Source organism: Hibiscus syriacus, unplaced genomic scaffold (assembly GCF_006381635.1).
Source record: "Hibiscus syriacus cultivar Baekdansim isolate YM2019G1 unplaced genomic scaffold, ASM638163v2 tig00110442_pilon, whole genome shotgun sequence".
NCBI classification, from domain to species: Eukaryota; Viridiplantae; Streptophyta; class Magnoliopsida; order Malvales; family Malvaceae; genus Hibiscus; species Hibiscus syriacus.
In genome coordinates, this window is record NW_024062738.1 from 1,011,707 (window position 1) to 1,083,795 (window position 72,089).

The window sequence follows — 72,089 nt, forward strand, 5'->3', positions numbered from 1 at the left end:
TGGATAATTCCTCTCGTGCGGTTTTAATTACCTCGATGCATACGCTACTACTTTGCCCTCTTACATTAATACACAACCCAATCCGTTATGAGACGCGTCGCTATAGATCACATAGTTCTTACCAGACTCCGGTTGAACTAATATTGGAGCTTCTGTCAAAATCTTTTTCAACCTGTCAAAACTTTCTTGACATTAAGGAGTCCATGTAAACGTCACACCTTTTCTCATCAACTTGGTCAAAGGTAAAGCGATCATCGAAAAGTTCTTAACGAACCTTCGATAATAACCGACAAGTCCTAGAAAACTTCGAACTTCAAATACTTTCTTGGGAACTTCCCATTCGAGAATAGCTTTTAATTTATGATGATCTACTCGAATTCCTTCCGCAGAAATCACATGTCCGAGAAATTTAACTTCATTCAACTTGAACTCACATTTGGATAGCCTGGCATATAACTTTTTGTCTCGGAGAGTTTGCAAGACTATTTTCAAATATGCACTTTGCTCTTCATTTGTTTTTGAATACACCAATATGTCATTGATAAACACACTACAAATTGGTTCAAATAAGGTTGAAATATTTGGTTCATCAGGTCCATGAAAGTAGCTGGTGCATTTATAACGCCGAAAGGCATCACAATGAACTCATAGTGGATATATCACGTTCTAAATGCGGTTTTTGGAATATCTTTTTCCTGAACTTTTAATTGATGATATCCCGATCGCAAGTCAATCTTAGAGAAGACCGAAACTCCCTTCAACTGATCAAATAAATTATTGATCCTAGGGAGAGGATACTTATTCTTAATGGTTACTTTATTAACTTGTTTGTAGTCAATGCAGAGACGCATTGACCCATCCTTCTTTTTGACAAGCAATACTGGAGCTCCTCATTGCGAAACACTCGGTCTTATAAATCTTTTATCTAACAACTCATGTAACTGTATCTTTAACTCCTGTAACTCTTTTGGAGCCATTCTGTATGGTACCACGGCAATAGGCACAGTTCCTGATATTATTTCGATCTGGAATTCTACCTCTCTATCTGGAGGCAAACTCGATAACTATGCAAGAAATACATCAGAAAACTCTCTAACTATGGGAATTTCCTCAATCCCCTTTTCTTTAGCTCGAACATCTAGCACATTCGTAATAAACCCCTGACATCCCTTTAGTAATAGCTTCTTTGTTGACATCACCGAGATAGCATTTGCCAATTGATTCTATCCTTCACAGAATACTACCACTTCTAATCCATCAGAGTTAACTAGCATTACCCTCTTTAACCTACAATCGACATTTGCATGATAACGGTATAACCAGTCCATTCCTAATATTACTTCAAATTCATCAAATGGTAATTCCATCAAATTAGCAAGGAATTCAATTCCTTGAATCTGTATGGAACACCCTCGACACCTTCTATTAACTCGAGCACTATGCCCTAATGGATTTGTAACTATAACCTCATTACTGGTGTCTTTTAATGGACTAGTCAATTCTTTCACCAACTTACTACTAATATATGAATATGTAGACCCCAAATCAATCAATACCATAACACATTTATCCAACAATAAAAAGATACATGTTATTATTTTTGGATCATCACGATCTTCAATGGTTTTGAGGTTATACATCGAGCAGTGGAGTGTACCTCCTACTGAGTAGAAGATTATGTATGATCTCTTCCTCTACCTCTACCTCGTCCCCTCTGAGATATTGAAGCAAATATCTGTGGTAGAGCAGTCTCTCCAGCCCTCAAATGACAGTCTCTCATGAAATTCCCTATTTCCCCACATCGGAAACAAGCTCCCATTTTAACTCTACATATTCCACTATAATTTCTTCTATAAATCTAACATTGTCTAACTTGACTCTGTTGTGCTCGCCCTTCACCAGATCCTACAGATTTAGTCTCTCTAACTCTCATCTGATTTGATCCTATAGAAGAGGATGCCACAGATTCTAACCTTGCTTGAGATCGAAAGCTGTAATCTCTACCTCTCTTGGGCGGTGCAGAACTCCATGAAGCTCCAGTTATTTTTACGGTTGAGAATTTTACTCCCCAAACAGCTCATTCTGAGATCTCTCTAGAGCTTTGGTACGGTTTACTACTTCTTGAAATGAAAACAAGTTTAGTACAATCAACATCTCCTTCAGCCTCGGGTGTAAGCCCCCCACAAACCATTCACAGGCATCCTTCTCTGTAGGCACCAATTCTGTTGGAAAGTGACTTAGTTTGTTAAACTCACACTCATACTCATACACCGGACGGTTCATTTGCTTTAGATTCAGAAATTATTGTTTCATTTGCTTGATGAACTGGTCTCCTATATACTTGTGCCGAAATTCTTCTAGAACTATAGACCATGTCACCTGATCACTCGTCATCCTCAAGGTGACATTTATCCACCAGATTCTCGCTTGCCCACGAAGCATGGAGACTACTCCGTCAAGCTTATCCACATCAGAACAATGGAGTCCTTCTAACATAATCTTCACGACATTAAGCTAAATGTCCGTAGCAAAGGGACCTTATTTGGCTTCACCTCGAAACTCTGGAGCTCCTAAACCCTTCAAATCCTTTGTAATATTTATTCTCGGAGTTGAAGTAGAAGGATGTTGGAAATGCGCCAATACCGCGTCCAACGTCCTAAAGAACACATCTTGATCAACTACAGGCGCTCCAGAAGGTGCCTGTTCTTCACCTTGCCTAGCCAGGGCAAGTGAATTATTGTTCTCAGCTAATCTCTTATCTCTCGCTTCACTTCGGGAGCTATCTTCTCCAGACATCTAATAAAACATAACCAAATATCTCTATTAGCTAAACATTATACTCATTACTCTTATCAGATCAGAAGTTCTTACTACTATGTTGGCATGTACACTTTGTAAGACACTTTGGACTCCAGTGTATGCTGAGAATCGACTAAACCATAGCTCTGATACCATTAAAAGTAACACCCCAACCCGTATCCGACCCGGATATGAATCCGAGGTGTCACATTGACTTTTTAATGTACATATATTTATAAAAAACCATAGTAAATTTAAAACTTTTATTAACACAAACCTATATTTACATTACTAAGTTCAAAATATTACACCTCGATCAGAGCGTACATACGATATTACTCTATTTACAGGCCAACACATATATTAAATAAACGGACATACTGTGTAAGGTTCTTCTGATCTGATCTTTAAATGATGATATGTTGCATTGCTGCTCTTAAGACTGGTCTTCTTGCTTTTCTGTACCTACGTATATATCACTTACACGCTAAGTCATAGACTTAGTGAGGCATAAACTTATAATGATGATGCATTTCTTATGAGTATGAACATATAACATACTATTATTATAAAAATATCACTATCATTCATGATTATATTTCATTCATCTGACTCATTATGACCAATACTAATATGATAACCTATAATGCAATACACACATTTTTCATATTATGTATAGGCCCATGTATATACTGAGAACTTAAGGTATTCGGGTGCATAGAGGTTGTGCACATTTTCTGTCACCATAGCTCATATAAGTTCCACTGAGTGGCATATGAGATTTGTCCCTAAGGACATGTGATTATGTCCCGAATGACATATGAAACGCTCGACTCTTGGCATGCCAACTATACCTAAAGCTCTCATATCACACCACATGGGCATTATTATTATTATTCATATATTCATGTATTCATGTCCTTTCTCGTGTATTCTCTTATTTCTTTTCTTTTATCACATAGCACATGTACATATAATTATCTATCTTGTAACATATAACATGTGTACTTTCATCTATTCATATGAATCTTATAACATTTAACAATTTCTATGAACATATACATAACATATATAACTTATGCATATACTAATAATAACCATCAGGTATGCATGTTCATAATGACTATGCTTTAACTATTAATCATAGGAATAGACTTATCACAAGTCATAATTCCTTTGAATTATATCTCTAATAGGCACTCACCTTAGCCTTGTTTCCTTTCAATCAATCCTAGTCCTTCGATTGTTCCGGAACGGGATTACATTGAGTATCTACATAAACACACATGGATCCATATCAGTATTCTAATTGATATACTCTAATTGTTCACTCCTTAGACTAAAGGTGAGGCTGATTTCATATTTTATTTAAGGTAGGTATCGATACACTCTGTAGTGTATCGGTACATTCCTTAACATGTGTATCGATACACTAACTATGTATCGATACACAAATTATATTCGATGTTTTTCTTTACAAGAAGTGTATCAATACACTTCCTATGTATCGATACAAAAATTACATTAAATGTTTTTATTTTAAGGAGTGCATCGTTACACTTCCTGTGTATCGATACACACTAAATAATTTCTGGAAATTTACCCTTGATGTATCGGTACATGTTGAATGTGTATTGATACACACCAGTCCAGAATTCACATTTTATGCACAAGAATTTCTTCATTTCCAGCTCAACACTTCTTATTTCATTCCTTTACATATTCTTTGTTCATCTACTTATGCTAAAACTCATTCCTACTCAATAATAACTTCTTTAACCTCAAAATTTTATCCTTCATATGTAATTCAAGAATCAAACCAACTTTTCAACATGTTCTAAATTTAATTGTAATACTTCATACTCCTTAATTAGCTTGATGATAAGTCAAATCCAGCTTCCAATTCTTATTATGAACTCTATTCTAATATTTCATTCAATAGCTCCTCATCTTTAATCTCTCCTAACTTCATCATCCTTTGATATTAAGAGAACTTAAGCTTTCCTTAAGCTTAATTATCATCTAATGATCATAACTCAAACTTAAATTCAACAAGAAATTAACTAATCAAAAACCTCACCTTTAGCTTTGCCTCTCACGCATTAAGAAAGAATAAGAGAACTCTGGAACTTTTTTACTTCCTTTTCTTCCATGTGGGTGAATATAATGCCAATCCCAATAATTATCTTGCTATAAAAAAACAATTTTTTCTTTCTATTCCTCCTTCTTTATAAATTAATCCTACACAATATTGACCAAATAAGTCATTGAACTTTTCAATTATTCTACCTTAATCAATAAATTCTGAAACTTTTCAATTTAGTCACTAACCCGGTATTAAGGATGTTACATGTGCCACTACGCGCAGCCGTATGCACGTGGGGCTTGTTCCCACCTCTGGATCCTTTTGGAACAGGTTCAGTGGGTCAACCCAGTTTGAACAAAACCAACCTGCCTGCCTGACCTGAACCTCTTTGAAACGACCCATTGACTTGACCCGACCTGTTGAATTTGGTCAGAGTTCAACGTTGATCGGTTAGACCATTGACTTTGACCAGTTTGACCATTGACTTTGACCGAAAAAGTTAAAATTTTTGAAAAGTCCTATTTTATGTTTTTCGATGTCCTAAGTTTGAATCCAAAGTCTGTTTTGCCAAATTCACACCTGGTAAGCCGTTTTTCAGAGATTTACCTTTGGATTCAATATGGTTTCTAAATTTAATTTCAATTTTGGATATAAATTCGGTTACTTTGTATCCGAGGAATTATTGGAGTTGAATTCAAGTTCGAGAGTGATTGAATGGAGTTTAAAGGGTCGATCCATTTGGCATAAAAATCGAGGTAATATTACCCTTTGTATGCTTTTCGAAACCCATTGATAATTGGTACATGGATGAATTGATATAATTGGTCCATGAGATGTAGTTAATTATCATTTGGACTCAAATTAAATTTGAAATAAATAGTGCACACTGTAAAAACCTCAGACGACTCGAAAAAGAAATAAATAGACTGATTGGAAATAAACCTCAGTTAAATGATTAATCAGTAAATCAATAGATCTTAAAACATGTAAATTCTTTTTAATCTCGGTAATGATTAAATTTGGAAATATTTGGAATGAAATTACCAAAAATAGCACCATGTGATAAAATTACGAGAATGTCCGTGTACTAAAAAAAGACTAAGACTTCCCCTAGTGGTGAAATTAACCTCCAGTAAGCATATGAGAAAAGTAATTTGAACTTTAATGGAATTGTAATACTTTCAATCCTAAGTTACCGGAAGTAATGCCACTGACAGAATTGAATGAAATGACGATAATACCCTTAAAGAGTAAAAAGATAATATGGATGACTATGATAAGGAAGACTACCTAAGAACTTATGTTTTGATCCACTTGACCTTTGGAAGCATTGAATTAAATTTTGGATCTATATTGGAATTATAGAATTATACTTAAAGTGTAAAATAAACAAAATGCCCCTAAAGTATAAAATGACATAAAGAAACTCCAAGCCCTAGAATAACTAATACCCTCAACTCTGAAATAAACAAATCAGCCTAGAATACCAAAATGACTTTATTATATAACAAAATTGAACTGAACAGAAGTACAATATATATCCAAATTTTAGAAACATGAATTACTCTCCAGGATAGACTTGACTACTAAATAAACCAAGTAACCTCAATGACTGAGGATTAAGTAAGTGTTTTGGATAAGTATGGAAATGCTAATGAACTTATATGATGTATCGTCTCTAAGGGTTATGAACCACTAATCAAGTACATCAACATTTTTTGTAATTGTTGTAATGTGGAAATAAAATAAAGATCATTGGAATATATGTTTGTTTCCCAAAAATCTATTTTGCGATGAATTTGAAGATGTTCAATTTGCCAAGAATTGTCTGTTTTAAAATGTGAATACTCTGATAGTGCAACGATTTGATTGGTTGAAAAGTATCGTTGATGGAACTTGTATAATTTGAGTTAATTCGATATTCTGATAGATCGACAAAAATCATAAAGGCTGTGAATCTTCGTTTCTCCCTTATCAGCCAAAAAACTAAGAATTCTCTAAGAACCCGATACTCAAAGTGCCTATGATTTCCTGAATAATGGAAGCACTCCGGTCATATCTGAACACACAAGTAACTCAAATGCAATGGATCCCGAATACCCCATTTAGTTCAATTGGACTTAAAATCCTGATAATTCAATATATAATCCTGAATACCCCTGATTGTTTGGGTAATGGAATCACTTTCAGTAAATTTGAATTTAGAATTATTCTATATAAAAGTTCCTGAAAACCTTCCTGATGCACCTGATTCATAGCGGGATTCTATTAACTTTAAATATCTTAATGGAACCATTAGTAATTGATCCCTTTCAATAGGACCTCGTTCCTGAATCTGATCAAATTACATAAATTTCATGTTTTACTGATAACTATTAAGTGCTTCTAAAAAATACTTAGATCCTCTAGTGTATTCCCATGTACTACATGACTATTTTATATGTTTTGAAATACATTTTACCAAAATTTATTGATTTACTGGCTTATTAACCATGGCTACATGGTATGTGTTCTCTGATTATAGTTTTCAATGAAAAATACGAATTATTCCTAATTTATAGAATCATATAATTTACTAATTTTTGAACTATGGTTTTCTGATTTCACTTGTTAATACTTTAACTATTTTATTAGGACATTTTCTAGGTAGGTTGGAGTATGGAGGTTCAGCTCTGATCAAGCTGGTAAATCCTTACGGACCTAAGGTAACCCTTGGGTAGGCTCTAAGGCCCCGAGAAACATTATTGGGTAGGCTCTCATGCCCCAAGGCACTTCCTTGGGTTAATCATGGGACTACTTATGGTGTACAGATGGAGATCAATTATATGGTTTATTTCATTATCACGATTATGAGAAATTACTGGATCACAATCCAAATACTATGATTTACGGTTAAAACTAAGTTATACTGGAATTTATATGGGTAAAATTTTGGATTATGGATGTTCAGCCATGATCCTGCTAATAAATCCTTACAGACCTAAAGTGAACCTTGGGTAGACTCTCGGGCCCCAAGGTATTCCATTAGGTTAGCTCCCTTTGTTGTGTTCTTAGGGTAAGCCCTTATGGATGTAGTCCTGGGGAACTGCATAACAGTATCCGGTTGGAGAGTTCTACTAAGGTTTTGAAAACATGTTTTGAACGGTCACTATTTTAAAGAGATATATATCTCTTCATTGGTTACAGTTAGAACACAATAGACACCATTTTCCAATCTCTTGAAAACATTGTACTCTGAATGTTTTCTACGAACTGAGATCTTCATGGTTTTTATTCAATGATCTATCAGTGCAAACCCCAACTTATTCTAAAAAACTATATATTTCCAATTTAATAAGGAAATTTTATTGTTCTATATTTATCTGCATGTCATGTAGCATCACTGGTAGTATTGTATTGCAGAGCTTTCCAAAACTCACTCTGTTACTCACATTTCCAGTTTAAGAGAATTGAACCAGTGTAGCTGTTAACGTTAGTAAGGGAGTTTCACCGGTATTGCTTGTGGAGTACAGTGCATATGAATAGGGGGCATGTAGCTTGTATTTTGTTTTTATATCTAATTCAAATATCTATTTTATTTTTTAATATTAATAAATTTTACTTTTGTATTTATAAATTGTTTTATGATTTTAAGCGTTTTAATAAATAAAATTAATTTTCCAATATTTTTACGGTGGGTCATTCTGGTGGCCTTAATGTGACACCCCTGATCAAATTGGGTCACCCGCATCGATATGAGGGGGTTACATTTATTTGTATCAGAGCCTAGGTGGAGTCTAATTTTTCTAGATAGACCGATTGGTCGAATGTCAAAAGATTTGTGGTCAGTACATGCCCCTAGACTACAACTGTACTTCTCTAAGTCAGAACTCCTAGGTCGAGTCCTTCTCTATAATGAGATAATCTAAGCTTTCTATTCATTAGGGCTCGATCTATACATAGAGGAATATAATAATGTTTTTCCAAATTCTGTAAAGTGCCTCGTGAGTAATGTGAGAGTTACTCATACAAGAAATTTTGACCTGACTCTTGAAATTAATTGAGATTTGTTATAACTCTGTGAATATAATCTCGTAACCAATATTGAATTGATTCCACAAGGATAATTTCATTCTGATTTTTTATTGGAAGCTACTTCAAGATAAGGAGGAACTTATGGAAGTTTTATTTCTGCATTTTTGTGAGTTGAGTGAATTTCGAGGACGAAATTCTTTTAAGGATGGGTGAATTGAAACACCCCAATTTAGGGGTCAAATTATAAGTTTTTAAAACTCATAGTCAGTTTTAGAAAGTGTAGGAAATTTAAGGACTCAATCTAAAAGTTGTCCATTTTTGTTGGATATAGGAAAATAAACCCTCTTTCCCTTTGATATTAACAAAAAATCCCCAATTTTTTAAAATAAATCCCTAAAACTTTTTTCCCTGATTAAACCTCGTCAGCCTCCCTAAGCCACGCTTTCCGGCCACCATTCGACCTATTTCTACTCCCGTAAGACTCTTCGCTGACCAATGACCAAAACTTCCCCAATGCCTCTCACCATGAAATTCTCTCTTCCACCGTGAATCATTGTCGAAACCATCTCCCCTCGCCGCATGATTTAGCTTCTATTCTGACTGATCCAGTGATCGTGTTGCCTCACCAAATTCACCAACGGGTACACCTATTCCACGTAAAACCCAACCTGTTAGTCACCGCACCATCGTCATTCTCGCCGGCAACCGTGGGTAAGTTTCGATTTATAGTTTGGTTAATTTTCTTTCAGTTTTGGTTGGTGTTTTGGTTTGATTTTGGTGTAAATTATGTGTGGATTCTAGTGAAGTAATTGGCCGAGCTCATTGACCCTGTTACCGCCGCATACACCACCACGCATCGTCGTACACGCGTGGGGCTTATACCCAGCTGTAGATCCTTATGGAACCGGTCCAACCAGTCAACCTGGTTTGAACAGAACCGATCTAAACCTCTTTAACATGACCCATTGACTTGACCTAACCCATTGATTTTGGTCAGAGTTGACCATTGACTGGTCAGATCGTTGACCGTTGACTTTGACAGAAAAAGTCAAAATTTATAAAAAGCTATATTTTATGTTTTTCGACGTCCTAAGTCTGAATCTGAAGTCCGTTTTTCCAAATTCGCACCCAGTAAGTCATTTTTCAGAGATTTACATTCAGATTCAATATGGTTTCTAAATTTAAGTTTAGTTTCTGATGCAAAATTCGGTTGCTTAGTATCCGAGGAATTATTAGAAGTTGAATTCAAGTTCGAGAGTGATTTAATGGAGTTTAAAGGGTTGATCGATATGGCACAAAAATAAAGGTAATACTCTATTACCCTTTGTATGCTTTTCGAAACCCGTTGATAATTAGTACATGGATAAATTGATATAATTGGTCCATGAGATGTAGTTAATTATCATTTGGACACAAATTAAATTTGGAATAAAGACTGGACACTGTAAAAGCCTCAGACGACTCGAAAAAATTGGTAGACTGATTGGAAATAAACCTCAGTTCAATGATTTAATTATGAAATCAATAAATATCATAATGTATAAATTATGATTAATCTCGTTAAAGGTTAAATGTTGGAAATATTTGGAATGAAATTATCAAAAATAACACCATTTGTTAAAACTAAGAAAATGCCCTTGTACTGAAAAATGACCAACACTTCCCCTAGTGGTGAAATTAACCTTCAGTGAGAAAATGAGCAAAATACTCTGAAATTTAATGGAACTAGAATACTTTCAAGCATAAGTTACCCGAAGTAATGCCACTGACGGAATTGAATGAAATGATGATAATACCCTTAAAGAGTAAAGAGGTAATACAGATGACTATGATAAGAAAGATGACCTAAGAACTTATGTTTTGATCCACTTGAGCTCTAGAATCATCGAATTAAATTTCAGATCTATATTGGAATTATAGAATTACATTTGAAGTGTAAATTGACATAAAGTACTTCCAAGCCCTGGAATAACTAGTACCCTCAACTCTGAAATGAAAAAATCAACCTCGATTACCAAAATGACTTGAAAGGAAGTACAATATTTATATGAATTTAAGAAACATCAGAATTACTCTGTAAAACTATGAAGTGACCATGATAAACTTTACTACTAAATGAACTAAGTAATTTCAATGACTGAGGATTAAGCAAGTGATTTGGATAAGTATGGAAAAACTGATGAACTTACATGATGTGCCATCCCTAAGGGTTATGATTCATAAATCAAGTACGTTGACATTTTATGATATTATTGTAATGTAGAAATGAAATAAAGACCATTGAAATATCTGTTCGTATCCCAAAAATCTATTCCACGATAATTTTGAAGATGTTTAATTCGACAAGAATTGTCTATTTTAAAAGTGAATACTCTAGAAGTGCAACAATTTAATCGATTTTCCAGGCATCATTGATGAAACTTGTACAAATCGAGTTAAATCGATATTTCAATAGATCGACACAAATCGTAATCAGCTCAAATAACTAATAATTCTCTAAGAATCCAATGCCCAAAATGCCTCTGATTTCCTGAATAATGGAATTACATCGGTCATATCTGACCACACAAGTAACTCAGATGCAAAGGATCCTGAATACCCCAATTGGTTAAATTGGACTTAAAATACATATATAACGGTGTTCTGGGGAACTACATAACGACGTTTGGTTAGAGAGTTCTACTAAAGTTTCAAAAACATGTTTTAAATTACGAGTTTAAAAGAGATATATATCTCTTCATTAGGTTTGGTTTGAATACACTAGACACCCTAGTCCAATCTCCTAAAAACATTATACTAAATGTTTTCTACGAACTGAGATTTTCATGGTTTTTATTCAATGACTTATTAGTGGAAACCCCAACTTATTCCAAAAAATTTGTATACTTTTGATTTAATAAGGAAATTTTATTATTCTATATTTATTGCATGTCTTGTAGCATCACTGATAGTATTTTATTACTGAGCTTTCCAAAGCTCACTATGTTACTCGCCTTTCAGGTTTAGAGAATTGAACTAGTGTAGCTATGGACGTCAGTAGGGGAGTTTCACCAGCGTTGCTTGCGGAGTACGGTGCATGTGATTAGGGATATGTATCTTGTATTTTTTTTATATACGAGTTAGATATTTGTTTTATTTATGAATATTAATAAATTTTACTTTTGTATTTATAAATTTCTTTTATGATTTTAAGCATTTTAATAAAAAGTTTAGTTTTTTCGATATTTTTACGGTGGGTCGCTCCGGTGGCCCTAATGTGACACCCTGGATTGGATCGGGTCACCCGTATATATTTGAGGGTGTTACATTTAGTGGTATCATTGCTTAGGTTGATTCAAATTTTTCTAGATAGACCAGTCGGTCGAATGTCAAAAGATGTTTGGTCAGTACGTTCCCTTATACTACAACCGTAATTCTCCAAGTCGGTACTCCAAGGTAGAGTTCCTCTCTGTAATGAGCTAATCTAAGCTTTCTATCTGTTAGGGCTCGACCTATGTATAAAGGAATACAATAATGTTTGTCCAAATTCTGTAAAGTGCCTCGTGAATAATGTGAGGGTTACTCATCCGAGAAATTATGATCTGACTCCCGAAATGAACCAAATATGTTATCGCTCAGCATAACCAAGGTTGAATTGATTCCACAAGGATAATTTTTTTCTGATTCTTTTATTAGAATGAGGGAGAGTTCTGACGAGAATATATACTCAGCTGGTTAAGGATTAGTAAATGACCAGTACTTCTGCAAAAGTTACTTGAAGATATTGAAGAACTGATTGTAGTTTTATTTTTGTATTTTTTTGAATTGAGTAAATTTTGAGGACAAAATTCTTTTAATGGGGTGAGAATTGTAACACCCAATTTAGGGTCAAAGTTTAAGTTTATAAAACTTATAGTTAGTTTTAAAAAGTATAAGAAGTTTAGGGACTTAGTCCTGAATTTGTCTATTTTTTTGGATATAGAAAAATAAACCCTCTTTCCCCTTGGTAATACCTAAAAATCCCCAATTTTTAAAAATAAATCCCTAAAACATTTCCCCTAATTGAACCTCGTCGGTCTCCCTAAGGCATGCTATCTGGCCATTATTTAGCCCATTGTTATCCCCATTCGACTCGTCGTTGACCAGCGACCAAAATCCCCATTGTCTCTCGCTGTGAAATGCCCTCTTCCGCCGTGAATCATCATCGAAACCATCTTTCGCTGCCACATGATTTAGCATCGATTCTGGCCGATCTGGTGATTTTAAAGAGTAAAATGGCAATACAAATGACTATGATAAGGGAGACTACCTAAGAACTTATGTTTTGATCCACTTGAGCTCTGGAAACATTGTATTAAATTTCGGATCTATTTTGGAATTATATAATTACACCTAAAGTTTAAATTGACTAAAATGCCCCTAAAGTGTAAAATGATACAAAGTACATCCAAGTCCTGGAATAACTAATACCCTCAACTCTGAAATGAAAAAATAAAACTTGAATACCAAAATGACTTTATTTTATGACCAAATTGAACTGAACGAAAGTACAATATATATCCGAATTTTAGAAACGTTCGAATTACTCTGGAAAACTCTAAAGTGATCAGGATACACTTGACTGCTAGATGAACTAAGTAACCTCAATTATTGAGGATTAAGCAAGTGATTTGGATAAGTCTGGAAACGCTGGTGAACTTACATGATGTATCATCCTTAAGGGTTATGAACCATAAATCAAGTACGTCGACATTTTTTGATATTGTTTCAATGTGGAAATAAAATAAAGACCATTGGAATATATGTTTGTCTCCAAAAATCTATTCCGTAATGATTTTGAAGATGTTCAATTCAACAAGAATTGTTTGTTTTAAAAAATGAATACTATAGAAGTGTAACGATTTTATCTGTTGAGAGGTAACATTGATGGGATGTAATACCCCAAAATATAGATAATGACCAAAATGAAAATTTTGAAAGTTTGATGGTCAAAGTAGAAAATTGGGGAAAAGTTTAGGGAATTAAGGGATAATTTACTAAAAAGAATTTTATTCCATAAATGGATGGTTTACTCTTAAAAGTGGATTTTTATGGAAATCATACTTTTGGATTTGGAATTTTAGTAAATAATAATTAGAATGGGTAAAAGTCCGATAAGGAATCGGTAAGTCGGATTGAATTGGAATTTTACAAAAATTTGAAGGATGTTATAAAATGGTTGAAAATATTATTTTAATATTTTAGATCAGAGAAATTTGGTTTGGTATTGTGCAATTTTTTAGATTTAATCAAAACATTGGAATTTAGTGACTAAAACGCAATTTTTGAAAATTCAAGGGGAATTTCGGAAATGAATGTCAAATTAATTCATATTTGACTTTGTAATATGATAAGGATCATATGACTTGGTTTTATGGTGAATAGGAAGATTCAATAAGGGTGATTTGGTCTTATCTCAACTAAATGAATATTATATTCATTTAAACTGGAATGAAATGTAAATTAAGATGAGATTTTTCTCACATTTCATCCAAATTTGTTCATCTTCTTCTCTAACAAGACGTGTGCTTTTTCAAAGGTAAGACAAAACTTCAATTCAATTTTCAAGCAATTTCCTTAAGATTTTGAGTATGCTGAAAATAGCGAAAAACACTATCATTTGGTACCAATATTCCATGATAATATTGTTAGTGTTCAAGTTCATCTTGAATTGATGAAGGGGATACTGATTTCTTGTGTTTTATGGGTTATGAAGAGTTAAGTCATTTTAAGGAATTGGTTGTAATAATTGATGAAGAAACTAGGGATGAGGTTAAAGAAAACAGTTTATATTTTGAATTTTGCAGTGGGTTTGGAAATTTACCATAAATTATATAAAAATAATTTGGAGGTTATTTTTTTAAATTATGTTCATATATTAATATAGTTATGTTTAAAACAAATGGGGATTAATATCAAGGTACATACAAAGAGATATGAATTTTTAACCAAGGAAAGGTCAGAAAAATCGGACAGCAGATTCTGCAAAACAGATTCTGTTGATCGACTTTGAAAATTCACTATAAATTGTACATAAAGAATTAGAAGGATTTATTTATATGGATAGATTATTATTCGAGTCTAGTTTTCAACGGAAGAAACGGAATTGAATTCCAGTGTGTATATCAATACAGAATACTGTTCTTTAAAGGTAGTGCGAGTTGTCTGAATATGGAAAATTGATGGGTTGTTGTGTAAGTGTTGTATAATTGATATACTATGCTGGAAATTGTTGTTTGGGAATTAAAATGAGTCTTAGAATGTGAAATCTTACTATTTTGGATGTTTGAAAAGATTAGTGATTTAAGTACAACAATTGTATAGTTGGTGTACTTAAATGTAATTAAGCTTTTGTAAAAGCATTTGAATGTGAATAGATTTTAATGCTGGAATTATTGGTATTAAGAATCTAAGTGATAAAATGGTGAAGGACCATTTTGAGTAAATTGGAAAAGTGGGTTCCAATGTTAAAAGGAACTAATAAGTATTAAAATATTTGGTGGAAATGAGTTTTAAGTATATTATGAAATTATTTTGGGATATGTTTATGTTAGTACAATACTAACATATGTATCGTTATAAATTTGTAATTTATACAGATCATGATTGATTTGCGATTGAAGCAAGTCAAGTATAAAATGGGTATATTGTGGACAATAGTGAGGAACATATTTGGAAAATTTTAAAGTGTCAAGGTGAGTGCAATACATGCATGACATTATACATGGATGTTTTATACATCATCAGGAAGACTTGCGATAAGTTGACCTTATTTATGTTAACATGATATTTATATCATTTATCATATATTTGACATATTTTAAAAATGTCAAAGGTTGGAAAAAAATGCATTGATCATTGATTGTTGCATATGATGTTATCATGAACATATATGATTTTTATCATGAATGTTATTTTGGGTATGAAATGCCCATTGTTGAATATGGATAATATACTTTACCATGGATGGATAAAATAAAATAGACTATATGCCCAAGTAAGTCATTAAGGGACAGGGTATAGCTGGCATGCCATAGAGTATAGCAGCTGCAGGTTTATAATACACTTCTGTGTATATGGTGGGCACGACCTTATGTGTAACACACTTCGGTGTATATGGTGGGCGCGACCTTATGTGTAATACACTTTGGTGTATATGGTGGACACGACCTTATGTGTAATACACTTCGGTGTATATGGTGGGCACGACCTTATGTGTAGCACTATGGTGCAAATATTACTCGAATACCCAGGGTCCTCAGGGTTTTATATTGAGCTATAGGCTACGGTTTATGATTTATTGCTTAATAAATGGTAAGCATGCAAATAAGCTTACGAGCTTATGGAATAATGGCAAGTATATTGGTAATAAGCTTACGAGCTTATGGAATAAAGGCAAGTATATTGGTGAAATAAGCTTACGAGCTTATGGAATAAATGGTAAGTATATTGGTAAAATAAGCTTACGAGCTTATGGAATAAATGGTAAGTATTTTGGTAAAATAAGCTTACAAGCTTATGGGATAAATGGTGAGAAATTTTATATTATTTTGATCATTAAAAAGTATTGAATATGTTGGTAACATCATTTTATGACATTTTGAATTTGTTATTTAAATTCATGCATGAATTGTATTGCACTGTATATTGTTTTAATTGCCTCACTAAGTTTATACTTAGCGTGTGATGATTTTCACGCATAGGTAAAAAGCCAGTAGTGGATTAAAGAGTTCAAAGTGACATCAAGCATCGATGAGTATATTTCAATATCAGTAAGACATCCTATGATGAAATTTTATTTAGATAGTGGCATGTAATTAATAATGTTCAAATTGTTTTGTTGAATAAATTTGGAAACAAAATGGTAAATTTTATATGATGAAAGGTTGAATTTTTATGAGTTTTATAAGTATTTTTTTGAAAGTTACTGTAGTAGTGAACAATACCAACGTTAAAATTTTTCCAGAATGCTACAGAGGTATCAATTCCTCTGCTACAGGAACCAATTCCCCCACTACACACTATTAATGTTCACTGTTCACTATTCATAAAAAATCTTTTATTTTAAATTTGTTATAAGGAAACATAATTCATATGATTTGATATTTTATAATATCATTTACCATTTTAAGAAAATAAATTTTAAATCACTTTTGAAATTGGAAATGATTTTCGAAATTTGGATAACATCTATAATCTGTATATGTATAATTATACGGGTTACAGGTGTTATATTTATTGGTATCAGAGCTATAGGTTTAGCCGATTCTAGGACTAAACCGAGTTTGTTTTGAGTTAAAAAGTGTATACGTGCCACTAGGATGTCATTAGTTGCTGATAGTTGTATATATAATGTGATAATGCTTATTGAGAGTAAAGTTACTCTTTAATAATGCATGATGATTCTGACTATGTTCAGGTGTTGGAATTAAAGACAAAGGTAAGAAAGTCTAAAGTTTTGAAAAGAAGGTTGAGATTGGAATCAACCAAAAAAGGGACCCGACACGAGTTATGTAAAACACCTTAGAATGGTGGAAGTTGTAAGGGATTTTTCTCCATTTTGTTGAAGATTCTGAATGGAAGAATCGATTAAAAAAAGTTGAATGACTTACAAGAAAAGTCGAATTGGATGAGGATTCAGAGGAGATTTTTTAATCTAGTGATGATTCTGAGCTTTCTCCAGGTAAGCTTAAATAAGTGATAAATATTTAAGCTAAGCATTAAATTGTTTAAATCATTTTTGATTTGAGTAATATAAATTGAGTAAGCGGTAAATATGATTTCCGCTAAAAGTTTAAAGAAAGTTGAGTTAATAGTAAATAAAATGGTTATGAGTTGGATTGAGAATAAATATCAAGTCCATAAAATTGGATAGAGTTACCTTGTGAGGGTAAATATGCGAAAATAGATTGTCTAACATTTCATGCTACAATGAATTATTGTTTAGATTGAGATGGACTCTCAAGAACTTGAAAAGTGTCAAGTTCATAATGATAAGAAAAATGAGTAAATTTGGTTACTGGTGTGATTTTAGCATTAACTGTTATGAAGTTATTGCTACAAATTTATCAAGTTTTCTTATTGAACGATGTGAACATTGAGACTTTCATTTGAGATTGAAAACTTTTCAATTGTTCAAAAATATTATCTTTGGATCTGGAAAAGTTATACAGATTTCCTTAAGAATGAAATAGGGAATTCCAAGGTAGAAATATTCAATTCTACTTGATATCAAGTGATATTATAGTGGAAGACCCATAGGTAACGGTCATGATACAAGGATTAGAAGGACAAATAGTAAATGTCCGATAAAGGTTCAAGAGCTTATGTTATTGATGAATCCAAAGGGATTATCATTAATGAATTTTAGATCATTTTGATCATGAGTTGGTTGTCTCTGTATTAAGGTTGGGTTAATGGTCGCATGAATAGATTAATTTGAAAAATTGCGGAGAACTTAAAAATTTTAATGATTGATGAAAAAGTGAAATATCACTAACCTAATATCATCAATGGTTGCGATTAAGATGATGTAAAAAGGACAAATTGCTTTTCTAGCTAAGGTGATAAATACTCAAGTATCTGAAGTAAGATCATATGATATTTCCATAACTTGGGAATTTCCATAAGTCTTTTTAGATTTATTATTATGGGTTACTTCCAGATTGAGAGGTGGAATTTAATATTGATGGTTATCAAGGCATTAATCCTGTATCTATGGATTCGTATCAAATGGTTGTGATTGAGTTAAGAGAATAAAGAATCAGTTGCAAGAGATGTTAAATTGAGGATGTATTAGACCGAGTATTTTACCTTGGGGTGAACCAGTGTTGTTTATTAAAAAAATGGACATTTGCGATTATGCATAAATTATTGATAGTTAAATAGAGTAACTATCAAGAACAAACATCATATTTTGAGGATTTATAACTTGTTTTATCAGCTTAAAAAGAGCAACAATGTTTTCTAAAATTGATATTCGAATGGGATATCACCAGTTAAATATTAAAGAGGAAGATGTTCCAAAGATAGTTTTCAGAATACGGTATATACACTACAACTTTGTAGTAATGTCGTTTGGTTTGAAAAATGCTCTGGCAGCATTCCTGGACTTGAAGAATCAAGTATTTCAATTTTAATTTAATTAATTTGAGGTGGTATGTATTGATGACATTCGTGCATACTTGAATACAAAGATAGAGCATGATGTTTATCTTCGTATTGTACTTGAAATACTTAAGGATAAAAGTTATATGCTATATTGTTGAAGTGTGAGTTTTGGCTATCAGAAGTTGATTTTCTTAGTCATGTTGTCTCGACATATGGCATAAGAGCTAAAAAATAGAAAAAGAAAAAAAGAGTAAAATGAAAATGAAAAAAAAAGAAAATAAAAATGATGATGAGAGGTGATTAAAAAAATATTTCACTTATAAAAAATGCGAGACTAAAGACTTTGAAGTCAACTCTGATGGGTGTTTATTTTATCGAGGAAGAATGTGTATTTCTCATAATGATGAGTTGAAGAAAGATATTCTTTCTCAAGCACATTATAGACTACTGAATATGCATACAAATGGGAACAAAATGTATCAGGATGTAAAGAGTCATTTTGGTGGCCAAGTATGAAAAGAAACATTACTAAGTTTGTTGCTACAAGTTTGACATGTCAACAAGTAAAAGCTAAGCATAAATTGCTTTCGTAATTGTTGCAATTGATTTATATTCCCGAGTGGAAGTGGTAAAGAGTCACTATGGACTTTGTTATAGGGTTACCTTTGACATCAAATAAAAAGGATTTCATTTGGGTAATAGTGAATGGTTAATTAAATTGGCACATTTCATTCCGATGTGAATGGATTATGCATTAGATAAATATACAGAGTTGTATATCAAGGAGATAGTTCGACTACATGGAATGTCAGTATCCATTATATCTGACAAGGATCCAAAGTTCACTTTAAGATTTTGGAAATATTTTCATAAAGTTTTGGGTACTTGATTAAATTTCAGTACGATCTTTCATCCACATACGGATGGTAAGTTAGAAAGTACTATTCATATATTAGAAGATATGCTGAGTGCATGTGCGATTGATTCCAATGAATCATGGAAAAGGAAAAGTATTTGATTTTAGTAAAATTTTACTACAATAACAGTTATTAATTGAGTAACAAGATGACTCTGTATGAAGATTTATATGGGAGAAAATGTCAAGCACCATTAAATTCGTTTGGGTTAAAAGATCAAAATTTTGTTGGCCTATATTTATTGAAAAAGGTTGATGATAAAGTTTTTCTTAAGGTATCGCCTTGAAAAAAATATTTGCGCCCAAAACGCAGATGGAAATTAAATCCAAGATTCATTGGATCTTATGAGATATTAAAAAGAGTTAGACTGATGGCTTATCAGTTAACATTAACTCTGGAGGTAATTGAGATCCAGAGTTGGACAAAGTGCACAATGTTTTTCATATATCGATGCTTAGAAAGTATCGATCAGATCCTTCACATGTCATTGCATCAGAGAACATTAAGATATGACCAGATTTAATATATGAAGAAGAACCAATGTGGATATTGGCTTGAGAAATCAAAGAACTACGTAGCATGACGATTCCTCTATTCAAAGTGATTTAGAGAAATCATAATGTCGAGGATGATATGAAAATGTGTAGATATTTTCATATAAGGTTGAAGATTTGGATTAAACAAGTTCAAAATCTAATGATTAGTCTGATCTTCACAAAATCCCCAAATTAAAAAGGAAAAATCAGAATTCAAGAAGTTGGTAAGACCAAAAGAGGTTTTTGCATAAGACGTGGGCATGGCTTATTCATCCTGAGTTATCGCAGAAGAAGTCTATAATTAAGGCGTGAGCACGTCTTACCAATTTGTACAACCCTAAATTAGGGTTACAAATTTACAATGGACAGTGTAATCCTTATAAAAAGGGAGTTATGAATTTTCAAGGGAAAAAAGGGGAGTTAGTGTTTTCATAGAAAGTTTTAAAATTCGAGGATGAATTTTCTTAAGGAGGGGAGAATTGTAATACCCAAAAATTTAGATAATGATCAAAATGAAAATTTTGAAAGTTTGATGGTCAAAGTAGAAAATTGGGAAAAAGTTTAGGGAATTAAGGGATAAATTCCTAAAATGAATTGTATTCCATAAATATATGGTTTACTCTTAAAAGTGGAGTTTTATGGAAATCATACTTTTGGATTTGGAATTTTAGTAAAGAAAAATTAGAAAGGGTTAATATCCGATAAGGAATCGGTAAGTCGGATTGAATTGGAATTTTGCAAAAAATTGAAGGATATTAAATTTAAGATCAGATGGAATTGTGCAATTTTTCAGATTTAATCGAAATAGTGAAATTTAGTGACTAAAATGTAATTTTTTAAAATTTAAGGGGAATTTCGGAAATAAAAGTCAAATTAATTCATATTTGACTTTGTAATATGATAAGGATAAGATGACTTGGTTTTATGGTGAATAGGAAGATTCATTAAGGGTGATTTGGTCTTATCTCAACTAAATGAATATTATATTCATTTAAAGTGGAATAAAATGTAAATTAAGATGAGATATTTCCGACATTTCATCCAAATTTGTTCATCTTGTTCTCCAACTAGACGTGGGCTTCTTCAAAGGTAAGAGAAAACTTCAATTCAATTTTCTAGCAATTTCCTTAGGATTTTGAGTATGCTGAAAATAAAAAATCGTTATATGCGAAAAATGCTATCATTTGGTACCAATATTGCATGATAATATTGTTAGTGTTCAAGTTCATCTTGAGTTGAAGGGGATGCTGATTTCTTGTGTTTTATGGGTTATGAAGAGTTAAGTGATTTTAAGGAATTGGTTGTAAGAATTGTTGAAAAACTAGGGATGAGGTTAAAGAAAACAGTTTATATTTTGAATTTTGCAGTGGGTTTGGAAATTTACCTGAAATTATATAAACAAAATTTGGAGGTTATTTTTATAAATTATATTTATATATTGATATAGTTCTGTTTAAAACAAACGGGTTTCAATTTAATGTGTATAAAAAGATATATAAATTTTTAACCAAGGAAAGGTCAGAAAAATCGGAGAGCAGATTCTACAAAACATATTATGTTGATCAACTTTGAAAATTCACCATAAATTATACAGAATGAATTAGAAGGAGTTATTTATATGGATAGATTTGTATTCGAGTCTAGTTTCAATGGAAAAAATGGAACTGAATTCCAGTGTGTATATCAATACAGAATACTGATTCTTTAAAGGTAGTTTGAGTTGTCTAAATATGGAAAATTGATGAGTTATTGTGTAAGTGTTGTATAATTGATATACTATGCTGGAAATTGTTGTTTGGGAATTAAAATAAGTGTTAAAATGTGAAATATGAATATTTTGGAAGTTTGAAAAGATTAGTGATTTAAGTACAACAATTGTATAGTTAGTGTACTTAAATGTAATTATGCTTTTTTATAAGCATTTGAATGGGAATATATTTTAATGATGGAATTATTTGTATTGAGAATCTAAGTGATAAAATGGTGAAGGACTATTTTGAGTAAATTGGAAAAGAGGGTTCCAATGTTAAAAGGAATTAATAAGGATTAAAATATTTGGTGGAAACGAGTTTGAAGTATATTATGGAATTATTTTGGGATATATTTATGTTAGTACAATACTAACATATGTATCGTTATAAATTTGTGATTTATACAGATCATGATTGATTTGTGATTGAAGCAAGTCAAGTATAAAAAGGGAATATTGTGGACAATAGTGAGGCACATATTTGGAAAATTTTAAATTGTCAAGGTGAGTGCACTACATGCATGGCATTATACATGGATGTTTTATACATCATCAGGAAGACTTGCGATAAGTCGACCTTGTTTATGTTAACATGATATTTATGTCATTTATCATATATTTGACATATTTGAAAAATGTCAAAGGTTGAAAATAAAATGCATTGATCACTGATTGTTGCATATGATGTTATCACAAACATATATGATTTTTATCATGAATGTTATTTTGGGCTTGGATGGATCAAATAAAATAGACTATATGCCCAAGTAAGTCAGTGAGGGACAGGGTATAGTTGGCATGCCATAGAGTACAGCAGCTGCAGGTTTATAATACACTTCGGTGTATATGGTGGGCACGACCTTATGTGTAATACACTTCGGTTTATATGGCGGGCACGACCTTATGTGTAGCACTACGGTACAAATATTACTCGAATACCCAGGGTCCTCAGGGTTGTATATTGAGCTATAGGTTATGGTTTATGATTTATTACTTAATAAATGTTAAGCATGAAATTAAGCTTATGAGCTTATAGAATAATGGCAAGTAATTGGTAAAATAAGCTTACGAGTTTATGGAATAATGGCAAGTATATTGGTAAAATAAGCTTACGAGCTTATGGAATAAATGGTAAGTATATTGGTAAAATAAGATTACGAGCTTATGGAATAAGTGGTAAGTATTTTGGTAAAATAAGCTTACAAGCTTATGGAATAAATGGTGAGAAATTTTATATTATTTTGATCATGAAAAAATATTGAATATGTTGGTAACTTATTTTATGGCATTTTGAATTTGTCATTTAAATTCATGCCTGAATTGTATTGCATTGTATATTGTTTTAATTGCCTCACTAAGTTTATACTTAGCGTGTGATGATTTTCACGCGTAGGTAAAAAGCCAGTAGTGGATTAAAGAATTCAAAGTGACATCAAGCATCGATGAGTATATTTCAATATCAGTAAGACATCCTATGATGGAATTTGATTTAGTTAGTGGCATGTAATTAATAATGTTCAAATTGTTTTGTTGAATAAATTTGAAAACAAAATGGTAAATTTTATATGATGAAAGGTTGAAATTTTATGAGTTTTATAAGTATTTTTTAGAAGTTACTGTAGTAGTGAACAGTACCAACGTTAAAATTTTTCCTGAATGCTACAAAGGTACCGATTCCCCTGCAACAAGAACCGATTCCCCCACTGTACACTGTTACTGATCACTGTTTACTATTCATAAAAAATTCTTTTGTTATAAATTTGTTATAACGAAACATAATTCATATGAATTGATATTTTATAATATCATTTACCGTTTTAAGAAAATAAATTTTAAATCACTTTTGAAATTGGAAATGGTTTTCGAAATTCGAATAACATCTATAATCTGTATAGGTATAATTATATTGGTTATGGGTGTTACATGGGACTTGTACAATTCGAGTTAACTCGATGTTCCGATAGATCAACACAAATCGTAAAGGCCATGAATCTTCGTTTCTCCCTTATCAGCTCAAATCACTAGGAATTCTTTAAGAACCCAATGCCTAAAGTGCCTATGATTTCTTGAATAATAGAATCACTCCGGTAATATCTGAACACACAAGTAACTACGAGGCAAATGATCCTGAATACCCCATTTGTTTAAATTGGACATAAAATCCTGATCATTCAATGTATAATCCTTAATACCCCTGATTGTTTGGGTAATGGAATCACTCTCAGTAAATTTGAATTTAGAATTATTATGTATAAATATTCTTGAACAACTTCCTGATACACCTGAATCATGCGGGATTTTAAAGTATCAACTTTAAATGTCTGATTAGATCCATTACTAATTGATCCCTTACAATAGGACATCGTTCCTGGAATCTGATCAAATTACATAAATTACATGTTTTCCTGATAACTATTAAGTGCTTCTGAAAAATTCTTGGATCATCTAGTGTGTTCCCCATGTACTACATGATTGTTTTATATGTTTGGAAATGCGTTTTTACATAAATTTATTGATTTACTGCTTAAGAACCATGGCTTCATGGTATGTGTTCTCTGATTATGGTTTTCATTGAAAATATGAATTGTTCCTGATTTATGGAATCATGCAATTTACTGATTTATGAAATTTGGTTTCCTGATTTCACTGGTTACTACTTGACTGTTTTATTGGAAAATATCTGGGTAGGCAGGAGTATGGAGGTTCAACTCTGATCAAGCTAGTAAATCCTTATAGACCTAAGGTGACCCTTGGGTATGCTCTTGTTGGGACCGTAGGCTCGCCCCATGACGCAGCGAAAACAAAATTAGACAGTCTCACTAGCGAAGCCCCTTGCGAGGTCTATGGGATTTTTTGAAAAACAATACTTCTAATTCTATAGAAAAACCTAACGGTTTGATAACACTTATCAACATAATCATGTTTTTGGGACTTTTAATCCCAAAGGTTTTATGCATCAGAATAACCATTGTTTCACTTCCAAATGCGATCTACTATCGCACACCCATGGATCATCATGTCAGCAATTGACATATAGATTTCGTAAAATCCTTGCAGTAACACATAGATTGTAAAAATAGATTAACAAATTAATATTTTAATCGTGGCGGTTATCGAATAGAACAATGATATCATGCGTATTTGCCAAAAACTATAAAATTAGAACATGTATATCATACATATCGCATCAACCAAGAATTTAACCCAAATTTGGATCATACAAGTGGCTCTGATACCACTATTGGGATCGTCGGCTCACCTTATAGCGTATCGAAAACAAAATTCGACGATATAACTAGCGATCCAAGTATGATAAACCAAAATCAGGAAGAAAATTTGTGAATACTTACAGCGGGTTCCTTGAAAAATAGCAAGGATAGCAGTGGCTAATGGCGGTGTCAATCGGTTTGAATCGTAAGCCTACACGAAATCACGTCTCGGCCTCTACTCAGTTCATCTGATTGAGAGCAATATTTGTTTTTCCCAAAACTATTTTTCAGAAAAATAGTTGAAGATTATGTTTGTTAAAAAAAGGGCTGCTAGACCTTACACCTCCTTTTATATCCAAGTTACCCTAATCATATTAGGGATTTTAATTAAAACTTTATTTAATTAATTGGAATTAAATATTCAGGATTATTAAAACATATATATATCAAACATACATATATTAACTCTAGATATATTTTAGTAACATGCAACAAATTGTACATCTTTGCTCGCTTCAATCCTAAGGTGTGACCTTTTAGGTTCTTGTAACGTTAACAGTAATTATTAGAACAATTCTAATATTACATACAATGAGTGACATATAGTAATATATCATTATCACCAAAGTTACAAGAAAATATGATTTGATATATCATCTTGGTGATTAACTCTTTTATGTAGTACATCCTTATGTCCTTTATATCTAGAATAGGCACAAGTCTTGGAATAGTCACACTTGTACAGCACATCTATTGTTTCTTGATATCTAGAGTAGACTTTAATTAACGAATAGTTTGTGATATCTCATATCAACTTATTTGAGCATGGTCATCCGTTTCTAGTCTCACTCAATCAAGTGGCTTGTGATATATTTCCTATTATGTAGGAAGGACAAATCCTATCTTAATCATATACACCCACTACATATATTTAGATATATTTAATAACAGTCTTTATAGAGCAACCAGTTACGGAGCTTGTTTAACTGCATCAAAACATACAACAATATATGTTGGGATAATATTGATATCAAGTCTGAGGGTCATACATATAGTCACCACCATGAGCAATGTTATGACTGTCACATAATAATCCAAGATATATGCTCATTGTGGTCAATCCAATACATTGTTCTCTAACAATATAATCATGTATCAATTCTGAAATCTCTATGTCAATGACAACTCATTGTCATCAATCAATAACATGTTAGTCTTAAGTGTATTATTATTTTCCATGATCATAATAATACTTGACTAGGGATCCTTTAATAATAACAATTATATCATTATATGGACTTTATTATCTTCCAGTTTATGTTAAACACATATATATAACTGAAAATAATAGAGACAATGCCTTTATTTAATAAAATCGGTAAATAAATTTATTATTACAATCATCATATGATTGGTCTTTGGGCATACTCTAACATCTCTGAGGCCCCGATAAACTTTATTGGGTAGGCTCTCATGCCCCAAGGCACTCCCTAGGGTTAATCATGGGACTACTTATGGTGTACAGCTTAAGATCAGTTATATGGTTTATTTCATTATCAAAATTATTATATATTATCGGATCACGATCCAGATACTATGATTTACGGTTAAAATTGATTTATATTGGAATTTATATGGGTAGAAATCTGGAGTATGGAGGTTCAGCCCTGATCCAGCTGGTAAATCCTTAAAGATCTAAGGTGAACCTTGGGTAGACTCTCGAGCCCAACGTATTCCCTTAGGTTGGCTCCCTTTGTTGTGTGCTTAGGGTAAGCCCTTATGGATGCAGTTATGGTAATTATATAACGGTGTTCGGTCAGAGGGTTCTACTAAGGTTTTGAAAACATGTTTTAAATGATCACTCATTAAAAGAGATTTATATCTCTTCATTGGTTTTGGTTGGAACACATTGGACACCCTATTCCAATCTCCTAAAAACAATATACTCTGAATTTTTTCTATGAACTAGATCCTCATGGTTTTTATTCGATGATCTATGGAAACCCTAGCTTATTCTGAAAAAAAAATTATTGTTCTACATTTATTTGCATGTCCTATATCATCACTGGTAGTATTTTATTACTGAGCTTTCCAAAGCTCACTCTATTACTCACCTTTTTAGGTTAAGAGAATTGAACCAATGCAGCTATCGATGTCAGTAGGGGAGTTTCATTAGCGTTGGTCGCAGAGTAAGGTGCATGTAATTAGGGGGATGTAGCTTGTATTTTGTTTTTATATTCGAGTCAGATATATATTTTATTTATGAATATTGATAAATTTTACTTTTGTATTTATAAATTGTTTTATGATTTTAAGTGTTTTAATAAAAAATTTAATTTCCAATATTTTTACAATGGGTTGCTCCGATAACCCTAATATGACACCCCGGATCGAATCAGGTCACCCGTATAAGTCTGAATTTAGTGGTATCAGAGCCTAGGTTGAGTTAAAATTTTCTAGATAGATCAGTTGGTCAAAAGATTCTGGACAACAAATGCCCCTAGACTACAACCGTACTTCTCTAAGCCGGAACTCCAAGGTCGAGTCCCTATCTGTAATGAGCTAATCTAAGTTTTCTATATGTAGGGGTTGACCTATGCATAAAGGAATACAATAATGTTTGTCCAAATTCTGTAAAGTGTCTCACGAGTAATGTGAGAGTTACTCATCCAAGAAATTCTGACTCGACTCCCGAAATAAACCGAGATATGTTATTACTCTGTGAATCTAATCTCGTAACCAAGGTTGAATTTATTCAACAAGGATAAATTTGTTCTGATTCTTTTATTGGAAAGAGGGAGAGTTCTTACGAGAATATATACCCATCTTGTTAAGGATTAGTAGAGGACCAGTACTTATGTAAAAGCTACTTGAAGATATGGAAGAACAAATGGTAGTTTTATTTTTGTATTTCTGTGACTTGAATCAATTTCGAGGATGAAATTCTTTTAAGGAGGGGAGAATTGTAACACCCCAATGTAGGGGTCAAATTATAAGTTTTCAAAACTTATAGTCAGTTTTGGAAAGTGTATGAAATTTAGGGACTCAATCATGAATTTGCCTATTTTTTTATATAGAAAAATAAACCCTCTTTTCACTTAGGGATACTCAAAAATCACCAATTTTTAAAAATAAATCCCCATAACATTTCCCCCCGATCAAACCTCGTCGGTATCCCTAAGGCACACCGTTCGGCAAAAATTTGGCCCGTTGCTACCCTCGTTCGACTCGTCGTTGATCGGTGACCAAAACCCCATTATTTCTCACTATAAAATAGCCTCTTCCGTCGTGAATCATCATCGAAACCATCTTTCACCGCTGCATGATTTAGCTTCGATTCTGGCCAATCCGGTGATCGCCTCACCTCATTGTCGTCACCAATGTGTTTATGGTTTGTTTCTCGTAAAACCAGACCCATGGGTCAGAACACCATCGTCGTTCTCGCTGGCGACCGTGGGTAAGTTTTGGGTTTATAATTTGGTTAATTTTCTTTCTATTTTGGTTGATTTTTTTGTTTGATTTTGGTCTGAACGGTGTGTGGATGCTAGTGGAGTAATCGACCGACGTCACCGACCCCCATTTTTGTTACACGCGCCATTGTATTCTTATGATTTGATAAGGAAATTTTATTGTTCTACATTTATCTGCATGTCTTGTAGCATCAGTGGTAGTATTGTATTACTAAGCTTTCCAAAGCTCACTCTGTTACTCACCTTTTCAGGTTAAAAGAATTGAACAAGTGCAACTATCGATGTTAGTAGGGGAGTTTCACTGGCGTTGCTTGCAGAGTATGGTGAATGTAATTAGGGGACATGTAGCTTTTATTTTGTTTTTATATCTGAGTCAGATATCTATTTTATTTCTAAATATTGACAAATTTTACTTTCGTATTTATAAATTGTTTTATGATTTTAAGCATTTTACCAAAATGTTTAATTTTCCAATATTTTTACGGTGGGCCGCTCCGGTGGCTCTAATGTGACATTCTGGATCGGATTATGTCACCCGCATAAGTCTAAGGGTATTACATTTAGTGGTATCAGAGGCTATGTTGAGTCAAATTTTTCTAGATAGACCAGTCAGTCGAATGTCAAAAGATGTCTGGTTAACACATGACCCTAGACTACAATCGTACTTCTCTAAGCCGGAACTCCAAGGTCGAGTCCCTCCCTGTGATGAGCTAATATAAGCTTTCCAAAGCTCACTCTGTTACTCACCTTTTCAGGTTAAGAGAATTGAACCAGTGCAACTATCGACGTCAGTAGGGGAGTTTCACCGGCGTTGCTTGCGGAGTACAGTGCATGTGATTTGGGGGCATGTAGCTTGTATTTTGTTTTTATATCTGAGTCAAATATCTGTTTTATTTCTACATATTGATAAATTTTACTTTTGTATTTATAAATTATTTTATGATTTTAAGTGTTTTAATAAAAAGTTTATTTTTCTGATATTTTTACGGTGGGTTGCTCCAGTGGCCCTAATGTGACACTCCAGATCAGATCAGGTCACCCGAATAAGTTTGAGGGGGTTACAATAAAGGTAAATATAATTTCAGATCAAGAATCCATTAATATGTCATCATCAGAAGTTTAGGTGCTCAATTTCATACTTTGTTTCTTCCCTCTCATACAATGTTTAACAATTTAATATAATGGTTATTTGTTGGTACATGGGTCATGCCATAGTTGGTTATTATGCCAGACTAACACTTTTAACGACTCTAGTTTAAGTCGATGATGGATATTGTTTGTTTTATTTTTTAGTTTTTATTGCCTTTTTTTATTAAAATGAAAAGTGAAAGAAATTTTAAAATTAACGTCGTTGCTAGGGATCAAAGGAAGGAATACTCACCACTATACTACAATGACTTTGTTGGTAATATTTATTATTTTCTCTAAGACATATTTTTATTTGAAGAGAGTTGTTTAGTGATTATGATTTCAAGTTTCTTAAAATTAAATTCTTCAATTCTTTCTCTTGTCGAATATTGATTTTAATGAACTTTTTATTCTTGTGATTCTTGTATTTATTTAAGTTTCTATTTATGTTTATGATTTTTGGTACTTCGTATAATTTATGATGCATATACTCATTTTTGTATATAAAAAATAAATACGATAAATTTTAAATGATAAAATTGATGGTTTTTCTTTTTCGATCACTTAGATTTTATTTATAATATAGTCGTAGGCTTGTAATACAAAACAAGGTTCTTCAAAGTTATTTTAATCACTCAAATAATTTCCTTGTTTATTGTAGTGAAATTCTACGTAAAAACACCCACAAGTTTAGATTATTTTAATGGAAGTGATATGAGGTATGCATGTATTACTTGTTGGTCATCTGTATTATGTTGAGATTACTAAGAAAGCACAATATCTTCTTTTGTCACATCTTCAATTTTTAGTTTTTATTAATTTATGGGTAAACTACACGGTAGACCACCAAACTATGGTAAAATATCATTTTGACTACCAACGTTTCAATTTTATCAATTAGACCACCCAAGTTTTGAAATGGTTCAATCAAGCCTCTCCGTAAAAAAATTGATTACGCGTCTGATGTGGTTATTATAAACTAACGGTGAGGTAGGTGAATGATATTTATATTATTATTAATGGCATCTTGGAAATAATAAAAGACACTTGTGATTAATATTGATTTGGAAAAGACATAAAACTTTTAATTTCTTCTTTGAAACAAAACCCATTTAATTGGGGTTCATTCTTCTTCAACACTTTTCATTATTCTCAGACAGTTGAAATCTCTCAACTCTCTTACAATTAAAAGTTAAAATAGTTTAGGGGTAAACGCTGGGTTTTTTATAGTGAGAGTTAAAAAGATTCTGAGAGTAAACCCTGGGTTTTTTTCTTGAGAAATATTAGAGAGATTTTGGGTTTTTTTCTTGGGCTAAAAACTGGTTTGATCAAAGATTCATTTAATGGGTATCAGTTATCATCGTGATGAAGAAGATTCAAATGTAAGAGATATGGTAAGTGCTAAAAATGGGTTTAGAAGTTTCTTCTTTAAAAAAACCTTAGAAAGAAAATTTAAAACCCTTCTCCAAAAAAAAGGTTTAAGACTTTCTTCTGTTAAAAATGCTAGACATATGTTTAGGTACTTTTTTGTTTAAAAGGGTTTTGGGGTTTCTTTTATTAAAAATTATTTAGAGATTTCTTCTGTTAAAAAGTTTAGGGATTTAGTATATATGTTTATGAATATATTTTGAAAATGTTTTCTGATAAAAAGGTTTATTATATATGTTTTGAATATATTTTGAAAAAGTTTAGGGGCTTCTTCTTTTAAAGATTATATGAATTTCTTCTGTTAAAAACCCTAAATTTTGTTTAGTAAATTTTGTTAAAAGATACTTTGTTTCAACGAATGAGATGTTATGTGTTTAGTATTTGAATAAAGTTGTTTCTGATTATATGTGTTTAGTATGTACCTTTTAATGATTATGTAATGATTATATATGTTTTCTAATTTATGTTTCTGATTATATATCTGTGAATAAATGTGTTTATTGATATTATGTTGATATATGTTTTCTGATTTTATGTTGTGAATATATGTTTCTGATTATATTTGTTTTCTGATTTTATGTTGTGAATATATGTTTTTGAATATATCTGTGAATATATGTGTTTACTAATTTTATGTTTACTAGTTATATGTGTTTAGTATATATCTTTTCTGATTATATGTTGAGAATATATGTTTCTGATTATATATGTTTATTGACATTATGTTAATAATTTTGAACATATTATGTTTACTGATTATATATGAATAATAAATATTGATAATATGTTTACTGCCTCTATGTTTCTAATACAATGTTTAAGCAATCCATGTTGATAGTTTTGTTGATAATGATAATTTTGTTGAGTGTTTGCATGAATGAGATATTGATACTCTTCTCTTTTTGCATGAAATAAGTGAATCAATTTTTGTGGGCTCCACATGATTAATAAGAGAGAATATGCATGTTATTTTTGTCACATATTATATTTGTATGTTAATATCACTTTTGTAGTGCACATGTTCAAATATTTAACTTTGTTATATATTGGTCCCCAATATGTTATGTGTTGCTATTAGTATAGTATTTTGAATGTGGTCCCCCACAAGTTTTGTGCATTTTGTTTGTTTTTAACAGAAAAAAATTGTCTCTTATGATACATATTATTAGTATATTTAGTTTTAGTTACATATTAATTAATTGTTTGAATAATAATGATAAATATTTTTGAACATATTTGAATTCTGGAAAATTTACAACTGTAATACATCATGGTTTTTTTCTTTAAGAGACCAAGGTTGGAATACACTGGCATACTAGTGGATTACTTTTATAATTGTGATGCTGATGAAATGTCCACGTTTACATTTACTGATATGATAATCAAATTAGGAATTACCTATACTCTTAAGGTATATTGACAAGTGTCATATAATCCACTAGAGGTGAAACCACTCCTAATTGACAATGATATACTTGAAATGGTTAAGAGATTTACCTAGTTACCAATATGTTCATATTTATTTGGAAGAAATTATAGGAGACAATGAACATAATGAACAATGTGATGAGCATGCTAAACCTAAAATTAATAATGCTGAAACTGAAAATAATGATGTTGAACCTAAAATTAATTATGTCGAACCATCTGAGGTTTTGGATAGAGTCATAGTCAGAGTTAGATTCAGAAGAAGATTTTGAGCATGAAGACTCACAGTCAAGAAGTAATGAATCTAACTTTACTAATAGTGAAAATAATTTTAAAAATTTAGAAAATGAAGTTTGTAATGAGAATATGAATGTTGGGTTGAATAGTGATGAAATGAGGGTTGTGAGTGACTCTAAGAATGGACATTCTGACTCATTATGTAGTACAAATGGGCTAGATTCTAATGGTCCACATAATAAGACTAGATACCATAAATTTAGTAATACTACAAATATTTCAAACCCTAAATTAAATGTTAGATTGATCTTTGCTAACAAGATAATATTAAGAGTGATGATTATAATGTATAGTATGAAAAATATATACAATGTCATGTTTAGAATAAATGAAAATAAAAGAATACAAGATAGATATAAGGCAAGTTATCCTTGGGTTTTATGGGCCTCTCCAATTAGCCTTAAAGCTCCTAATGATACCACCTAATGATGCCACTTGGCAAACTAATCACTGAATGATGAACATACATGTATTAAGGGGTTTCAAAATGCTAATATAACTACTAAGTGAATAGCAAAACGATATTTAGAAGCATTTTATGTTGATCCCAATTACTCTATTAAGTCGCTTAAACAAGTTCTGCGTAATGACTGTGACATCATGGTATCTACATTCAAGTGTTCTAGAGTTAAGTGCATAGCCCTTGAAAAGATGTATGGTAACCATTAAGAAAAGTACACAAAGTTGTATGATTACCTAAGTGAGCTTAGGTACATAAATATAGGGATAACCACTGCATGTGACTTGGATGAGAGAGTATTCAAGAGGCTTTATATTTATATGCAAGCAATAAAGGATGGCTTCCAAGCAGGATGTAGACCCATTATAAATCTAAATGGGTGTCACTTAAAGGGATAGTATGGGGGTTATCTGCTAGCTATTATTGGGGTTGATGCATATAACTCTATTTATCCTTTAGCAATTACAATTGCAGAGAGTGAAAATCAATTATCTTGGTGCTGGTTTTTAGAATTATTGGGTAATGATTTGGAGTTAAATAATTCTCATTGATTAACATTCATGAATTATAGACAGAAGGTATTTATTCTAATGCTTTTAAATTTATGTTTATTTTAAATCAATTCAATTTTACTTTATAATATTTTATTTTGGTGTGTGTAAGGGTTGATGGAAGTAGTGGCAAAATTCTACCCTGATGCATATGTGAGACACTTATATTAAAATTTTAAGACTAATGGTCATCAAAATGGGGAAAAATTGAAGGACCAAATGTGGATGGTTGCTAGGGTAACATATATTAGGAAGTTTTGATTTGCCATGGAAGGGAGAGAAGGGAGTTCCAATATGTATTTTACATGTGTTTATGTTTATAAAGATTGTAATCAATTTAAATTTTCCATGAAGTTTTTATCAAGGACAGGACACAAGTGGCTGTCAAAGAAAGATCCTCAACAATTGTCAAAGTCACATCTCTCTTTTAGAGCCAAGTCAGACATGCTGCTAAACAATCTTTGTGGGTGTTTCAATAAGGTGAATATAACAAAATAACAATTTTATTTAAAAATACAATTTTAATGTAGTCTAATATTTTTTTTTTCATTTTATGATTAGTTGATATTGGAAGCTAGAGACAAACAAATTATTACATTGGTGTAGTCCATTAGAACAATGTTGATGCAAAGACTTGCAAAAAAAGGGTGAAGCTAATAAGTTTTCTGGGCCTCTATGCCCTAGAATTCAGAATAAGCAATGCAATACAATATCACAAGAAAATACGGATATAATTATTGCATTATGTTTTAGTTATATGTTTTCTTTAGAATTCTAACTTTTTTTATTGTAAATTTTTTTGCCCATTCATGTTGGGGGACAAACATTCCATGTTTAATGAGGTATTTCATATCAACATTGTGTTAACATTGAAACTAAAACTTGTTCTTGTAGAAAATGGAAACTAACATATTAATTTAATTATTTATTAATATAATGGTAATTTATTTTGTTCTATAATTTTACAATTACTAATTATTTTTTAGCACAAGCATTCCTTGTGTCCATGCAATTTTTGTCATAGTAATGAATCATGAGAGGCCATAAAAATTTGTCGATCAATGCTACATAGTGAATACCCAAATTGACATTTACTCCCATTTCATCAACCCAATAAGAGGTCCTAATCAGTAGACTCCTGTTGAAATAGTGGATGAAGAAGACCACATAAGAATAGAAGAAGAGTGGTAGATGAAGCACTACCTCATATTGGTAGAGTGACATAGAGGGATGTTAAACTCTTTTGAAGGAATTGTGGGAGGTCTGGACATAATCAAATAATATGCAAGGGTCAAGTTGGTGGCAATGTCAGGCCCCTATAACAAATATTTACTGTAAGAAGATCGAAGCTGTCAGTAAGTAATACTTGAGACAATTTTGTTATAGTTGAATTGTTTTTGATTGAATTTGTCTTGGATTATTTTTTTCAATTGAATTTTTTATTGCATTTTAAAAGAACAAATCAAGCTCCAACACTAAATCAAGTTGAGATGCAAAATGAAACAACCAATTTGAGGCCACAAAGACCTTCACAAGGCTATACAATTAGATGGATGTCCACCCCCATTATCCACATGACTCAGGATACTTGTTCCAGTCAGCCATCTCCCCATCAACAATCTTCAACACCAAATTAAATTGGGATGTGAAATCAAAGAACCAATCCTAGGCCACAACCATCTTCACAAGGCTACACAGTTATATGGATGCCCACCCCCACTGTCCACATGATTCAATATTCTTTTGCCAGCCAATCATCTCCAAGGCCACAACCACTTTCACAAGGCTACACTATTAGATGGATGTCAATCCCCACTGTTCACATGAGTCAGATTTTTATGCAAGCAATCATCTTGAAAGAGGCATAAGAGTAATACTTGATTTTTTTGGTAGCATAGACCTTTTGTTTGAATGTTTTTTAGTAGTGCAGTTCACATACATTTGACCATCATGTTTTGATCAGTTTATACTATTAGGTTTTTTGTTGATAGCTGAAAATAACTCTTACATGCTCAAGGAATTGGTTTAGAAATGTCTTTTTTGTTTATGTATATTGGCCAAACAAGTGATGTATGTCAATATTGGTCTAGAAATGAATGCAATGATATTTTTGTATGTTTACTTTTGTAAGAAAAATATAAATTTAACTTACAACTTTAACATTTCATTAATACTTAAAGCACAACATTGACAAAACAACAAACAAAGATAACAAAATAGATACAATGTTGAGTAACATTATAACACATCTTATAATCCTAAATCTCTCCCATAAAGAAGATAAGAAAAGAAGACAACATAGTTAATTGAGTATAGTTCTCGATATCAATCCCACAAAGAAGACAACAAAAGAAGTAAAACTCCAAAGAATTTTGCATTTCCTATGTATATGCTCCATTGCTCCAATCTTTCTTAGAAGAATAATATTATTACTTTTTCACCAAAAACTTACTGTTAGATCATAGTAGCAAAAAAATTTGAAAACCCTAACCCCCTTTACATAAGTTCCATAGCATCATAACCTCCTACGAAGATTTTCATTGATCCATCCTATTGTTAGCATTGAACGAACTCCACAGACGCACACAGTTTGCATTTTGTTCATCCATGTTTTGTTTTAAGTCTTTTTCTCTTCTTCCTTCATGACTTTAACTCTTTGTTTCTTCTATTGTAGTAGCCACTTTAGGGTTTTTAAAAGGGGGATTTTGAAATAAGGGAGTTTAGGGTTACTTTAAATAGAAACAAAGAGAGGATACTTTTTTTCTTATGTGGCATTGTGATGTGGTCTTATGAAATAAAAAGATCATGGAAATGCAACTTCAGACACGCCATAACTTTTTTAACGGATAAAGGCTTGATTGAACCATTTAAAAACATGGGTGGTTTGATTGACGAAATTGAAATGTTGGTGGTCAAAATGATTTTTTACCATAGTTTAATGGTCCCTTGTGTAGTTTTCCCTTAATAATATTTAATTTAAGGATAAACTACATCAGATACCACCAAACTTTTGGCATTATATCATTTATACCACTGAACTTTCAATTTTTCCAATTATAGCACTAAACTTTGGTTTTCGTTTCAATTATACCACTGAATCGTTAATTCATTAATGACAAGATGACCTAGCCGATAGCTATCAACATGGCTAACAGCGTTATATCTTTAATACCATCGAACTTTTAATTTTTCCAATTATAGAAATGAATTTTGGTTTTTGTTTCAATTACACCTTTGAATTGTTAATTCATTATCAGTTGTTAACGATTTAAAGGCCTAGTTTTATAATTGAAATGAAAATCAACGTTCAATGTTATAATTAGAAAAATTAAAAGTTTTGTGGTATAAACTATAAATCACTTAAACTTTGGTGGTGTCTCATGTAGTTTACCCTTAATTTAAAATTAATGAGGACCAAATTGTTAGAGTTTGAAAATTATGAGCAAGTTTTTAAAATGCCAAGTAGTTCAGGGACCTAAATCTAAATTTAACCATCCATTTTTTAGCTAAAAAATAATAAAAATGTAGAAACTGTGATTTAAACACATGTCATGTTGTATGGATACTCCTACTTATACCATTTAAGTTAGGCTCCTATTTAGAAATAAAATAATAGAATTTTTTTAACATATTTAGATTATATTTTAAATCCTCAAATTATTTTTCCTCAATTTCAAAACTCAAGCCAAATACCACGAATCAAACCAATCCTTAAACGTTTCAAATCCACCCCCGATTCGCACTGCCAAGCAGCCACCAATCATTCGTGGAATACATCATTGTTACCCACGTGAATGCCTTCAGCCCACAACCAAAGCCCAACTGCCCAATCATTGAGAAACATTGTCATTTATAGTGGAGAGTGCCTCAAAGTCACGTCAGAGCCCAAAACGGTAGCCACTATTTTTGTCATTTTCTGGTTAATCTAGTCGATATTGAACCACACCGTCGTCGCCATTTTATTCTTAGGACAATTTAGATCAAAACCAAAGCAGTTTGATCACCCTAGTCTTTGTAATTTCCTCCCTCAATCGTGGGTAATTTGTCCAACCACTTTTCCTCATTTTTTATTATAGATTTTAACATGTTTCCGAGTCAGGGTGGGTTAAATTTGGTGAATAGCTTTTTTCGACCGTTAGGACAACCTAATCGTCGTCTAGGTAACTGCATGTACCGTCATGTACCGTCATTGTGCATGGGGTAGGTCCTCAACTGAGAGCCCTCTAAAATTGGTTTGGTCAAATTGAACCAAGTCAAAGCATTCTGGATCAAGTGAACCCAAACTGATTCCACTCAAAATCAAACCAAATCGTTGACTTTGATCGAACCGTTTACTTCGACCATAGTTGTCTTTGACTTTTACCTTGGCCATAGTTGACTTTGAATTTGAAAAAAATTAACTTGTTTTGAAAAGTTATATTTTAGGTTTTTTGACGTCCTAAGTCAGGTTTAGCGGTCCATTTTGCCAAATTCTAACTTGAAAACCCTAAAATAAGCCCATAAACCCAAAAATGCATTAATAGTTCTAGTATTTTAATATGATTATTGGATATTGAATACATAATTGATTTGAGAACTTATTTTTATGAAGGTACTCGTGTTTCTCCCTAACGATGGTAGACAAAATTTGGTGCTTCTCTTCTAGCATATCCACCCGATTTGTGTACTCTGAGAGTTACTCGTAGGTTTCTATAAATTATTTAATTAAGTTTATAATTCTTTATATTAGGATAGTAATTGAATTTCCTTTGGTACTTAGGTTCTAGTACTGCCGTAAACCGTGATAGGTAGACCCATCAGTAGACTACTCTATCAGACTTCTCAAAAAGATACAGATGTGTTACCGATGGTGGTATATTATTGTTTTAATTCTATTTAACTGATTCACACTGAATTCCTGCAGATATTGGATATTTCAAATGACATTATATCTTATTTACTGGATACCTTAGGTTTGATCTCTGATTAGCAATATGTTTGTTGCATAATATTCGGTTACCGTATTTTCTGAATATGATTCTAAATTATGGATTGCTTCATGTTTTAAATAAATGAAACTATCATTTCACTTAAATACATTGGGTTGTTAAAGGATTCAGGTACCTCTGCCATGTGCTGAGGTCCTTGTGTAGGTCATTATGCTTAATGCATAAGGTCCTTCTGGGTGTACAGGTTGGGGTATGGTTCAAGGGAACCTACATATTTTTTTATCGATTGGTGGTAGTTCATATATATTAAAATGTTTTTTTGAACTACTACAGATGTTTTAATATATATGTTTTATACATTGTAAAGAACACACTAGGCTTTTCAGTTCACTCTTTAATTTTACCCCTTTCAGATATTAACAGATCGTACGCTGTTAGACTTGGCATAAGGAGGATTGACTATTTTCTTCTTTTTGTACCATTGTACATTTATTATTAATATTCACCACTATAATATAACTTCGTTGTTAATAGAATTATTATTCGCTCTAAGACATATTAGTATTTGAAGAGAGTTGTTTAGTGATTATTAATTCAAGTTACCTATTATCTAAAATTCAATTCTTCAATTCTTTCTTGTTTAAAAAGATTGATTTTAATGAAATTTTTACTCATGTGATACTTGTATTTGTGTATGTCAAAAATATTGTACGATAAATTTTAAATGATAAAATTGATAGTTTTTCTCTTTCAATCAAATATATTTTATTAATGATATAGTAGTAGGCTTTTAATGCAATATAAGTGTCTTAAAAGTTATTTTAATCATTCAAATAATTTTCTTGTTCGTTTTAGTGAAATTCTACATAAATGCACATATAGTTTTGGATTATATTAATAGATGTTATATGAGGTATGCGTTTATCACTTGATAGTCATTTGTATTATGTTGAGATTACTAGGAAAGCACAATCTCTTCTTTCCTTCTTATAAAGTTAATACAACTTCATAACAAGAATATCCATTAGTTCTATGTATTTTGCAACTCCAACTGTATTTCTTATTGTTTGTTTATAAATTGCAGTCATAGGATTTTTGGTGATTTGTATTAGGATATCATTAGAAGCTGAGGTGCTCAATTTCATACTCTGCTTTTTTCCTCTTATACGATGTTTAACAATTCAATATAATGGTATAATTTTGTATTGCTACATGCTGTTGTGGAGTAGTTAGTAATCACGTCATTCTAACACACTGAAGGTCTTCGGTTCTAGTCCGGGTGATGCCATTGTTATTTTATTTCATTTTTAGTTTTCATTGCCTTTTCTTTCCACTTAAATGAGAAGTGGGAAAATTAAAATTGACATTGTTGCCAAGGATCGAACACATTCACCCACATGATAGGGAATACTCACCACTATACTACAACGACTTTGTTGATAATAAATTTATTATTTGCTAAGACATATTAGTATTTGAAGAGAGTTGTTTAATGATTATGATTTCAAGAAACCTATTATCTGGAATCCAATTCCTCGGTTTTTCCTCTTTTTAAAGATTGATTTTAATGAGCTTTTTATTCACGTGATGCTTGTATTTGTTTTATTTCCTATTTATGTATATTATTTTAGTACTTCATATAACTTATGATGCATATTTTGATTTGTGTATTAAAAAATAATGTTCGAGAAATTTTAAATGATAAAATTGATAGTTTTTCTCTTTTGATCACATATATTTTTTTATGATATAGTAGTAGGATTCTAAAATAATACACAAATTACTTAATAAGACAAAAAATACATAGAGTTGTTTATGGATGAAAGAATGATTTCAAGCGTTGATATTATAGTCTCCACGTCAACCAACATGGCAAAACACATCAATTTAGAAGTATAATTTTGCTGACTTCCATATTAGAATGGCATATATATATAGAGTTACGAAGTAAAGGTTCTTTATGTATAAATGACGAGTATGATATGATATAATGATATATGTTTGAATATTTTATGATGAATGTGGTTCTTGATGCATTCTAGTGTAATTAAAAAGGCGTGAAAGAATGATACGAATAATTGACTAATCAATAGATCAAATTGCATAGGAAATATGATAGGCAAAATGCTTGTTGGATTTTCTTACATGAAAACTCTAATTTGATATATACTTAAATGTAATCATCATACATGCTCCAATCTGACAAATGGAATTAAAGGATGTTTTTGAGATTCCAAAATTCACATAGAATTGTTTTTAAGTGAAAAAATGGTTACTTACAACTTTTAAGTCGAATTTATCATCAATATTCTGATGAGTCTACTTGAGCTTCAAGCATGCATCTCACTTCATGCTAAGAAGGTTGAAAGCTCTCGAGCCCAAACTTTCAACAATTAATGATGAAAACTTGATTATAAGGTTTTATGACGGGGATAGGTAATCCTCTGCTGCCAAGTTTTATGATAACTTGGTTACTTCTTTCTCTCAATAAGGTAATGCCAGAACTTTCATCTATACAGGAGATGTGGATATTACCATCAATGCAAATATTTTGGAGATGGGGATAACACCTTCACCAAAAGTATTTTTATTTCTTTATTGAACTATCAAAATTCATATGTTATTTTGTTTTTTTAGTAATATTGCTTGTTTCTTCTGCTAATGTATCATTCTGATTATCTCCTCAGTAAAAATGAAGTCTAAATATTGATTAATTTACATTTTGGTTTTATTTAAACAATCAAAACATTGCTTACAAAAGTTACAATGGTTTTGTTCTCTCATTATTTGGAATTAAAAAAATCTACAAAACAAAATTTATTTTTAAGAACCCTATAATTTAATCATTAATACTCACCTTGATGTCATGATTTCTAAAATTTAATTTAAAGCAATAGATCAGATATCATTTTCGCATATCTTAACACCAATATTGAAACCTAAAATAAAAGCATATATGATATCTATAGAAACTTGTTCAATATTAGTTTTAGTTTTAACTCCATCTTGTTTTCTTATCACATACACAAAATTTACTGATAATTTTTACAACACTTAACACCAGTAATATAACCTAAAATAAAAGCATATATTATATTTGTATGAACTTGTTCAATATCAGTTTCGACTTCAACTTCTTTTCCTTGATACTTGTTTAAGGCTTCCTTTGCTTCACTCTCATATTCGAATGACTTGAACACACTTCCTTGAACTTCAACAATAATACGAGCACATTCTTGCCATGAACGATAGATGCTAGATATCAGATGGTTATATATTAACAACGAAAATTGAGTACAAAAACAAAAAAGAGTATGCACTTAACAATAGGCGAGAAGTTGAGTTTCTGGGATCTTTTATATGATAGAAAATTTATATGACCGTAAATTGTTTTTAAACTCAAACTGTAAACAATACTACAAAACTAAAATGTTGAATTGGCAAAATGGTTAGCAATATAAACAACTTTGTCAGGACCAAAAACTTTTCTCTTATAAAAGAAGTATTAAGTGAACGATTATAGGTGAAGAGTAGAGTACATGTTTTGACATAAAAGAATAGACAAACATTCCTATAATGTTAATTACCATTTAAAATATTATTTTATTTTTTAATCAACTAAATTAATGATAAACATTCCTATAATTTTAATAATGTAATGTTTGAATGTATGAGTATGTAATTTTCTATAACAAAAGTACCTAGGAAAGTGTCTCGTTGATAACAAATCATATACATTTGTATATTTTAATAGAGCTTGATCATTATAATAATTATCTCTCTTTTAAATATATAAACTTATTTCAACTAAGATTAGGTTCTATCACATAAATGTATATTTTAATAGAGTTTTATAATTACAATAATTATCTCTCTTTTAAATATACAAACCTATTCCAATTATGATTAGGCTTTGTAACCAGGGACGAACCCAAGTGATAAGTGGGAGGAGCAATGCCACCCAACTTTCATGATCTAATTATTGGTGTTTTGAAATCATTGCAATTAAGTCCTTGGCCCTCCTAAATGTTTTTGGTATTATTGCTTTTAAGGAAACTTTCATTTTTATAGTTTATAGAAATAAGCCTTAATCCCAAATTTGTCTGGTTTAATTACATTTTAAGACCTTTGAATTTTAAAATTAATGAAATTAAACCCTTAATATCTTAATTTTTATGGTTTATTTAATTTTAGGACCCTATTTATTTTAAGTTAGACAACTTGCCACCTCATAGTTCAATCATGGCTTCGTCTCTGTTTGTAAAGCCCTAAAATTTGGTCTAGAAGTCTTGACTAAGTTATCGGATCTTGAAGGTATTTAATTTTATACCTTCCTTACCATCAAGACAATGCAACAAATTAGATTTAAGACTTTTTTGATAAATGTTAAGTGTAACTATTGGAGTAGATATAAAACAAGAGTTCACATGTTAATCGGGGCTTTAACTTGTGGCCTTCTACATAATTGATGCACGTGCAACCATCTAGCTATCATATCCGTTGTGATGGAGAGAACCATTAATTTTTATAAGCAACTTTTGAAGTTGAAAGGATTAAAAGCATATAAAATAAAACCTTCCCACATTTTGCCGTTTTAATGAGGGAACATTGTTTTATTAGCTATTAAATGTGAATTGAAGATGGGAAACATTCATTAAGGGATTTAATATTATTAGTGAAAGAAACAAGTAAAAATCAAAGACAAAAAGAAGGGGTTCAACTGCTATAATGGAGTCTGAGTCCTTGTGTACGCAGAAAATTTTCATTCGAAGACTCACCCATCAAATTTAGATGTATAGCACGGGTCAGTCCAAATTAATCATGGCAAAACCCTGGAAAATCAGGAGGGAAACCAAAGAAAAGAGTGAATAATCTTAGTACCGCCGCCGCTCTACCATCTTGATTGGATTTCATTGTTGACATCATCACCTAAAAGTTTGCATGTTCGTCTGCTTCGCCCTGATTCCGTTGCCGTAGCTCAGTTATCATGTTTGAGTCTGGCTTGCTGTCGTTGATAGTAATTGTTATTTTTGTGGGATAGTGTGTCATTACCTATTGCCCCCTTTGTTAACGTTGTTAGAATCACACGCTACCGTCGAAAAATATTAATGGTAGGATAAGATATAATGCTTCTATTTTCTGTTCATTATTTGAGATGATTTCAGTGGTTTTCATTGTCGATCTTCGTATATGATGGTTTTTGATTGGTGCATCGTTCATCATAGTGGCTGGTCGTCTCTAAAGAGCTATCTTCGGTGAATGGTTGCTCAATGGTCTTCTACATCCCCTGGTAATTGCCTGTTCAGTGCCCCGACTGTTTCGGGTATTTCTTTTGAAAGGGGAAATAGTAAATATATAAACTATATATAATAAAATGGTCAAGAAATATGAGGTAGTGAATTAATTTGGGATATATCATAGTTTTCGAATGAAATTAAGAGGGAAATAATAATTTAATTATTATTTTAATAAGTGAATAATAATAGAAAATATGGATTATTAATAGTATTTTTGTTCTGTAATGCGAATTCAATCGAGGACATTAATACACGAAATAATATTGTAAGATGTGATCGTATTGAATCGAATATCACACCAAACCACAAGTAAAACATCGTATGGAAGTTCGATAAATTTTGGAACTGGATAAAGGTGTGTGTCTTACCTCTCATCTCTTTTAAGTTATTTGTCTCTAATTTTTTTAGTATTCAATAGGTGTGTATTCTCTGTCTCTATCAAGTATTTTAGTTAATTATTTCAACATTGTATTATATGATTTTCCTTTGTAAGTGTGTACTTTGTAACTCCCTAGACCCGACCTGAACATTACGACCGAATCTTGCAAATCACACCAATTCAGATCATCAAAAATCATGCAACTTTTAAATAACAAAATGTACAGTTAGAAAACATAAATAAGAGTCTATGAGTCAAAGTATAATCCAAGAGCAAAGTTCAAAATAAGAAAAGATGCAATATCTCAAAATCCCAAATATAATAATAATAGTATAAACGAATAATGAAAATAGAAGCATAGTCTTAAAACGTTCATATAATATATAGGGAATAATGCTACTAGTATATCTTCCAAGCAAGAGTCGAAAAACCTAAAAGTCTGAGATATCTGAAAAAACATAAAGTAAAAAGTGAGCTATAGAGCTTAGTGCGTCCTTTACATACAACAAATATTATCAATAAACTATAAACAATTAAGTTATGTCATAAATGCAAATTATAACACAAGCATAAACAATCCAGTTGATCATTATCAGTATATTGTCAAAATAGAAAATGCATGTAATTTAACCTTTCACCGTGGATAAAATGGAATAGGGACATTACCTTTCAAAAGGTACCCAAATCAAAACACAGAATATCAGGATAGGGATGTAGCCCTCCGAAGAAGATCACAGTCAGAATCAGAATGGGGATATCGCCCTCCATAGAGGATCACATGCAAAATAAAAAATCATAATAGGGGATATAGCCCTTCAAAAAGGATCCCAAATAGAAACAAGATGGGGATTTAATCTAATGAAGAATCAAGATTGGGATATAATCCCATGCATAATCATATATGCATTAATATACAGTTCAAAAATGATACAATCACAATCGAAAATCAGACATAACTCAGATCATCATAATCAAAATACAATCATGCTTACCAATAATATCATATAGTGTGACAGGATAAAATTTATTAAAGGTATCATTCGGGTAAAGGGGACACACCTATAGCTGCTAAACACTACCAGCTAAGTCTTACGCTTCCACGAACAATAATACTAGGTCATGCGGAATTGTGACCTAAATATAACACATCACCCATGAGTATAAAACCATTCATCTAAACAGAAATGAACCATTAAACCACTTAGCAACATTTTATGCAAATATTGAGATGAATGTGCGGAACCAAACTGAGCTAAGTGAGGACAATCAAGATCTATCGGAGAGCGATGCAGAGTCTCGAGGTCACCTTTAGAAAATAATAACAAATAGTGAGTCCAAAACCTTATAATTTACTTAACATAATTAAGACTTTAAGCAATAAATTATGCAAAATGAGTCTTTTAGGTCAGAATTTAGCAAAACAGACTGCAGAAACGGACTCAGGACATCAAAAAACATAAAGGTAATGGCCTTAGAAAAAGTCAACTAACAACTGGTCCAGTTCAATCAACAGTTCGGTTCAATCAACGGTTCGGTTCAGTCAATGGGTCAGGTTAAACTAGTTCAGGGAACTGAGTCACTATTTAAACTACCAGGACGAAGCCCACTCTCGCACAGCGATGCGTGAGGCCTCTTTCGATTGCAAAAAATGCATAAAATATGCATAAAAATATTTTAAAGCACTGGGAGTCACTTACAAACGTCGATTTCCCGAAAAGATCATCGGAGATTGGGATTTTACAAAGCCTAAATATTCAAATGGTCATCGATTGCAAACTATGATAGAGAATGAGAATCCAAGGACACCAAATGAACAAGGTCAATGAAACAAACGCAATGGTGTGAGAGGTGTCGCACACCACCACACGGTTAGTAACAAATTAAAGAAAAACCAAAAACAAATTATAGATAGAATGAGAGAGACACAACAACAAAAGCAATTTCAAAAAACATAAAAGAAAATTGAAATAAAGGTTTTGGGTTTTAACCTTAAACTTTTGGGTACACTACGATACAAGTCCTCACACTCTTTAGAACACTTACATAAGAACAAAAGTTTTAAAATTCCTTAATTTAGCCCCAAAATTTGAGATGTTACAACTCTCCCCTTAAGAAAAATTCGTCTTCGAAATTTTACCTGACGAAAAAGATGAGGGAACTACTATTTCAAAGACTCCTAAGTCTCCCAATTTGCCTCCGCAAGGCCACAGTTATTCCATAAAACCTTAACCATTGGTATGTGTCGGCTTCACATAACTCGATCCTCATAGGAGAGAATCGAATATGCTCCTCCTCATAACTAATATCAAGCCTTATCTCAATATTCTCAATAGATATAGTATGACACAGATCATATCGGTAACTCCTTAACATAGAGACATGGAAAACATTGTGAATACACTCCAACTAAGGCGGTAACTCAAGTTGATATGCAACGGGTCCTACTCGATGTAGAATCTGATAAGGTCCACTAAACTTCAAACTCAACTTGCCTTTACGGCTAAATCTGAGAATCTTATTCCATGGTGATTTGTCATAAAGACTCGGTCACCTACATTAATTAGAGAGAATATGCATGTTATTTTTGTCACATATTATATTTGTATGTTCATATCACTTTTGTAGTGCACATGTTCAAATATTTAACTTTTCTATATATTGGTCCCCAACATGTTATGTGTTGCTATTAGTATAGTATTTTGAATATGGTCCCCCACATGTTTTGTGCATTTTGTTTGTTTTTAACACAAAAAAATTGTCTCTTATGATACATATTATTAGTATATTTAGTTTTAGTTACATATTAATTAATCATTTGAATAATAATGATAATTTTTTTTAACATATTTGAATTCTGGAAAATTTACAACTGTAATACATCATGTTTTTTTTTCTTTAAGAGACCAAGGCTGGAATACACTGGCATACTAGTGGATTACTTTTATAATTGAGATGCTGATGAAATGTCCTTGTTTACATTTACAGATATGATAATCAAATTAGGAATTATCTATACTCTTAAGGCATATTGACAAGTGTCATATAATCCACTAGAGGTAAAACCACTCCTAATTGACAATGATATACTTGAAATGGTTAAGAGATTTACCTAGTTACCAATATGTTCACATTTATTTGGAAGAAATTATATGAGACAATGAATATAATGAACAATGTGATGAGCATGCTAAACCTAAAATTAATAATGCTGAAACTGAAAATAATGATGTTGAACCTAAAATTAATGATGTCGAACCATCTGAGGTTTTGGATAGAGTCATAGTCAGAGTTAGATTCAGGAAAAGATTTTGAGTATGAAGACTCACAGTCAAGCAATAATGAATCTAACTTTACTAATAGTGAAAATAATTTTAAAAATTTAGAAAATGAAGTTTGTAATGAGAATGTGAATGTTGGGTTGGATAGTGATGAAATGAGGCTTGTGAGTGACTATGAGAATGGACATTCTGACTCATTATATAGTGCAAATGAGCTAGATTCTAATGGTCCACATAATAAGACTAGATACCCTAAATTTAGTAATACTACAAATATTTCAAACCCTAAATTAAAGGTTAGATTGATCTTTGATAACAAGATAATATTAAGACAAGTAATTATAATGTATGGTATGAAAAATATATACAATGTTATGTTTAGAAGAAATGAAAATAAAAGAATACAAGATAGATATAAGGCAAGTTATCCTTGGGTTTTATGGGCCTCTCCAATTAGCCTTAAAGCTCCTAATGATACCACCTAATGATGCCACTTGGCAAACTAATCACTGAATGATGAACATACATGTATGAAGGGGTTTCAAAATGCTAATATAACTACTAAGTGAATAGTAAAACGATATTTAGAAGCATTCCATGTTGATCCCAATTACTCTATTAAATCGCTTAAACAAGTTCTGCGTAATGACTGTGACATCATGGTATCTACATCCAAGTGTTCTAGAGTTAAGTGCATAGCCCTTGAAAAGATGTATTGTAACCATTAATAATAGTACACCAAGTTGTATAATTACCTAAGTGAGCTTATGTACATAAATCTAGGGACAACCACTACATGTGACTTGGATGAGAGAGTATTCAAGAGGCTTTGCAATCAATGAAGGATGGCTTCCAAGAAGGATGTAGGCCCATTATAAATCTAAATGGGTGTCACTTAAAGGGATACTATGGGGGTTATCTGCTAGCTATTATTGGGGGTTGATGCAGATAACTCTATTTATCCTTTAGCAATTACAGTTGTAGAGAGTGAAAATCAATTATCTTGGTGCTGGTTTTTAGAATTATTGGGTAATGATTTGGAGTTAAAAAATTCTCATTGATTAACATTCATGACTTATAGACAAAAGGTATTTATTCTAATGCTTTTAAATTTATGTTTATTATAAATCAGTTCAATTTTACTTTATAATATTTTATTTTGGTGTGTGTAAGGGCTGATGGAAGTAGTGACAGAATTCTACCCTGATGCAGATGTGAGACACTTATATTAAAATTTTAAGACTAATGATCATCAAAATGGGAAAAATTTGAAGGACCAAATGTGGATGGTTGCTAGGGCAACATATATTAGGAAGTTTTGATTTGCCATAGAAGGGAGAGAAGGGAGTTCCAATATGTATTTTACATGTGTTTATGTTTATAAAGATTGTAATCAATATAAATTTGCCATGAAATTTTTTTCAAGGACAGGACACAAGTGGCTGTCAAAGAAAGATCCTCAACAATTGTCAAAGTCACATCTCTCTTTTAGAGCCAAGTCAGACATGCTGCTAAACAATCTTTGTGAGTGTTTCAATAAGGTGAATATAACAAAATAACAATTTTATTTAAAAATACATTTTTTAATGTAGTCTAATATTTTTTTTTTTCATTTTATGATTAATTGATATAGGAAGCTAGAGACAAACAAATTATTACATTGGTGGAGTCCATTAGAATAATGCTGATGCAAAGACTTGCAAAAAAGGGTCAAACTAATAAGTTTTCTGGGCCTCTATGCCCTAGAATTCAAAATAAGCAATGCAATACAATATCACAAGAAAATTGGGATATAATTATTGCATATTGTTTTCGTTATATGTTTTTTAGTAGAATTCTAACTGTTTTTTTTTGTATTGTAAATTTTTTTGCCCATTCATGTTAGTGGACCAACATTCCAAGTTTCATGAGGTCTTTCAAATCAAAATTGATTTAACATTGAAACTAAAACTTGTTCTTATAGAAAATGGAAACTAACATATTAATTTAATTATTTATTAATATAATGGTAATTTAATTTTTTTCTATATTTTTACAATTACTAATTTTAGCACAAGCATTCCTTGTGTCCATGCAATTTTTGTCATAGTAATGAATCATGAGAGGCCATAAACATTTGTCGATCAATGCTACATAATGAAAACCGAAATTGACATTTACACCCATTTCATCAACCCAATAAGAGGTCCTAATCAGTAGACTCCTATTGAAATAGTGGATGAAGAAGACCACATAAGAATAGAAGAAGAGTGGTAGATGAAGCACTATCTTAGATTGGTAGAGTGACAAAGAGGGGTGTTAAACTCTTTTGATGGAATTGTGGGAGGTCTGGACATAATCAAATAACATGCAAGGGTCAAGTTGGTGGCAATGTCAGGCCCCTATAACAGATATTTACTGTAAGAAGATCGAAGTTGTCAGTAAGTAATACTTGAGACAATTTTGTTATAGTTGAATTGTTTTTGATTGAATTTGTCTTGGATTATTTTTTTCAATTGAATTTTTTTATTGCAGTTTAAAAGAACAAATCAAGCTCCAACACCAAATCAAGTTGGGATGTAAAATGAAACAACCAGTTCGAGGCCACAAAGACCTTCACAAGGCTATACAATTAGATGGGTGTCCACCCCCATTATCCACATGACTCAGGATACATGTGTCAGTCAGCTATCTCCCCATTAACAATCTTCAACACCAAATCAAATTGGGATGTGAAATCAAAGAACCAATCCTAGGCCACAACCATCTTCAAAATGCTACACAATTATATGGATGCCCACCCCGACTGTCCACATGATTCAATATTCTTTTATCACCCAATCATCTCCAAGGCCACAACCACTTTCACAAGGCTACACTATTAGATAGATGCCAATCCCCACTGTTCACATGAGTCTGATTTTTATGCAAGCAATCATCTTGAAAGAGGTATAAGAGTAATACTTGATTTTTTTGGTAGCATAGACCTTTTGTTTGAATGTTTTTTAGTAGTGCAGTTCACATACATTTGACCATCATGTTTTGATCAATTTATTCTATTAGGTTTTTTGTTGATAACTGAAAATAACTCTTACATGCTCAAGGAATTGGTTTACAAATGTCATTTTTGTTTATGTATATTGGCCAAACAAGTGATGTATGTCAATATTGGTCTAGAAATGAATGCAATGATATTTTTGTATGTTTTCTTTTGTAAGAAAAATATAAATTTAACTTACAACTTTAACATTTCATTAATACTTAAAGCACAACATTGACAAAACAACAAACAAAGATAACAAAATAGATACAATGTTGAGTAACATTATAACACATCTTATAATCCTAAATCTCTCCCATAAAGAAGACAAGAAAAGTGACAACATAGTTAATTGAGTATAGTTCCCGATATCAATCCCACAAAGAAGACAACAAAAGAAGTAAAACTCCAACGAATTTTGCATTTCCTATGTATATGCTCCATTGCTCCAATCTTTCTTAGAAGAATAATAATATTACTTTTTCACCAAAATTTACTGTTGGATCATAGTAGCAAAAAAATTTGAAAACCCTAACCCGCTTTTCATAAGTTCAATAGCATCAAAACCTCCTACTTAGATTTTCGTTGATCCATCCTGTTGTTAGCATTGAACGAACTCCACAAAAGCACACAATTTGCATTTTGTCCATCCATGTTTTGTTTTCAGTCTTTTTTTCTTCTTCCTTCATGACTTTACTCTTTGTTTCTTATATTGTAGTAACCACTTTAGGGTTTTTAGAAGGGGGTTTTTGAAATAAGGGAGTTTAGGGTTACTTTAAATAGAAACAAAGAGAGGACATTTTTTTTCTTATGCGGCATTGTGATGTGGTCTTATGAAATAAAAAGGTCATGGAAATGCAACTTCAGACACGCCGTAAGTTTTTTAACGGATAGTGGCTTGATTGAACAATTTAAAAACATGGGTGGTCTGATTTACGAAATTGAAATGTTGGTGGTCAAAATGATTTTTTACCATAGTTTAATGGTCCCCTGTGTAGTTTTCCCTTAATAATATTTAATTTATGGATAAACTACATTAGATACCACCAAACTTTAGGCATTGTATCGTTTATACCACTGAACTTTCAATGTTTCCAATTATAGCACTAAACTTTTGTTTTCGTTTCAATTATACCACTGAATCGTTTATTCATTAACGACAAGATGACCTAGCTGATAGCTATCAACATGGCTAACAGTGTTATATCTTTAATACCATCGAACTTTTAATTTTTCCAATTATAGCACTGAACTTTGGTTTTTGTTTTAATTACACCATTGAATTGTTAATTCATTATAAGTTGTTAACAATTTAAAGGCCTAGTTGTATAATTGAAATGAAAATCAATGTTCAATGTTATAATTAGAAAAATTAAAAGTTTTTTGGTATAAACTATACAACACTTAAACTTTGGTGGTGTCTCATGTAGTTTACCCTTAATTTAAAATTAATGAGGACCAAATTGTTAGAGTTTGAAAATTTTTAGCTAGTTTTTAAAATCCAAAGTAGTTCAGGGACCTAAATCTGAATTTAACCATCCATTTTTTAGCTAAAAATAATAAAAGTGTAGAAACTGTGATTTAAACCCATGTCATGTTGTATGGATACTCCTACCTATACCAATTAAGTTAGGCTCCTATTTGGAAATAAAATAATATAATTTTTTAACATATTTAGATTATATTTTAAATCCTCAAATTAGTTTTCCTCCATTTCAAAACTCAAGCCAAATACCCCAAATCAAACCAATCCTTAAACGTTTTAAATCCACCCCCGATTCGCACTGCCAAGCAGGCACCAATAGTTCGTGGAATACATCATTGTTACCCACGTTAATGCCTTCAACCCACAACCAAAGCCCAACTTCCCAATCATTGAGAAACACTGTCATTTATAGTGGAGAGTGCCTCAAAGTCACGTCAGAGCCCAAAATGGTAGCCACTATTTTTGTCATTTTCTGGTCAATCTAGTCGATGTTGAACCACACCGTCGTCGCCACTGTATTCTTAGGGCAGTTTAGATCAAAACCTAAGAAGTTTGATCACCCTAGTCTTTGTAATTTCCTCCCTCAATCGTGGGCAATTTGTCCAACCACTTATTTTTCATTATAGATTTTAACATGTTTCCGAGTCAGGGTGGGTTAAATTTGGTGAATAGTTTTTTTTCGACTGTTAGGATAACCTAATCGTCGTCTAGGTAACTGCACGTACCGTCACGTACCGTCATTGTGCGTGGGGTAGGTCCTCAACTGAGAGCCCTCTAAAATTGATTTGGTCAAATTGAACCAAGTCAAACCGTTCTGGATCAAGTGAACCCAAACTGATTCCACTCAAAATCAAACCAAATCGTTGACTTTGATCGAACCGTTTACTTTGACCATAGTTGTCTTTGACTTTTACCTTGGCCATAGTTGACTTTGAATTTGAAAAAAATTAACTTGTTTTGAAAAGTCATATTTTAGGTTTTTTGACGTCTTAAGTCAGATTTAGCGGTCCATTTTGCCAAATTCTAACTTGAAAACCCTAAAATAAGCCCATAAACCCAAAAATGCATTAATAGTTCTAGTATTTTAATATGATTATTGGATATTGAATATATAATTGATTTGAGAAATTATTTTTATGAAGGTACTCGTGTTTCTCTCGATCGATGGTAGACAAGATTTGGTGCTTCTCTTCTAGCATATCCACCCGATTTGTGTACTTCGAGAGTTACTTGTAGGTTTCTATAAATTATTTAAATAAGTTTATAATTCTTTATATTAGGATAGTAATTGAATTTCCTTTGGTACTTAGGTTCTAGTACTACCGTAAACCGTGATAGGTAGACCCATCAGTAGACTACTTTATCAGACTTCTCAAAAAGATACAGGTGTGTTCCCGATGGTGGTATATTATCGTTTTAAATCTATTTAACTGATTCACACTGAATTCCTGTAGATATTGGATATTTCAAATGACATTATATCTTATTTACTGGATACCTTAGGTTTGATCTCTGATTAGCAATATGTTTGTTGCATAATATTCGGTTACCGTATTTTTTGAATATGATTCTAAATTATGGATTGCTTCATTTTTTAAATAAATGAAACTATCATTTCACTTAAATACATTGGGTTGTTAAAGGATTCAGGTACCTCTGCCATGTGCTGAGGTCCTTGTGTAGGTCATTATGCTTAATGCATAAGGTCCTTCTGGGTGAACATGTTGGGGTATGGCTCAAGGGAACCTACATATTTTTTTTATAGATTGGTGGTAGTGGATATATATTAAAATGTTTTTTTTGAACGACTACAGATGTTTTAATATATATGCTTTATACACTGTAAGGAACACACTGGGATTTTCAGCTCACTCTTTAATTTTACCCCTTTTCAGATATTAACATATCGTACGCTGTCAGACTTGGCATCAGGAGGATTGACTATTTTCTTCTTTTTGTACCATTGTACATTTATTATTAATATTCACCACTATAATATAACTTCGTTGTTAATAGAATTATTATTCGCTCTAAGACATATTAGTATTTGAAGAGAGTTGTTTAGTGATTATTAATTTAAGTTACCTATTATCTAAAATTCAATTCTTCAATTCTTTCTTGTTTCAAAGATTGATTTTAATGAAATTTTTACTCATGTGATACTTGTATTTGTGTATGTCAAAAATATTTTACGATAAATTTTAAATGATAAAATTGATAGTTTTTCTCTTTCAATCAAATATATTTTATTAATGATATAGTAGTAGGCTTTTAATGCAATACAAGTGTCTTAAAAGTTATTTTAATCATTCAAATAATTTTCTTGTTCGTTTTAGTGAAATTCTACATAAATGGACATATAGTTTTGGATTATATTAATAGATGTTATATGAGGTATGCGTTTATCACTTGATAGTCATTTGTATTATGTTGAGATTACTAGGAAAGTACAATCTCTTCTTTCCTTCTTATAAAGGTAATACAACTTCATAACAAGAATATCCATTAGTTCTATGTATTTTGGAACTTATTTTTTGTTTATAAATTGCAGTCATAGGATTTTTGCTGATTTGTATTAGGATATCATTAGAAGCTGAGGTGCTCAATTTCATACTATGCTTTTTTCCTCTTATACGATGTTTAACAATTCAATATAATGGTATAATTTTGTATTGCTACATGCTGTCGTGGAGTAGTTAGTAATCACGTCATTCTAACACACTGAAGGTCTTCGGTTCTAGTCCGGGTGATGCCATTGTTATTTCATTTTTAGTTTTCATTGCCTTTTCTTTCCACTTAAATGAGAAGTGGGAAAATTAAAATTGACATTGTTGCCAAGGATCGAACACATTCACCCATATGATAGGGAATACTCACCACTATACTACAACGACTTTGTTGATAATAAATTTATTATTTGCTAAGACATATTAGTATTTGAAGAGAGTTGTTTAATGATTATGATTTCAAGAAACCTATTATCTAGAATCCAATTCCTCGGTTTTTCCTCTTTTTAAAGATTGATTTTAATGAGCTTTTTATTCACGTGATGCTTGTATTTGTTTTATTTCCTATTTATGTATATTATTTTGGTACTTCATATAACTTATGATGCATATTTTGATTTGTGTATTAAAAAATAATGTTCGAGAAATTTTAAATGATAAAATTGATAGTTTTTCTCTTTTGATCACATATATTTTTTTATGATATAGTAGTAGGATTCTAAAATAATACACAAATTACTTAATAAGACAAAAAATACATAGAGTTGTTTATGGATGAAAGAATGATTTCAAGCGTTGATATTATAGTCTCCACGTCAACCAACATGGCAAAACACATCAATTTAGAAGTATAATTTTGCTGACTTCCATATTAGAATGGCATATATATATAGAGTTACGAAGTAAAGGTTCTTTATGTATAAATGATGAGTATGATATGATATAATGATATATGTTTGAATATTTTATGGTGAATGTGGTTCTTGATGCATTCTAGTGTAATTAAAAAGGCGTGAAAGAATGATACGAATAATTGACTAATCAATATATCAAATTGCATAGGAAATATGATAGGCAAAATGCTTGTTGGATTTTCTTACATGAAAACTCTAATTTGATATATACTTAAATGTAATCATCATACATGCTCCAATCTGACAAATGGAATTAAAGGATGTTTTTGAGATTCCAAAATTCACATAGAATTGTTTTTAAGTGAAAAAATGGTTACTTACAACTTTTAAGTCGAATTTATCATCAATATTCTGATGAGTCTACTTGAGCTTCAAGCATGCATCTCACTTCATGCTAAGAAGGTTGAAAGCTCTCGAGCCCAAACTTTCAACAATTAATGATGAAAACTTGATTATAAGGTTTTATGACGGGGATAGGTAATCCTCTGCTGCCAAGTTTTATGATAACTTGGTTACTTCTTTCTCTCAATAAGGTAATGCCAGAACTTTCATCTATACAGGAGATGTGGATATTACCATCAATGCAAATATTTTGGAGATGGGGATAACACCTTCACCAAAAGTATTTTTCTTTCTTTATTGAACTATCAAAATTCATATGTTATTTTGTTTTTTTAGTAATATTGCTTGTTTCTTCTGCTAATGTATCATTCTGATTATCTCCTCAGTAAACATGAAGTCTAAATATTGTTTAATTTACATTTTGGTTTTATTTAAACAATCAAAACATTGCTTACAAAAGTTACAATGGTTTTGTTCTCTCATTATTTGGAATTAAAAAAATCTACAAAACAAAATTTATTTTTAAGAACCCTTTAATTTAATCATTAATACTCACCTTGATGTCATGATTTCTAAAATTTAATTTAAAGCAATAGATCAGATATCATTTTCGCATATCTTAACACCAATATTGAAACCTAAAATGAAAGCATATATGATATCTATAGAAACTTCTTCAATATTAGTTTTAGTTTTAACTCCATCTTGTTTTCTTATCACATACACAAAATTTACTTATAATTTTTACAACACTTAACACCAGTAATATAACCTAAAATAAAAGCATATATTATATTTGTATGAACTTGTTCAATATCAGTTTCGACTTCAACTTCTTTTCCTTGATACTTGTTTAAGGCTTCCTTTGCTTCACTCTCATATTCGAATGACTTGAACACACTTCCTTGAACTTCAACAATAATACGAGCACATTCTTGCCATGAACGATAGATGCTAGATATCAGATGGTTATATATTAACAAAGAAAATTGAGTACAAAAACAAATAAGAATATGCACTTAACAATAGGCGAGAAGTTGAGTTTCTGGGATCTTTTATATGATAGAAAATTTATATGACGGTAAATTGTTTTTAAACTCAAACTGTAAACAATACTACAAAACTAAAATGTTGAATTGGCAAAATGGTTAGCAATATAAACAACTTTGTCAGGACCAAAAACTTTTCTCTTATAAAAGAAGTATTAAGTGAACGATTATAGGTGAAGAGTAGAGTACATGTTTTGACATAAAAGAATAGACAAACATTCCTATAATGTTAATTACCATTTAAAATATTATTTTATTTTTTAATCAACTAAATTAATGATAAATATTCCTATAATTTTAATAATGTAATGTTTGAATGTATGAGTATGTAATTTTCTATAACAAAAGTACCTAGGAAAGTGTCTCGTTGATAACAAATCATATACATTTGTATATTTTAATAGAGCTTGATCATTATAATAATTATCTCTCTTTTAAATATATAAACTTATTTCAACTGAGATTAGGTTCTATCACATAAATGTGTATTTTAATAGAGTTTTATAATTACAATAATTATCTCTCTTTTAAATATACAAACCTATTCCAATTATGATTAGGCTTTGTAACCAGGGACGAACCCAAGTGATAAGTGGGAGGAGCAATGCCACCCAACTTTCATGATCTAATTATTGGTGTTTTGAAATCATGGCAAAACCCTGGAAAATCAGGAGGGAAACCAAAGAAAAGAGTGAATAATCTTAGTGCCTGTAACACCCATAACCCGTATAATTATACCTATACAGATTATAGATGTTATCCGAATTTCTAAAACCATTTTACCACTTAAATTCCATAAGCTCGTAAGCTTATTTTACCCATATACTTGCCATTATTTCAAAAGCTCATAAGTTTATTTGTATACTTACCTTTTATTAAGCAATAAACCATAAACCATAGCCTATAGCCCAATATTCAACCCTGAGGACCCTGGGTACACGAGTCAAATATAAGCACCGTAGTGCTATCCCGAATATGACACATAAGGTCATGTCCACCATCTGTACTAGGTATCCTTAAGTACAGTCCCGAATATGACACATAAGGTCGTGCCCACCATATACACTAGGTATCCTTTAGTGTATTCCCGAATATGCAGCCTGATGCTGGACTCTATGGCATGCCAACTATACCCTGTCCCTCAATAACTGACTTGGGCATATAGTCTATTTTATTTGATTCATCCATGGCAAAGTATATTATCAATATTTAACAATGGGGCATTTCATACCCGAAATGAAATTCATGGTAAAAACATATGCAAAAATCAGTGATCAATGCATTTTAATTTCATACTCTGACATATCAATGTCAATTTATAAAAAATGATATAAAATCATGTCGATATAAACAAGGTCGACTTATCGCAAGTCTTCCTTATGATGTATAAAACATCCATGTATAATTTCATGCATGTATTGCACTCACCTTGACACTTTATGTCTTTCAAAATATATAAGCCTCACTATTGTCCACCATAAGCCCTTTTATATTTGATTTGCTTCGATTACAAATCAATCACAATTTGTATAAATCAAAAATTCATAATAATCCATATGTTAGTATTTTACTAACATAAATACATTCCATCATATCTCCATACTATATTTGAAATTCATCATCTATCAAAATATTTAACTCTTAATAATTCCTTATAACATTGGAACCAACTTTTCCCATTTACTCAAAATGGTATGATACCACCAAATGTAATCCCCTAGACCCGGTCTAAACGTTAGACTGATATCTGAAAAACATAACCGAAAAACATATAAAAATATATGTTCGTACAAAATAAAGTAGTTGATTTCTCCTGATGCCAAATCTGCTAGCTTACGGTCTGCTGTTATCTGAAAAAGATTAAAATTTACATAATGAGCTAAAAAGCCAGTGTGTCCCATCCAGTGTATAACATATACATAACAAAATAATTCAGATAAGATAAAACAATTTATCAAATATATTTTAATAACATGCACACTACCCCCATCCAATCACCAAATTGTGTAGGTTCACCTGAACCGTACACCGCCTATACACCAGTAAGGCTTAACCTGTGCACAAAGCAGAGGAGCCTAGGAAAACTGTAAGGTTTATCCTTGCACACAGCAAAGGGACCTGGGAAACTGTAAGGCTTACCCTTGCACACAGCAAAGGGACCTGGTAAACTGTAAGGCTTACCTTCGCACACAGTAAAGGGACCTGGGAAACTGTAAGGCTTACCCTTGCACACAGCAAAGGGACCTGGTAAACTGTAAGGCTTACCTTCACACACAGCAAAGGGACCTGATAATACTTCCTTCAATCGTACCCCAATGACAAAATAAACATGTATGCATTGGAGTAAAAACAGTAATTAATCCATTAAATATGGAAATGTTCCATATTTAGAAATCATGTACCAAAAATACTATAACTATAAACCATATAAAAATTATACGGTAAATCAGACATTTAATAAACATTATTCAAAATACCGGTTATTTCCTCATAAAGCATATTATATTCTCATAATATAAACCAGTTCGGATATATAGTTTATAACTATAAGATAACACTGGTAGGGAAACACACCTGTAACAGTCTGGGAAATCAGATAGGGAAGCCTATTACTGGGTCTGTCGATCACGTTCTGCTGTAGCGCTAGATCCTACGAATTGGAAAAATCCGTATTGGAATCCTAATATAAATAATCTAAATATTATTTAAATAATATACGGAAACCTATGGGTAATTTTCGTAGTACGCGGTTCAGGCTGATCTAACGAACGGATAACACCGGACCTAATTGATCCTTGCTCAGGTGAAACATGAGTACCTTCATAAAATATTTTTATTGAATAAATCCTTGACCAAATCTCATTTAAATAATCAAAATATTAAAATATTAAGCCTTTTGGGTTTACAAGCTCAATTCGAGAATTTCGGGTCAGAATTTGGCAAAATGGACTTCGGAATTATATTCAGGACGTCGAAAAACATAAAGTATGACCTTCCGAAATTTCGAATTCTTGGTCAAAATTAAAGTCAACGTGTTTGATTGACGTTTTGGAGACTTTCAAGTTTGAATTTAGCGAAACAAACCTCAAAAACGGATTCGGGACGTCGAAAACTGTCAGGATAGATATTTTTGGAAAATATTAACGGTAGTTTAATAGCCGGTCAAAGCAGGTCAAAGTTCTGGTCAAAGGAGGTCAACAAACTGTCAAACATTTTACACAAATAGCACCCTTTTAAAAATAATTACCAAAATAGCACACATTTCGAATTAATTCCCAGAATAGCACCAAAATTAAATTAATTCCCAAAATAGTACCGGTCAACGGTCAACGGTCGGGTCAGGTCAATGGGTCGGGTCATGACCGGTCAAATCGGTTCAAAACCGGTTAAACCGGTTTCCAGATTTCACTCGCCCTACGGCGGCGCGTGTGGTGCGTGCGACGTCCTCCGGGGCTCTAAAAATCACGGAAAAAATTCTAAAAATTATTTTGAGCGATTTCGAGATACTTACAAAGATCGGTTCAAATTTTTGAACGACAGAGAGCTCGATTTCGACTCGGCCGAATCTTTGACTGATCCACCTCCCCACGCGCCGTTGTCGATTGAGACCGAGGATGACACCGGCGGACTCGGAACGGCACAAGGAACACGATGGTGCGGGAGGTGTCATAAACGGAGCAACGATCGGCGATGAATTTAGGATTTGCTAGGCGATTGAGCTAAAAAAACGTCGATACTTTGACTTGAAATTCACGACGTTTGGCAGCGTTTTGCTTCAATTAAATTGAGGGGATTGTTCCTGACTCGATAACGAACACGATGGTGCTTTCAAAACGGCAATCAGAATTCGGACGGCGTCGAGATCGTCGTCGGAAGTTGAAGGTTAGGAGAGGAAATTTGGGAGCATATAAGAGCAATTGGTTTCTTTTTTTTTTCAGAAACCAATTGCACGTATAAATCCACCAATCTGACCAACTTTTATTGGGTAAATTCAGGGCTTGGTCCCTGAATTTTCTTTAACTCTAAAACAAGCTTCAAGTTTTAAAATCTTTCAATTTAGTCCCCAAATTTTCACCAATAACACAATTAAATCTTCAAATTCCAATTTAGTCCACAACTTTTATTGGGTTTCATTGTTGCCGTCATCACCTAAAAGTTTGCATGTTTGTCTGTCTTCGCCCCGATTCCGTTGTCGTAGCTCAGTTATCATGTTTGAGTCTCGCTTGCTGTCGTTGATAGTAATTGTTATTTTTGTGGGATAGTGTGTCATTACCTATCGCCCCCTTTGCTAACGTTGTTAGAATCACACGCTACCGTCGAAAAATATTAATGGTAGGATAAGATCTAATGCTTCTATTTTCTCTTCATTATTTGAGATGATTTCAGTGGTTTTCATTGTCGATCTTCGTATATGATGGTTTTTGATTGGTGCATTGTTCATCATAGTGGCTGGTCGTCTCTAAAGAGCTATCTTCGATGAATGGTTGCTCAATGGTCTTCCGCATCCCCTGGTAATTGCATGTTCAGTGCCACGACTGTTTCGGGTATTTCTTTTGAAAGGGGAAATAGTAAATATATAAACTATATATAATAAAATGGTCAAGAAATATGAGGTAGTGAATTAATTTGGGATATATCATAGTTTTCGAATGTAATTAAGAGGGAAATAATAATTTAATTATTATTTTAATAAGTGAATAATAATAGAAAATATGGATTATTAATAGTATTTTTGTTCTGTAATGTGTATTCAATCGAGGACATTAATACACGAAATAATATTGTAAGATGTGATTGTATTGAATCGAATATCACACCAAACCACGAGTAAAACATTGTATGGAAGTTCGATAAATTTTGGAACTTGATAAAGGTGTGTGTCTTACATCTCATCTCTTTTAAGTTATTTGTCTCTAATTTTTCTAGTATTCAATAGGTGTGTATTCTCTGTCTCTATAAAGTATTTTAGTTAATTATTTCAACCTTGTATTATATGATTTTCCTTTTTAAGTTTGTACTTTGTAACTCGCTAGACCCGACCTGGACATTACGACCGAATCTTGCAAATCACACCAATTCAGATCATCAAAAAACATGCAACTTTTAAATAACAAAATGTACAGTCAGAAAACATAAATAAGAGTCTATGAGTTAAAGTATAATCCAAGAGCAAAGTTCAAAATAAGAAAAGATGCAATATCTCAAAATCCAAAATATAATAATAATAGTATAAACGAATAATGAAAATAGAAACATAGTCTTAAAGCGTTCATATAATATATAGGGAATAATGCTACTAGTATATCTTCCAAGCACCAGTCGAAAATCCTAAAAGTCTGAGAGATCTGAAAAAACATAAAGTAAAAAGTGAGCTATAGAGCTTAGTACGTCCTTTACATGCGACAGATATTATCAATAAACTATAAACAATTAAGTTATGTCATAAATGCAAATTATAACACAAGCCTCAACAATCCAGTTGATCATTATCAGTATATTGTCAAAATAGAAAATGCATGTAATTTTACCTTTCACCATGGATAAAATGGAATAGGGACATTACCTTTCAAAAGGTACCCAAATCAAAACACAGAATATTAGGATAGGGATGTAGCCCTCCGAAGAAGATCACAGTCAAAATCAGAATGGGGATATCGCCTTCCGTTGAGGATCACATGCAAAATAAAAAATCATAATAGGGGATAAAGCCCTTCAAAAAGGATCCTAAATAGAAACAGGATGGGGATTTAGTCTCATGCAGAATCAAGATTGGGATATAATCCCATGCATAATCATATATGCATTAATATACAGTTCAAAAATGATACAATCACAATCAGAAATCAGACATAACTCAGATCATCATAATCAGAATACAATCATGCTTACCAATAATATCATATAGTGTGACAGCGTAAAATTTATTAAAGGTATCATTCGGGTAAAAGGGATACACCTATAGCAGCTAAACAACACCAGCTAAGTCTTACGCTTCCACGAACTATAATACTAGGTCATGCGAAATTGTGACCTAAATATAACACATCACCCATGAGTATAAAACCATTCATCTAAACAGAAATGAACCATTAAACCACTTAACAAGATTTATGCAAATCTTGAGATGAATGTGTGGAACCGAACTGAGATAAGTGACGACAATCAAGATCTATCGAAGAGCGATACAGAGTCTCGAGGTCACCTTTAGAAAATAATAACAAATAGTGAGGTCAAAACCTTATAATTTACTTAACATAATTAAGACTTTAAGCAATAAGTTATGCAAAATGAGTCTTTTAGGTCAGAATTTAGCAAACTAGACTACAGAAACGGACTCAGGACATCGAAAAACATAAAGGTAATGGCCTTCGAAAAAGTCAACTAACAACTGGTCCAGTTCAGTCAACAGTTCGGTTCAATCAACGGTTCGGTTCAGTCAATGGGTCGGGTAAAACCAGTTCAGGAAACCGATTCACTATTTAAACTGCCAGGACGAATCCCACTCTCGCACAACGATGCATGAGGCCTATTTCGATTGCCGAAAATGCATAAAAATATTTTAAAGCACTGGGAGTCACTTACAAACGTCGATTTCCCGAAAAGATCATCAGAGATTGGGATTTTACAAATCCTAAATATTCAAATGGTCATCGATTGCAAACGATGATAGAGAATGAGAATCCAAGGACATCGAATGAACAAGGTCAATGAAACAAACGCAATGGTGCGAGAGGTATCGCACACCACCACACGGTTAGTAACAAATTAAAGAAAAACCAAAAACAAATTATAGATAGAATGAGAGAGAGACAACAACAAAAGCAATTTCAAAAAACATAAAAGAAAATTGAAATAAAGGTTTGGGGTTTTAACCTTAAACTTTTGGGTACACTACGATACAAGTCCTCACACTCTTGAGAACACTTACATAAGCACAAAAGTTTTAAAATTCATTAATTTAGCCCCAAAATTTGAGATGTTACAATTCTCCCCATTAAGAAAATTTCGTCTTCGAAATTTTACCTGACGAAAAAGATGAGGGAACTACTATTTCAAAGACTCCTAAGTCTCCCAATTTGCCTCTACAAGGCCACAGTTATTCCATAAAACCTTAACCATTGGTATATGTCGGCTTCACATAACTCGATCCTCATAGGCGAGAATCGAATATGCTCCTCCTCATAACTAATATCAAGCCTTATCTCAATATCCTCAATAGAAATAGTATGACACATATCATATCGGTAACTCCTTAACATAGAGACATGGAAAAAATTGTGAATACACTCCAACTAAGACGGTAACTCAAGCTGATATGCAACGGGTCATACTCGATGTAGAATCTGATAAGGTCCAATAAACTTCAAACTCAACTTGCCTTTACGGCTAAATCTGAGAACCTTATTCCACGGAGATACTGTCATAAATACTCGGTAACCTACATTAAACTCAATATCATGTCTCCTAAAATAAGCATAAGACTTCTTTATATCAAAACCAACCTTGAGCATGTCTCAAATTAATCTAATAATACCCTCTGTCTCCTAAATAAGATCGGGTCCTACGACCCTTCTCTCTTATAACTTAGTCTAACATAATTGGGTACGACACCTAAGACCATACAAGGCCTCGTACGGTGCCATCTGAATACTGGTGTGATAATTGTTATTATAGGCAAACTCGTCCAATGGCAAGTGATCCTCCCAACTACCCCAAAAATAAATAATGCATCCTCTCAACATATCCTCCAGAATCTAAATATCCCGTTCAGACTGACCATCAAATTGTGGGTGATAAGTCGTACTAAAATTCAATCGAGTACCCAGAGCCTCAAGAAAAGTCTTCCAGAATTGCGATATAAATCTCGGATCTCGATCATAAATAATTGATAATGAAACCCAATTAAAGCGAACAATATCATAAATATATAACTGAGCTAATCTGTCCAAAGTATAATTAGTCCAAACTGGAATGTAGTGGGCAGATTAGTAAAACGATCAACAATAACATAGACTAAATCATTCTTTGATCACGTAAAGGCAATTTACTAACAAAATCATAGTTAGTTGATCCCATTTCCATTATATTATCTGAATGGGTTGAAGTAAACCAGATGGAAACTAATACTTAGATTTCACTTACTGACATGTCAAACATTTAGCCACATAATCAGTGGCATTTCTTTTCAAACCATACCAATAGTACCTTTCTCTGAGATTCCAATACATCTTAACACCACCAAGATGCATGGAATAAGGACTATCATGATCTATCGCAAAATAACATTATGCAATTCAGGATCATTTCGCACACAATAACGTCCTCGGAAGCACAATACACCATCCTTATCAAAGGTGCACTCAGTATCAAAACTCTTCTTGGCTTGCTTCACAAATAGAAGCAATGATAAATCAAGAGATTGTTTCGATTTAATCACAGTAGCCAAAGTAGGATTAACTAGGACTTCATCTAACAAAGTACCATCACCATACAAACTCATGCTAGTGAACATAACTCTCAAATCAGTAGACGCTCAACCACTTAAAGCATTAAAAACAGCATTGGCCATTGGCCTTATAACATGTAAATTCATAAAATCATTTATGAATAAAAAATAAAATTTATCAGTATTAGAAATAAAACAAATTTTTCAAACTCAGATATAAAACAAAATACAATCTAAATGTCCCATAATCACATTTACCATCCTCTGAAAGCAACGTCGGAAGAACTCCCTTAATGATGTCAACAGCTGCACCGGTACAATTTTCTTAACCTACCATGGTGAGTAATAGAATGAGCTTCGGAAAGCTCAGTAATAAAAACTACCAGATGATGCTACATTACATGAAGATAAATGGAAAGCCATATAATTCCCTTATTAAATCAGACGTATACCGATGTTCAAAATAATCTGGGGTTATACTGCTAGTTCATCGAATAAAAGTCATGCATATCTCATTTCATAAGAAACATATCATAGTATCACGTTTTCGGAAGATTGAATAGGATGTCTAGTGTGTTCCAATCAAAACCAGTGAAAAGATATAAATCTTTTAAAACCATAGTGGAACCCTCCAACCAAACTCCATTATGTAGTTCCCCAGAACTGCCTCCATAGGGCTTACCCTAAGCACACAGCAAAGGGAGCCAACCTAATATATGCCTTGGGGCCTACCCAATGATCACCTTAGGTTCGTAAGAAATTTCTAGCTTGATCAGAGCTGTACTTCCAGTCTACCCATATAATATCCCAATAAAACAATTTCATTAGTAACCAGTACTATTCATGGTCCATAAAACAATAACCATCATTTTATTCAGTGAAACAAGAAACCTGATAACACATTTTAGGTACCATAATTCATAAACTAATAGTTTCCATGATTCCATAAATTAGGAAAAATTAATATTTTTCAATGAAAACCATAATTGGAGATCACATACCATGTTGCCATGGTTCATAAACCAATAAATCAATACTTTCGTTAAAACATATTTTAAAACATATAAAACCGTCATGTAGTACATATGGAACACACTAGAGGATCCAATTATTTTTCAGAGGTGGTTTGTAGTTATTAGAATGTATAGCTTGAAACTTGTACAATTTGATCGGATTCCAGGAACGAGGTTCTATTGAAAATGAGTCAATTAATATTCATTCAAATCAGACATTTAAATAGATACTTTAGAATCCCACTATGATTCAAGCGTATTAGGAAGGTGTTCATGAACATTTATACAGGTGAATTATAGATTCATATTTATGGAGAGTAAATTTCATTACTCAACAAATCTGGGATATACAGAATCCTTTGCATCCAAGTTACTTGTGTGAATCAGACCTGATCGGAGTGATTTGAGCTGATAAAGGAGAAACGAAGATTCAGGGCATTTACCATTTATATTGATCGATCAGATTATCAAACAACTCCCAGAACTGATGTCGGTTGACTGGTCAAATCCTTGCCCTTCCGGAGTACTCACTCTTTAATACCAAAATTTATTATCCAAAGATTCTCTTCAGAATCATCACTGAATAAAACTTAAGCGAACGAACAGATATTCCACGGTCGTTATTTTATTTCCACATTTCAATGATATTATGAAATGTTAACGTACTTGATTTGTGGTTTATAATTCATAGAAATAGTATATTATGTAAACTCATTAGAGTTTCCAGACTTATCCAAATCACTTACTTAATCGTCAGTCATTGAGGTTACTTAGTTCATTTATCAATCAAGTCTATCCCGGTTTCTTCAGAGTTTTCCAGAATAATTCAAATGTTTCTAAATTTCAGATACATATTATACTTCTGATCAGTTCAATTTAGTCCTATAATAAAGTCATTATGGTATTCGTGGTTGACTTACCTCATGAATAACCATTTCTTACTATCGAATGCGCTCTAGCGTTGAGCTGAACTGAGTACTTCCATAATTATCATCAATCCAAACTTGAGGAGACAAACTAGCATTCAAGTACTGATATAGCACTATCATTATTTGACTGGCTTAAGTTGTGTTTGATAACTTTAAAGAGCATTACAATATCCATGTTTATTTGAATTTCTTAATTAATCCAAGACATTTACTTAGTGTAGACCATAAGGGCATTTTGGTTATTTTTGTGCTAAATGTTTTTCCATTCATTTCAAAGCTTGAGGATATCTATTTATTCCTGAACTTGGTAATATTCTTGAGTCATTTCCATTATAGGGGTATTTTAGTCATTTTATAGATTCAATGTATTTCAATCCTTTCCTTCCGTCCGATCTTACTATTAGCTTCAAACTTATCAGTTATTTTAGTCCTTTCGAACAATTCTGACAAAAGAACACCCTCGATAATTTATTCTTAGCTAGGAGAATTTTAGGTCAATTCCCTTCTCGTAAATTACAAACAGGTTATCAGGAATTTTCTGTACAAATACAGGATCTTAACAATTAAATCCTTAATTTATCGTGTTAGATACAAAATCTCAGGGTATATTCTCATTCAGGTTGAACTCATACTATTTATACGTCTCAAGGGGAATTTCATAATTTCATAACCAGATACTTTTGCTTTCCCGGATAATCTCTAAACTTTAATTTATTCCATAACAAAACTTCTAGTATCTTGTAGAATCTATCTTAGATTTAGAAATATGTTATCTAGAAGTCCTAAGCAAAACTAGTATTTTCTATACACATAAGTAGTTTCATCATATCAATGTCTTTAAAAATTGTTTTCCAACTTCCAAAGTCAATTCTTGTCCTTATTACAACATAAGGGTAATTTTGTAATTTTACCTACTCGAAGTATTCTCATAATTTCCCATCCAAGTGCCTTTTATGAAATAAATTATATGTTACATATCCGAGCTTATTCCTTTATCACTAAACTCATAACTTGTAATTTTAATTATAACAATCGCTCATTTTCTGATAAAAGTCATATGAATCGTTATCAGTTATCGAATTTTTATCATATTCGAATCGAGTGTAGCAATTAATTAACTACACATATGAGACCAATATTATCTTATTCATGTATTTACCAATATCAGCATATTCCAATAAGCATAATGAGGTAGTAAAGTATTACCTCAATTTTTTGTGCCATACTGATCGACCATTTAAATTCCATTCGAACGCCCTCAGTCCTTAATTCATCTTCCAATAATTCCTCAAATACATAACAATATAAATTTCATACAAAATGAGACTTAATTTTTGAAAAACGGATCGAATCAGTGATAAATCAGTGAAAACCAACTTACCGGGTTTGAATTTGACGAAACGGACCCCAAAAATGGATTCAGAACATTAAAAAACATAAAATTTGACTTTTTAAAAATTTTAACTTTTTCGGTCAAAGTCAACGTTCAACGGTAAACGGCGATCAAGGGTTAACGATTTTACACAAATATAACCATAACAAAAATTAATTACAAATTAGGACTTCCCCATGCACAGTGGCGGCGCGTGCGACGCCGTAGAAGGTCCAAAAATTCCCGAACAAATTCCTAAAAATTATTTTAAGGCATTTTGAGACATTTACTACGCTCGGTTCACAATTCTGAATGGCGGAGAGCTAGATTCCAGAACATCAAAAACTTTGACTTCCTCACCCCTCCACGCGTCGGCGACAACGAAGAAACGGAGGACATCGGTCGACTCGGAATGATGCAAGGAACACGATGGTGTGGGAGGTGTCGAAAACGGATGGCCGGATCGACGTGAATTGATGAAAAACTAACGGAAAACGAGTTAAATTCGACGATACTTCCAACTGAAATTAACGACGAACGATGATGATTCACGATAAAAGGTTTGAGGGTTTTTGTTCATCGGTCGACAACGAACACGATGGTGGTTTCTGTTCTTCAAACGGAGGTCGAACGGTGAGTAGATCGGAGATCAAGGTGAGTTGACTAGAGGAGAGAAAATGATGTTTTTCTTCATAAAAACATACGGGAATGGGGGTTTATAATTCATCCCAAAAGAAAATTGGTCAAATCATGAGTTTAGTCACTAAATTTCCTGCACTTTATAAAATGGTCTGCAAACTTTGAAAATTTTCAATTTCATCCTCAATTGTCTTCCCAAAATACCAATTAAATCCACCACTTTATAATTCTAAAATTTAGCCCCTAAATTGGGGTGTTACAATTCTCCCATCCTTAAAAGAATTTCGTCCTCGAAATTCATTCCAATCACAGAAATGTAAAAATGAAATTTCCATCAAAGCTTCCATATCTTCAAGTACCTTTTACAGAAGTACGGATCCTCCACTAATCCTTAACCAGTTGAGTATACATACTTATCAGAACTTTTCCTCATTTCAATAAAAGATTTAAACGAAAATTTCCATAAAATAATCCGATCAAAAATTTCCTTAAGGAATCAATTCAGTCTTGGTTACGAGAATAAACTCATAAAGCAGTAGCATATCCCAATTTCATTTCCAGAGTCGGATCAAAATTTCTCATATGAGTAACTCGCACATGGCTCGTGAGGTACTTTACAGAATTCATATAAACATTAATGGTATTCCTTTATGCAAATGTAAAGCCTTTACGGATAAAAACTTAGGTTTTCTCGTTACAGATAGGGACTCAAGCTTAGATTTCCGACTCAGAGAAGTACGATTTTAGTCCAGTGGCATGTACTGATCAGACATCGTTTTGAAATTCGACCGGCCGGTCTATCTTGAAAAAAATTTGACTCAACCATAGCTCTTATATCACTAAATATAACCCCCTCAGACCGATGCAGATAGCCCGATCCGATCTGGAGTGTCACATTAGGGCCACTGGAGCGACCCACCATAAAAATAGCGGAAAATTAAATCTTTTCTTATAACATGTAAACTCATAAAATCATTTATGAATACAAAATAAAATTTATCATTATTCGAAATAAAACAGATTTTTCAAACTCATATATAAAACAAAATACAATCTACATGCCCCCAAACCACATGTACCATCCTCTGAAAGTAACGCCGGAAGAACTCCCTTATTGATGTCAACAGCTGCACCGGTACAATTTTCTTAACCTACCATAGTGAGTAATAGAATGAGCTTCGGAAAGCTCAGTAATACAAAACTACAATATGATTCTACATTACATACAGATAAATGGAAAGCCATATAATTTCCTTATTGAATCAGACGTATACCGATGTTCAGAATAATCTAGGGTTCTACTGGTAGATCATCGAATAAAAGTCATGCATATCTCAGTTCATAAGAAATATATCATAGAATCACGTTTTTGGAAGATCAAATAGGATGTATAGTGTGTTCCAATCAAAACCAGTGAAAAGATATAAATCTTTAAAAACCATAGTGGAACCCTCAAACCAAACTCAATTATGCACTTCCCCATAGCTGTGTCCACAGGGATTACCCTGAGCACACATAAAATGGAGCCAACCTAAGATATGTATTGGGGCCTATGGGCCTACCCAAGGGTATTATTAAGTCTGTAAGGTCTTACCAGCTGGATCAGGGTCGTGCCTCTATACTCCAGAATCCTATCCATATAAAATTCCGGAAGAAATCAGTTTCGGCCATAAATCGTAAACATGAAATAAATCGTATAAATTATTTCCACCTGTACACCATAAATAGTCCAATGATTAACCAAAGGGAGTGATTTGGGGCCTGAGAGGCTACCTAAGGATCACCTTAGGTCCGTAAGAAATTTCCAGCTTGATCAGAGTTGTACTTCCAGTCTACCCATATAATATCCCAATAAAATAATTCCATTAGTAACTAGTATTATTCATGGTCCATAAAACAATAACCATCATTTATTCAGTGAAACAAGAAACCTGATAACACATTTCAGGTACCATAATTCATAAACCAATAGTTTCCATGATTCCATAAATTAGGAAAAATTCATATTTTTTCGATGAAAACCATAATTGGAGATCATATACCATGTTGCCATGGTTCATAAACCAATAAATCAATACTTTCGTTAAAACATATTTTAAAATATATAAAACCGTCATGTTAACATATGGAATACACTAGAGGATCCAATTATTTTTCAGAGGTGGTTTATAGTTATCAGAATGTATAACTTGAAACTTGTACAATTTGATCGGATTCCAGGAATAAGGTTCTATTGAAAAGGAGTCAATTACTATTCGTTCAAATCAAACATTTAAATCGATACTTTATA